At 40.4% G+C, this 60,948-nt stretch overlaps 7 protein-coding genes across 9 annotated transcripts in view; 1 reads left to right on the top strand and 6 right to left on the bottom strand.

Annotated features, from left to right (window-relative positions):
- Window positions 1-1,604: 1,604 nt before the first annotated feature.
- Window positions 1,605-7,234, bottom strand: LOC119890448 (inward rectifier potassium channel 2-like). The gene is made up of 2 exons (XM_038701738.1): window positions 7,047-7,234; window positions 1,605-4,871 (listed from the first exon to the last, which is right to left on the bottom strand). Exon 2 carries the CDS (start codon window positions 4,622-4,624, stop codon window positions 3,308-3,310), a length of 1,317 nt encoding a protein of 438 aa, XP_038557666.1. The 5' UTR covers window positions 4,625-4,871; window positions 7,047-7,234; the 3' UTR covers window positions 1,605-3,307.
- An 809-nt stretch (window positions 7,235-8,043) lies between these two features.
- LOC119890439 (inward rectifier potassium channel 16-like) lies at window positions 8,044-12,652 on the bottom strand. Its single transcript, XM_038701726.1, has 2 exons — window positions 12,573-12,652; window positions 8,044-10,168 (listed from the first exon to the last, which is right to left on the bottom strand). Exon 2 carries the CDS (start codon window positions 10,143-10,145, stop codon window positions 8,997-8,999), a length of 1,149 nt encoding a protein of 382 aa, XP_038557654.1. The 5' UTR covers window positions 10,146-10,168; window positions 12,573-12,652; the 3' UTR covers window positions 8,044-8,996.
- A 5,025-nt stretch (window positions 12,653-17,677) lies between these two features.
- LOC119890425 (Golgi apparatus membrane protein TVP23 homolog B-like) lies at window positions 17,678-20,933 on the bottom strand. 2 transcript variants are annotated; one of them, XM_038701713.1, is made up of 7 exons: window positions 20,796-20,933; window positions 20,513-20,580; window positions 19,888-20,032; window positions 19,281-19,370; window positions 18,733-18,861; window positions 18,504-18,632; window positions 17,678-18,419 (listed from the first exon to the last, which is right to left on the bottom strand). In XM_038701713.1, exons 1-7 carry the CDS (start codon window positions 20,805-20,807, stop codon window positions 18,375-18,377), a joined length of 618 nt encoding a protein of 205 aa, XP_038557641.1. In that variant the 5' UTR covers window positions 20,808-20,933; the 3' UTR covers window positions 17,678-18,374. The 2 variants fall into 2 exon arrangements, with proteins under 2 accessions (XP_038557641.1, XP_038557633.1); XM_038701705.1 differs by lacking the exon at window positions 20,796-20,933 and having other exon boundaries at window positions 18,733-18,858; window positions 20,513-20,619.
- A 1,478-nt stretch (window positions 20,934-22,411) lies between these two features.
- Window positions 22,412-26,153, bottom strand: otop2 (otopetrin 2). Of its 2 annotated transcripts, none has more exons than XM_038701693.1 (7): window positions 26,130-26,153; window positions 25,266-25,747; window positions 25,037-25,173; window positions 24,868-24,926; window positions 23,842-23,984; window positions 22,913-23,757; window positions 22,412-22,824 (listed from the first exon to the last, which is right to left on the bottom strand). In XM_038701693.1, exons 2-7 carry the CDS (start codon window positions 25,699-25,701, stop codon window positions 22,654-22,656), a joined length of 1,791 nt encoding a protein of 596 aa, XP_038557621.1. In that variant the 5' UTR covers window positions 25,702-25,747; window positions 26,130-26,153; the 3' UTR covers window positions 22,412-22,653. The 2 variants fall into 2 exon arrangements, with proteins under 2 accessions (XP_038557621.1, XP_038557614.1); XM_038701686.1 differs by having other exon boundaries at window positions 26,118-26,140.
- A 1,234-nt stretch (window positions 26,154-27,387) lies between these two features.
- Window positions 27,388-33,070, top strand: ush1ga (Usher syndrome 1Ga (autosomal recessive)). The gene is made up of 3 exons (XM_038701672.1): window positions 27,388-27,831; window positions 31,054-31,507; window positions 32,270-33,070. Exons 1-3 carry the CDS (start codon window positions 27,668-27,670, stop codon window positions 33,068-33,070), a joined length of 1,419 nt encoding a protein of 472 aa, XP_038557600.1. The 5' UTR covers window positions 27,388-27,667.
- Window positions 33,071-43,611: 10,541 nt separating this feature from the next.
- Window positions 43,612-46,017, bottom strand: amn (amnion associated transmembrane protein). Its single transcript, XM_038701660.1, has one exon. It carries the CDS (start codon window positions 45,164-45,166, stop codon window positions 43,745-43,747), a length of 1,422 nt encoding a protein of 473 aa, XP_038557588.1. The 5' UTR covers window positions 45,167-46,017; the 3' UTR covers window positions 43,612-43,744.
- Window positions 46,018-57,370: 11,353 nt separating this feature from the next.
- Window positions 57,371-60,948, bottom strand: part of hid1a (HID1 domain containing a) — a 9,584-nt gene continuing 6,006 nt past the window's right edge. The window contains exons 10-19 of the mRNA XM_038701637.1: window positions 60,848-60,938; window positions 60,596-60,747; window positions 60,412-60,490; window positions 60,089-60,253; window positions 59,747-59,974; window positions 58,834-58,985; window positions 58,667-58,753; window positions 58,470-58,561; window positions 58,191-58,349; window positions 57,371-58,103 (exon numbers count right to left, since the gene is read on the bottom strand). Coding sequence (XP_038557565.1) covers window positions 58,040-58,103; window positions 58,191-58,349; window positions 58,470-58,561; window positions 58,667-58,753; window positions 58,834-58,985; window positions 59,747-59,974; window positions 60,089-60,253; window positions 60,412-60,490; window positions 60,596-60,747; window positions 60,848-60,938 — 1,269 coding nt within the window. The 3' untranslated portion in view covers window positions 57,371-58,039. The remainder of the gene's footprint in view (window positions 58,104-58,190; window positions 58,350-58,469; window positions 58,562-58,666; window positions 58,754-58,833; window positions 58,986-59,746; window positions 59,975-60,088; window positions 60,254-60,411; window positions 60,491-60,595; window positions 60,748-60,847; window positions 60,939-60,948) is intronic.

Genomic DNA, 60,948 nt, shown 5'->3' with positions numbered 1-60,948 from the left:
AATTGAATCAGAAACCTTCACCAGTATGCAGAAAATTAAGTGTTTAATGATCAAAACCAGCCAGACCGCTGCTCATATAGCTCCGCATTGAGGATATCTTTAAAACACCACTGAAGGATCTTTCCGTCTTGATAAGTCAAATACTATGTATGATATGTTGCTTTACTCTGCTGAGGAATTGTTATGTTTATATTCATATAATCTGAAGGTCAAGCTGACCAGCCTGTTGCTAATAAGCCAGTTCAGGGGAATCCACCAGAGATGTCATCAGCGTCATCGACAAGAGCTCTCTGGCCAACAATGGCTGTCAATTTCAGTTTACAGTTCACCCAGCATGACTGAACAGCCACCAGCTTATTTCATTTCAGAGGTTTCAGGACTTAAGCAATGACATTTCTATCCGAGATGACATTTTTTGAAGAAAGCTAGAACAAAGTGATCAAATTTTTTTCATATAACAAACCTTATTGCAGGACTCCGAGGCTTGGCAAAGCAGAAAAACATCATCAGCTTTTATATTTAAGGCAGTGAAAACTAACTTAATGTGAATTAATTGAAATTTCTTTTCTAAAAGGAAAAGCAACAGACCCAATTTTCACTTCGTGCCGGAGCTTTGTGGCAGTTTCATTGGCTAATGTGGAAAAAGTCCCGAGGCAGCTCCCGCTTCCTATGTAGAACCAAATCAAATCGGCTCACTGCCTCCCTGCGGATGTGTCTGATCAATAGATCCCGACTACGTCTCATGCAGGCAGAATGCAGCTCTGGATGGAAACTAACTAAATTTGCAGACAGATTATCATACTGCAAACCCACGTACATCTCTGATACAACCATATTGATCACTGATCTATTGCTTAATAGTGTTTTATGCATATTCATGCTGGATTAGAGGACCTGGTGGGTGATCACAGAATGCTGGCTGCATCCTCTCTGGAGAATTGGTGTGTTATGCAATTGTGTGGTTTTGTAGACAGATCACATTAAACTAATAATTTCTGTTGAAAATCTCTGAAAAAAAGCAGATCATATTTTTGTTCATTCAAACTTTGTGGCTTTGAGACATATGAATTCTACAGTATATCCTACTGCTAATTCTACACATTAACACCAATCCTCAAGACACTCCGTGGTGCAGAATACACTTATTTTCCACAGTTTACAGAAAGAGACTGGGAAAAGTAAATGAGGCGTTTTTTCCATCGCTGTCATAGAAAATGACTTCCAGCGGAGCCAACTGATATAGCATGGGGTCTCTGTGGGCTCTGTGAGTCACTTTAGTGAATTATACTAAATGATGGCGTGAGCTCTGACAGCTAGCAGCCTGGAATTTGGGCCACAGCTCCAAATTAGAGAAGCAGCATGTGTGTCCACAGCTAAAACAGTCGAGCAAGCCTTGGCTCACCAACTCCAGATGTCACACATTTTGGGTCAAAATGCAAATCGCTTTTCCTTTGTAAAGTTTTGCTCACGTAAACATAGAAGGATTGGTAAAAATTGTTCAGTTCATGTGTCATGCACACAATATCATCTATTTGTTGTTTACAATCAATCCATCAACTTCATAATGATTTTTATATGTTTTTATTGAAAAAAAGACATAAACAGTTTTCATCAACTGCAATATCAATATACATTATTTACCTTATAATTTACAAAAAGATTTTAAAAAATCTGTACAGTCTGGTTTGTGCAGGAAAGTGGGGAGATCCTGGTAGAAAAATAAAGACCTAAGACAGGAGAGGTATCAGTACGAGAACAGATAAAATGTTTTAATAGATTTTCTTTTCAGAGAAGCAGTAGAGTGTTCTGGCTTCGTATGACCATTATCCAAGCATGAATGTGTCACATTGACACCTAGAGTAAAAGATAAAAAACATTAAAGCTCAATCTTGAGTAAGACTGAAGTCAAGTGTGCTACATCTGTTCAGGATTTGTGATTGTAACTGAAATATTAATCAACAGACCTGATCTTTATTAAGACAAAGCAAGGGCCCATTCAGAAATGACAAATAACTTCACAAGACCCGCCGTGGTGATGTGTGAGGGTTAACAAGGATGTGTCCAAATTCTGCACATCTGCCATGCCAACAACACTGATGTGAATATAAAGCCGACTACATCAAAATCAACTCAAATAATGCAACGTTTCAAAAGCCAAGCGCCGTTAGATGAGGAAAAGTTCAGGTTTAAACTTCAACTAACAGATGAGTTACACTTGCATCTTATATGTATGTACACATTTGGCTTTGGGTAATTAAACAGTTTCTGCTGTTATGGGGGAGGGGAGTGCACTAAAGCTTTGGAAAACACACTGACAGAATCATGCTTGTCTACATCAAGAAATTCCATTATAAGCTGCATCTGTAATCTTCAAAATGGATACTTTAAAAGACAAATAATACATTATGGCTCCTAGATTTCTCCCTAAACATACAATATGTAACTTAGCAGCACTTATCATTAACATTCATAACCTCGGCACAGGGTTGAGCTTCCTGTCACATTCTACCAATGATTTATATTGCACATTATAACAAGAATACCTGCAAGGAGTGGCAGCATACTGGATAGTGAAATGCCTGTGAATGCTTCTTCCTCCTGTGACATCTGCTGCAGCGTGTGCTCAGTCAAAGCCAAATCTCCCGAGTGCATCCACCAGGACAGAGATTTTTGTTAAGGCACACGCTGCAAAAGATACTATACTTAAACAAGATCGGTTGAAGAGCATTAGTGTACTTGTGCAAGACACCTCTTTCCTGCCTCACACCATGAGAGCAACACAACACTGAAGAAGACTGTAAATATACTTTGCTAAGAGACCAGCTCGTTAACAAACAGTAGCCTTTGTGCAAGTGGTTTAAATGATTTTAGCAACTTTTAAAGTAAGATTCCTGAACTTAAAATGACAAAAAATATATATTAATTTAGGTTGGTATTTAAAAATAATAAATCTCAAAGTTTCAGGTTCACATCTTTTTTTTTTAATTTTTACATTTAAATTAAATAGATTTCATTATTCTAGCCAGTCACATCATTATGTGACATTTAGGCCACAGAAACTCCTATCATACCCAGGATGCTCAGTACAAAACATGCAACCAGTAAATTTATCACCACTTTTACTATAAACAATATAAGTCTGGATTTCCATGGTGTCTTATGCGTGAGCTTCTGCATAGAGAACTATATACTCAAATCACAGTCGTTTACAAACTGTCATGCATTATAAAGAACAGCAATCATTACCAAATTCAAGCTGTTTTTAACATACCACATTCTAGTATTTAACCCTTCTTTATCTCTGCAGTCATATTTCTGATTCTGCTGTCAAAGGCCTTGATTCTAAAGGCAAGGAGTCCAGATTGCATTCAGAGTCTGACACCACATCTGTGTTTGTGTCTTCAAGTGCACCAACCTCGACATCCCTCATCTCCCCGTTTCCCTCCCCCTCAAACTGCTCTTCCATCTCGACTTTTTCGAGAGCCACCTCGTTCTCGTAACAAAAGGAGTTCCTTGAGCTAGAGGCGTCGGACTTCTTCTCGGCTAGTTCCCTGGCACTACAGCTGGGTGTACTGGGCACCTCATACGTGTTTTCGAAGCGAGAGTAGTCCACTTTGTAGTAGTTCTTTTCCTCAAAGAGCACTGGCTCAAAGCGGTGGCCCCAGAGAATCTCGCTGGCCACGTAGGAGCTCCGACATTGAGTAGTCATGGCTGTAGCCTCGACCATGCCCTCCAGAATCACTACGATCTCAAATTCTGATGTCTCCAACTCCTGTTTGCTCATCTCATAGAATGGGCTGTCCTCATCAATCTCATGTACAATGGTGATTGGAGACACCAGGAAGATTCGGTCAATGCCACTATCAAATCCTACGTCAATGTCTACCTGATCCAAAGGGATGAACTCACCCTCAGCGGTGGTGCGGGATTTGAGCAGCTGTGCCCTGACGTGGGCCTCCACCAGGTGACTCTTCCTCAGGTTCCCCACACGCCACATCAGGCAAAGTTTACCGTCCCTCATGGCCACTGTAGCATAATGGCTGAACACCAGGGTCTCATTCCTTTTTTTGGGTTTAGCCATCTTGGCCATGACAGCACCAATGATGAAAGCATCAATGATGCAGCCCACAATGCTTTGGACGACAACCATGAAGACGGCAACGGGGCACTCCTCTGTCACATAGCGATAACCATAGCCAATAGTGGTTTGGGTCTCCACTGAGAACAAGAAGGCAGCGGTGAAGCTGTCCACATTGGAAACACACATCTGAGTCTCATTGTCTAAGTCTCCGTAACAGAGGGCCACTACCCAGAAGACTAAGCCAAAAAACAACCATGACAGCAGGAAGGAAAGGCAGAAGACGAGCAGCATCCAGCGCCAGCGGATGTCCACGCAGGTGGTGAAGATATCTGCCAGGTACCGCTGGCCTTTCTCACTCATATTGATAAACTGCACATTGCAGTGGCCATCCTTGCTGACGAAGCGGCTCTGATGTTGGTGCTCTGTGTGCACCTTGTTGACATTGCCGTTGCCGTAGCCATTCGGGACAGCAATAGTGGCCAGCTTCATGCCATCTTCCTCAGAGGACACAATGCTGTAACGGTGGCTTCGCACACTCCCCATTACTTCCGCCTGGGAGGGCTGGGCCGATTCTGCTGTGGAAAACAGTCTAAGTTTTTGGTAGAAGCGTTGGAGAAACAGTTTTGAATGATCCCGGGGACAAACTCAAGCAGAAAGTGTGGACAACAGGACTAGATCCGGCAGGGTACTGGGAAGACCGGCCTGTGCTTCTACAGGCGTGCTGTGCACCTTTGGTGAGGGCAGGTCACTCCTATCTGATGGCTGTTTTGGACCTCATCAGTGAAGTGGGCTGTGGAAATTACAGACAGAGAAGAAAACTGGTTTAAAGCAATTGGCAGGAACCAGAGCAAAGACTAGTGTGTGTGGGTGTGTGGTTTTGTGCTGCCTTAATAATGCATTGCACACTCAAAGTTAGCAGCACTGTTCTTGCACACACAGACAATATACAAACAGTGTCTGAAGTGCCGTCAGAAAGCACAGGGAATGCATTGTACATACATTATCAGAGGTAGATTAGAATATTATTCAAGCCCTTAGATAGCTGACAAAGTGGGAAGGATGTTTACCATGCTTAATGTTTTAATTAGGCAAAGACATAAAGTGAGAAAGAAATGCATAAAGTCAGAACATGTTGCATGCATTTAAAAACAAACTAATTACTACATTTCATACTATTTTATCTCAGTTTTTAAGTGCACAGTTTCATAACACACGTGCATATACAGGGCGAAAACTAATTCACAACTACAGTTGGCACCACTGAATCGTGTAATACAATTTAATGAACCCTGCAGCTTTTCAGAGAGGATGACGCTCTTTCCGTGAAAGCAACAGTAACCTTGCATCATATGTAATAGAGCAACAAGGGCAGCTAAATTAGAAATGTTATTGACTTGGTGTGTGTGTCCTGAAAGGTCCATTAAAATGCAACACCACAGGCTACAAAAGGCCATGGTCAGCCAGACATGCTCTGCTTGTGCCAAAATAACTCCCCACCTCCACTTTTGAGTCTGTCCCATCTGAGGGTCACTATTGTGTCAAAGTAAAAAGGGGCCATTTTCAGTAAATATTCTGAATAGATTTTCCTTGATTTAGTTATGAAAGCATGGTGCTTATGTCAAAAAGGAAACCTTTGTTAACAGAGGGTGTTATTTTTTTATTCCATCATCTAATTTATTGTGTATTAAACTGATCTGAAAGTGATCAAAAGTCATGTGGGAGGACATGTGCAGGACATGGTCCTAAATCCCCCTGCATCATCAGTGTTTTTCTCAACTAATGATGTCACTCCTGGGTTGACCAGAAATAGCAACCTGTCACATACACTAATGGGAATATGGGGCTCCATTCAGCTCAAAGAAAGAATTTAATTGGATTTTAGTGATTTCATATGATATTGAAAATGATGTATCCATCTCCAAAGTGCTACTTTGTTTAATTATTAAACTGATTATTAAATTATTAACCATTCACAAATGACTTGCATTACTTAGTGAGAAAGGAAACTTAGACCATGTCATCTTTCTTATTACAAGCACAATATCCAGTTTACTTCATGTTCATACTGGCCATTCACTCATCTATTTATTTTGGCTGCACAAAGCTTAGAATACACTTTAGTTTAGTGTAATTTAGACTACATGATTGGAGAGAAGAGTATGGCTGACAGTTGAGAGGAAATGTTTGTGATACATTGATTCTTACAGAAGTTAACAGTTAACAGTGCATACATTTTTAATATAGGTTACTCTCTGACATTGAGCACATCACAAACTGAGGTCCCTTTCTCTTCCTCTCATTACAACTGTCACACAGTTTACTGGGTTCTCTCTCGCTGAGCTTTCATCGGCTCACTATATCGCATCATTTAGTACGGCAGGTTGGTACACGGTGACAGACCAAGGCTTCCAGAGGCTGCAAAACCTGTAACTGTTTGTTTTACATGTGTTCTCAATACAAGCCAACAGCTGAGGCAGATGGAAACTGGTTACATAAAGCTACTCTATTTATGATTACTCAAATCAATAACTTTGGCCAATCATTCAGCAGATGACATCTTTTGTTACAAGCTTTGACACCACTTGTTATTTTGGAATAGATGCCCTTTCATTAATGCTACATATTTGTATTAATTAAATTTATAAATATTTATTATATATACATTTGTTGCGCTACATGGCCAGTATAGTATTACACTCATCTATAGGCACCATGAGCTACAGAGTTCAGTTCAAATCAATGGCAGGAGCAATGCAGATCATCCAAGGTATATCCTGCAATATCCAAAGGCAGGTGCATGAAGACAGCAGCCTACAATGTAATAATAATAATAATAATAATAACAATAATATGATAATAATAGTTCTACATAATAACACATGGAACAGCTTTTTTCATTAATGAAAGTAATTTCTTCTTACAGGACATACGTTTCAGCATTAGAGATAAATCTTATTGCACCTACCTGTTGGTCCTTGCAGCGCAAATCTGCCGTTTCCCCGTTGTGATAAGTCCCATATGCGCCAGATATGCACACCGCGTCCCTTTTATTCTTGCTGCTCGTTTATTATGTTCACTTAATTTCCCGTGTGGCGCTGCAAATTCTGCCATAACCCTGTCCAGCAATGCTGAAGAAGATGTTTCTCGTTGCAAAGACAGACTTTAAAAACACGCATGCTTATCCCCCGCCCCTGGCGCAGCGGCGGCCAATAGAAAGCTGCAGCGCCTGTTTGAGGCTCTGAGCTCACAATATTATCTGTCTGAGTGGAAGACAAGAGGAGACAACCCTCTTCTCTCATAGGACAAATGAGAACTTTTAAACTGGAAATCCTTAGTCTGGGTGGAAAACATCTTCAGAGTTGCTACAAAACATGGATGAATAAATTAAAATGTAAAAACACATGCATGTAATTTGTGAAATTAGTCAACTACTACCAAATTGGAGTTGATATGTTGCGACACTAACTATTTGTCTCTCTCGCAACTATACTGGGTAGTGAGTAGATCTAATAAGATTGATTGTGAAATGTTACAATCACCACTGAATGTGTGATGTGTGATGTACTCAGTGAACACAAGGTGGCGGTGTAGAGCTTCAACGAGGATGAACTCACACAGTAGCCTACTGGCATCACATCATGCCATAAGTATTACAGTTTTTGTTCATCTTTGGTACTATTATCGCAAGTATGTGTTAAAATTTCACAACTTGTAGTACAAAACTGGAAACTCATCACACTTGCAACACAGCCAGTTTTTCCTTCAAACCACACAACCATTGGTGCTAAATGTTAGTTTCTCATGAAATGCCTTGAAAACACCAAAACACAACATAATGATATCTTTTCAGTTCTAACAGTGATCCAATAACAAAAAATGCAAGATACATGTTTCAAATCACTTTAGAAGTACTGAAAGTAGTATGCAACAGTGTACTGTAAAAGACAGATTACACAGTTTTCACATTAGGCAATACACTTACATTACCCGACATTTATAGAATCTATCATTTACATAATCTACAGTATGTTGACAAGTTGTGATCAATGAAGACAACTTCTCCAATCATTGATGCAAGAAACAAACTTTTACTGTATTTTACAATAATGCAACATGTAGGTTTTTTCAAATCAAATTTAACAATTACTATAACAAATATGGATGGTAATCATGTAGTGTATTTTACAGTATTGTACTGTACATACTGTAATCATTGCAGTGGTCCTTTGTTACTTTGTTTGTTAGAGCACTATGCTACCAAATCAAAGGTGTGGGTTTGAATCCCACTGAGGTCACATACAGTGAACATCTCACGCCTTAAGGTGGTGATTCTGAAGTTTTGAATCTTAACATATCAGAAACAAAAATACATACATGTATACTAAGCAAATGTGTCAGCGATGATCAATTAGGAACAATGAGCATAGTGATAGTAAAAGGTATTTTAACAATAGAGAATATAATCTTATCCAAAGCTATGCATGTACTTTGTATGAACATAATGTATTTCAATGTGCAACATGTCAACATGTCTTTCTACATGTTTTTATTGTCATTGTCAAATGTACTTATAGTTGTGAAAAAAGGACCATTTGATGAACAGTTGTGTTTTTGTACTTTTGTAGTGGTGAAATATAACCACATAGCTACTTTTGTGAATAGTACCACAGTGACAGAAAACAACTGTATTACTACAATTCATGTTTCAGAGTTTAAGAAGGACATATACAACAACAACATGTACTTGACTTACATTTGTGATAATGGATTTTATTCATCTAAAGCATAAAACAGTTATACTCATATAATGTCACATATAAATATATTTACAAGAGGACATTTTATCACAATATCTCTAAAACTTATGGGATAAATCCACCCAATATTACAATGTATGGATTTCTAGTGGTTTACGTTACAAACAAGTTTGCTGTATCACCTCTCCAGTGATGTCAGGATTCACCTTTGTGTTTCCGTTTCTCTTGACTGAAGGGAAGAGTGGACTGTGGGACTGACTGCCCTCTACAGGACGTCTCCCCCTGTCAAACTCCTCTGCACTGAGCAGGGGCACTGGTACCCACGTGGTCTCATTGAACAGAGCGTAGTCCACCTTGTAGTGCTTCTTGCCCAGTTTCAGCATGTCCTGGAAGCGCTGACCCCAGCGGATGTCTGCTGGTGTATAGGAGGTTCTCGTCTGGTGGAGCATACCTGTAGAGTCACCGGTGTAGGTGAAAGACACCACCAGTTCAAAGTCGTCCCCCAGCAGGTCGTCAGGGCCCAGGCTATAGAGGGGACTGCCAGGCTCCAGCTTGTGAACAATGGTGGCTGGTGTTGCGAGGACAATGTCTCTTTTCTGGATGTCCAGGTCCTGGTATGACATCACAACAGACCCCAATGGCTGTCTTATAGAGCGGACTAACAGCGCCCTGGTGACACCCTCCAGGATGTGATTACCTCTGAAGTCCCCAAGTCGCCATGAAAGACACAGAACCCCGTCTCGCAGGTTGACCACTGCACACCTGCTAAAACCCACCGTCTGAGCTCTCTTACGAGCAGATGCCATCTTAGCTACAACAATACCAATGACAATTGTGTCAAGGATGCAGCTGAATAAATCTTGAACTGTCACCACAACAATGGCCACGATGCAGTTCTCAGCCGTCGCCCTAAAGCCGTAGCCAATAGATGTCTGGGTCTCCATCGAGAACAGAAAGGCTCCAGTGAAGCCACGCATGTTGTGCACACAGAGTTTGTCTTCGTCATTATCAGCGTCTTTGTGTACATAGGCAATTAACCAGTACCAGAGGCCGAAAAAGAGCCAGGAGAGAATGTTAGAGAGGGAAAAGATGAGGAGCATCACCCTCCAGCGAATCTCCACAAGAGTGGTGAAGATGTCCATCAGGTATGGGCTCCAGTCTCCAGGAACCTTCTGGAAAACCACAGGAAAACTGCCATCTTTCTGCATGTAGCGTAGCCGACTGCCCTCGTTTTGCCTGCCCAGTGTGTGGATTGTAGTGTAATTGGTATCAATGACGACCTGCTCGTCCCTTTCTATGCTCATCATGACCAGCGCTACCTTTGAGTCTCCTGTAGAAAGATCAGAGATGAGATGGAAAACGCATGTTAGGATGTTGTATTTACAAGTTAAAGCTGAATAAAAAGACAAAGTGAACTCTGGGCTGGAGGGACAGTGTTTTATTCATTACATGTGACTAAAATGTAAAAGGCTCTCAGACTTGTTTGTTAGGCTATACCCTTCATGTTTGAGCAAACAGCCTAGGTCACTCTGAGCCTCGGGCTGTCAGGAGCAAATGACTTGAGCCTTGACCAGCTCTGGGTGTGAAACATGTACTTCAACAGCACGATTTTCTTACTGATTATTTACCACAAGTTCCATTACAGTCTGGACACTTTCCAAATCAGTTGTGCTAAGAGCTCTCTGTGGGCACTTTAATATCTGTGTTATAAAATAATGTAATCATGCAGAGGATTTTTTTGTTCATTCAGCTTGTTTTGTTAAAAAACAAATGCATAAATTACAGTTGTGATCCCTCCTGGTGAGAATCATGAACCATCAAAACTATAAAGACAAATTTCAAATTTCAGCACACTCAGATCTTAGCATTATAACACGAAATGTCAAAGAACAAGTGTTTTAATGTTTTAATATGTAGTTTTTGTACATGATGGTGACTTATTCGGATTTGCATAAGCTTGGTATATTTAAACAAAAACAAAACTTGTGTCATCAACCTTTGGCTCACAAAAATTAAAAGTCATTTAGTATTTGTAGACTTGATATGCAAAAGAAAAACATGTTTCGCCCTTATCGCTAATTTAATTTTGTTTTCTCAAACAAGCTTTATTGACATGAGACACTTCATATTTCTGTCTTTTATAGACTGAGTGCTTCAAGACAAAAAACCTTTAATCTTGACCTTGTTCAGGTATTGATCTGAGCCCATGATGATATAGATTTGGCCATGACAATGTGACAAGATTAACCAAGCCTTTGGGTCAGGGAATTTTCCCCCACATGGAATAACCTCTTTTTAATCAGTTTGGCTTATCTCTTTAGTTTTGAGTTTTGGCAAGGCTGTTGCCTTCCAGATGTGACCCAGAACAATGGCAAACAGGGATGAGTCAGCAAGCGTTTGACAACATACCAAAACTGTGTTATAAAAATTTTATATGTGGTACTTTGTGCCATTTTCCATAAACTATCCATTTGCTTTTGCCTCAAGGTAAGGCCTGTAAGTCCTAGGAAAGTATGTCTTGGTTAATTAAGCAAAACCTTGACCTCAGTGCGGTGCAGTTATTAACGTATTTTTGTCCTCATGAGGGGTAAATTATTATCCTCCAACCACCTCTAACAACTTTCACCTCCGAGTGTTACCTCAGAGTCAAACTTTAACCATGCCACCTTCTTTTCAGTCAGGTCATCACTTTCTCACACTGTACTTAAGTAATGTGACAGCTGCTTGAGTTGTCACTGATGAAAGGCATATGATCAAGTTCAGTCATGATCAGCTAAGCCCTTCCTTGCAAGAAGTCTGTCAGACTTTTATCAACTTTTTTATTGTTTATTGATTTGGCTGAGAACACATGGCTGATGTTTATCTCAGTTTATGATAAATGGCTTCTCAAGAGTTCAAATTTTTATGCCTCCTGTGGTTTAATTGTGCATCCAAACAATAAGCTGTCTTGGTTAAAGTGTTTGTGCAATAGTGCAAAGTGCAATCTTTGTGTTCTTGACCCAAAACTTAAACAAATCCTTTGTTGTCAAGATTATATGCTAATTGATTTTAGAATATTATTCTGTTTGTGTATATCAACTTCACCTGTTTTCCTGCATATTTCTTTTTATCCTGGCTCTATTATTTTGTGTTATATTTTGTTATATAATAGTTTATGCTCATATGCACTTAATCATTATTTATTTTTAAATTCCAGTGAATGCAATAGATACATATTTGGTACATATTTAACATGAAGCTACGGCAAAACAATCTATGGGAAAACATACAAAACAAAATACAGGTAAAGAAAAAGCACTTGTCGCCTTTGAATAATTTATTTCATAATGTTTCTTCAGTTCATGGAAGTACTTAATAATTGCAGTTAAATTTGTTTGTCAATGAAGAGTTAATTTATACTGTTTAATTATTACAACTTGCTGTCATTGTTTCCTCCCTCTGGTTGGCTTGCCCCTGCTAATATCTTGAAGTATTATTCTGCATTATTTACCTATTCAGCTGCATTTTGTAATTAATGAGTAACTTCAAGCTACTTAAAAGAAGTATTTTAAAGTCTTTGACACACTATTCTTATCACCAAGCTTCTGTGATTACATGTAGAATCACAAACCCAATTTGCAGCATGGAAGATTTAAATTTATGTCAGAATTCTTGTTTATTACTTTGAATATGTTTCTGATATGTCTACAGATCTTATGAAAAGCAAACATAATATATTTCAATATTCAACTTACTTGCAGAGTAGAAGTTAGAGTTTGTCAAGTGTCACGCAAGCCCTTTAAGTTCTGCCAAGCATTAAACGATGTGTTGCCACAGTGGAAGTGTCTGAATTCTGTTAGTTGCAAAGTGTTTGTGGGCCGGCCTGGTCCCATTTTGTTCTATCACAGCAATCACTTCCTTCTGAAACCTTATTGGACAATCTGGAAGAATTTATGACCTCTGAATATTTGAGAGCTTCCCCAGGACAGAAACATCAAATGTCCACTATCTGTTTGTTCCTGGGTGATTCAAGTAGCCTTCCCAAAATTAATAATTGTAGAGAGATATTGATGTTTTTTTATGTTATTCAGCAGGTTATTTTGCAGCCATGTGTAATTTCCCCTTGGATATCCGTGATTCAGACGGCAAGATAACCTTTGCTCTATGGATTTTCTTTGTTTCTGTCCACAAGTTGATTCTGATAAGACAAGAGATCTGAGCTGAACTGCCAGGACACCATAACTATTAAACCACATTTACTGCCATTGTAAGTGCATCCAAAGCTGTTACGAAACCCCCCACCACCCAAAACCAACCTGATTCACTATGTATTGATTTTATTATTAGATGATGTGTGAAGACAACGATAAGAGACATTCCTCTGAGAGATAACCTGGAAAGAACAGTTCATTAGTCATTTACAGGCAGAAATTATTGAACTAATGATTGAGTGAAAACACAGACAGAAAAAAACTAAGCCTTCCTTTACTAAAGCTTTTGATAATTACTGCTTTTCTCTAACTTTGTTTTTGTTTCTGTGCCTTAAAAGCTGCCAAGCTGTGCATGCGTGGTCTGGAGGATCTTCGACCCCAAGGACATTCAGCCTGGAATCTAAAGCAAGAGAGGAAGAGGAGTTGACTAGGGGACTTTTGAATCTGGAGTTAGAAATTAAATACAAACGGTCAGGCCAGTACCTAGTGTTGAAACTAGCTTGTTATCAGAGGTCGCCCTTTTTCCTAAATGGTATCTGAATTCATAATGTGCTAAGGGCGGCCGAAGATGGTGACCTGAGAGAGCGGGGTTCTTTGCGGTGGGCCCCTTATTGCTACAGAGTGTAATGGGAGCAGTGACATCTAGGGTAGTTTGACAGAGATTGTTAAAGCTTTTGAGTAAATCATGAGCTTGAGATAGTTCAGACAGAGTGCAATTAGGTGAGCCTAGGGGGAAAGAATTATGAATACTCTTCAACTGGGATGTGGGAATGAATAATACTGCTATTGTGTTTTGGGACAGCATAGAGTACAATGTCACACTTGATACTAAGGTGAAAACATTATAAATCTAATGAGGCACAGGATAGGGGCAGCTTAGTTTTAAGAGGACATTGATTTAAAGAAATGAGCCAAGAATGCAGAGATGCATTCTATTATATTTGTATAATCATACTGACCTTACAGTATTTAACTTTAGAACTGCAACTGACCTGTGTGAGTGTTAGACTTTTGGATGGACAAATCAAGCAACCTGAATATGTCACCTTGGGATCTGGGAACTTAAAATGGAACATTTTTTGTAGTCATCTTACCGAAGACAGCAAGTGCAGCCCCATCATCCGCTAGCCAGCTCTCATGCAGACACAAACACACTCTACGCACTAGCCATGTATATAAACAGCATCACAGTTTGAGTCAGAGTCACTAATTGTCTGCCCGTGTTGCAGGAACCCACCTCTGTAGCTCTTTGCCTGGTCTTCTTGGCGTGGAGCATGTTGGTGTCCATGGTGCTGACACGGTTTTCCAAAGATGGCAGCCTCCTTTTCTGCTGCTAGTTCCAAGGCCCAGTCCCAGAAAACAAGGAAGAGATAGAGGATGAGGGTTAGGAAGACTTGACCGTGAAACAAATACTGCATGTGTTGAGTCTGTGCTGCAATACTTTTGATACTGAGTCAGGTATTTTGATTCTCACAAAGTCTTGATTTTGGATAAACAAAAAACTATTTATGACCTATTCTGATTGCTACTTTGATCAGAACAACAACAGAAGCCAAAGCTGATTGTCGTTCGACTGAGTGCTTCAGAGCAGGACCATTGCATGCTGAGAAAGGTGGCCTACTTCCTGGAAGATCTTGATGCAAAGTGAGAGACATCAGAATTTTCTAGCACAGGACAAGACATTTTTCTGGTTCTAATTCTTTTTTTAGCACTGTATACTTTTTTTTGCCATAACTCATGTGAGTCATAAATTATAAATGTACAATTAACCATTTTGATTTCTGGTACAGGTCATCACTCTGATGAACAATTATCCTCTGACTCATGGTGTCAGAAATAATTCCTTTATAATAACCCAGTAACTCTGACTCTAATCAGCCACCTGTTTTCTGTTTACTACTTATTGTTTATTTGTCATTCTGTAATTCAGTGCTGTTCATACTGTTCATATTCTATATATTCTATATATTGTATATAATGTATATATCATATCCACCTACTTGATGACTTGACACATGCACATTTTGCACAAATTTATTCCAGTATCCTTTGCATTCTGCTCCATTGCACTGTGTGTATGTGTATATATACATATACATGTATATGTGTTTGTATGTATATACTAATCACATCCACCTTTGATATGTACATAATAATAATAATAGTAGTAGTAGTAATAATAATAATAATAATTTTAGCACTCTGCTAACTGTACTACTATTCAATCTGTCAACATTATTGTTGTCTTGGTTTATGGTATGTATATATGTGTTTTGTATACCACAATCTGTTGTAGTCTGATTCGTTCTTGTATGTTTACACATACCTGGCAAATAAAGCTGATTCTGATTTTGATTCTAATAAAAACTACTCTCATAAATTTGTTATGCGTGTTGCCCCTCACGTAAACTATGACGATATGATAAAACAATATAACAATGGGATTCTACTTGTATTATCAGTTTGCCTTAACTGAGTCACATGATGCATGTAAGTGTATGAAATGATTATTTTTAAACTGGGACATCTGCACACATGACAAAACTGTTTTCCTGAAGCTTTTTCCAATATTGCACATCCCTGTCTTAAGGACTTGTATGGCAGTAATCCATGCAATATGGTACAATATAACACAAACATCTTAAATGCAAGGAAAAGACAAACCGAACGATTAATGACGCCAAATCTGATAAAGACTGATGTTACTTTGTTGCCACCTAGTGGTTGGATCATTCACTGCAGACAGGGTGGTGATCTGTTGCACTCCCTTAAGCTCGTTTGATGAATTTCTACACAGGGACCTGATGAAATTTTTAACCAGCAAGAACATGTCACAGCTCTGTTTATGTCCATCACGAAAACAAAGCTGTTGCTAATGAGAGGTGAATGTACTGTTGTGAAAATTCTAGGTGAGTCCAACATAATTTGCAAAACATTTATAGTCATATTTTGACTCTTAATATCCTATGAAACTACTTGAACAGCCCTCCATTATACTATTCTTATTAAGGAATTAGATTTCAATATAATTGCTTAATTAAGGTGTTGTTTAAAGTGTTCATTCACAAATTATGGTTATAACTTATGTTTATTGTTTTTTTGTATAAAAGTCCTGGGTAAATAACCAGTTTTTGAATAAATTTACACTCATGTAGCATTTACATTAAATATTTTTAAACTTTAGAAATTTCTCCTGCCACAATACAATTTAAAAACGAAGTTTTTTTTATGGAATAAAGTTTGAAAAACTGGTTAAAAAAGTTGTCCTCACAAACACTGAGAATCTCCTTGACCCACTACAGTTTGCTTATAGGGCTAAGCGTGGTATAGATGATGCCACTGCTACTCTGTTAAATTTCTTATTCAAAAACCTCGAAGGTATAGTAAAACACATGCAAGGATTTTATTTGTTGACAAGCTCTTAAAGAACTTTGACCTTGGTTGGATTCTTTACTTTTTAACTGACAAAATTGAAAGAGTAAGGGTAAATGGTTGCTTTTCTGAGATGTCATCATCGACGGGGTCACCTCAGGGGTGTGTCCTCTCACCACTCCTCTATATTCTTTATACTGATGATTGCCGCAGCCAGCATGAAAACAGACACATTTTAAAATTTGTAGATGATTCTGCTATTGTTAGTCTCCTCTACTCCCAGGTGATCATGCTCCTGTTGTTGATGATTTTGTGCTCTGGTGTGATCAATTAAATTATCAATTAAATGCACAAAAGACAAAGGATATGCTGATTGATTTTAGGCATAAGTCATCAACTCCTCAGAACACTACCATCAATGGGCAGATGGTGGGATTCGTAGAAACATACAAGTATCTTGGCAGTCTGATCGACAATAAGTTGAACTTTAATTCCAGCACTGAGATGCTCTGCAAAAAAAGGCCAACAAAGACTGTTTTGCCTTCGTAAACTGTCAACGTTTCATGTCAATAAGAGTACATCGAGACTGTATGAACATTTTCGGTAATTTGCTGGTATGGTAATCTCACTGTCAAGGCCAAAACTGCCCTTTCCAATATAGTGAAAGTCAGCAGTAAAATTCTAGGTGTCCAGCAGTGTAGCCTCTCTGACCTGTACAACAGACAGGTAGTTAGGAAGGCCAAATCAATTATTTCTGCACCTACCCCCTTCATTTGGAGTTTCAGATACTACCTTCTGGTTTTCGGTTTAGATTACCCCCGGTAAAGAGCAATATATACAGGGACTCAATCATTCCAACTGCCATCTCCTTTCTAAACTCAGTCCGGATAAGTAGATAAATATAACAATTAAATAGTGATGGGGTTGTTATAACATGAATAGTACTGATGTTGATGATGTTCTTGATGTGATGGTGTTTGTTGTGGAAATGTTCCCTGTATTGCACTCTATTGTTGCTATATTGTTTTTTGATGATGAACATTGTCGGATGTTTCTTTTTAACATATGGCTGTCGAATCGGAGACCTATTTATTTATTTCTATTTTCAGAAATGGAGCACCTTATTCTGTAGCACTTTAGCACTTAGGCCTATCTATCTTCTCAATCCTCTGTTGTACAACCAGTCTGTAACATTTTAGTATTTTATGTATTTTGGTCTTGTATCTATGTCTGTCCTGTGTCCATGTCTTACTGCAGAACCAAATAAACAAATAAAGTTTAAGTAAGTAAGTTTAATTAAGTGAGTAAAACAACATAAAGCAATGCTATAACTTTAATGGCCACAATCCAGTTTTAAATATATAGGCAACAAATCTCTCTCTCTCTCTCTGTATTATACCCAAATGCCCTTTTCAAAACAGTATACAGTTTGTGGTTGATGACCGCAGGGCTAAGCTGTCAATCATCACAAAATTAGGTCAAACTCACGCTACATGTGAAAAACATTTAATGCTTTACTCTTACAACCAAAGTGCTCTGAATTTACAACACTTTCTTGTTCCAAATCCCCTAAGCAATCTGGCATTTTAACTTATTTAACTTTTTCTTCTTGACTCCTGATTTAAGATAAATAAAAGCCTATTTGGGACAATAACAGTCTAGTGGTAAACTGAGCTTACCACTAAGTTATTTTACTAATTTTACATTTCACAATTACCATACATCAGTAAAAATATAACTCTCCTTACGCTCTGAACTGATGCAATTACCTCAACTGCCAAAACAACTGTATGAAACGTGTTCTGAATTTGGAAGAAACAACGCATACAAAAATCAGTTTTACCAAAAACTTCAGTGAAATTACAAAAAACCCTAATACCATTTAGAAAATAAGCCATCATTTGCCATTTTCAACAGGAATCAAGTAAATATAAGAGTCCATCCAGCGTTGTACTGTCACACTGCAGATAGTCGTCACTCGTCCTCTTCTACTTCAAGGTCCCTCAGTTTTTTCATGGCCTTTAAGGGAAAAAAATTAAGTGGATAAGTTAACACATTGTGTCATTAAGACAAAAACGCATGAGAAAATTTCTTTTCACATACCTGTTTAAAAATCTGGACACCAATATAGTTCTTTGCCATGTCTCTCAGGTTGGACTTTCCACCCACCTTGCATCTGACATAGCCATACAGGTTGGCCCATTGTAAAATCAAGCCCATGATTACTACAGCCTGTGGGGCAAAAAAAAAAAGATCACAAGCAGAAAAGAGACTTGAACTAACAATTTGAAGCTAATTCAACAGAGACGAAACTGCTATACACTGAACTGACCAGCCATTTAATCTTCAGCGAGAAGATGGTACTGAACACGAAAATGACCCAGAAAATGGGGCACACGATGAGTCCGAGCCAGAAGATCCGTGAATCAGCACTGCCCGCCGTGTTCAGACTGTGTGTCTGCTAAGAAAAGTAAACAAGATGTAATTTCATCAACAAAAGTGTTACAGCCCATGAAAATGTAGGTGTGGTTTCCCCATTGTGCTATATGACCTTTCTATGGAATGAACAACTATTCTGTTACACTATTGTCTAAAAGGGTCATGCAGCTACATTACTATAAAAAGGCAAATGTTACGTTAGCATTGAAATTGTAGATGTGCCATATTTTCTGGAATACAGTCACCTCGTTGTTACTTTGTGTATCGCAGAATTTCCTGACATCTCCATTACATTCCCAGACATCTATGATTGCTCACTGTCAAGGTCACGTTTAATTGTAACATTGATACGTGATGAGGCTGTTTAGCTTACAAAGGATGTTTTTACTCTAGCTTGTTGCGTGTCTCCGTAAGAAACCTGCTTTGTTAAGAAACTACTACCTTCTTTGACTCAAATACCCAATGGCTTTTTCCATCTTCGTCCACTTGATTCCACCACCGAAGGCCCACCAACAATCTGCCAGATACATTCTGCGGGGGAGGGGAAGGAAATCCGTCCATAAATAAAAACCTGGTGCATTGATTTGATTTTTTCATCAACAACAAACACTTAACATATTTGTCCCAATATTCACAAAAAGACAAGCAACCACAGATTCAATCTAACAAAACAAAACTTCAAAAATAAAGAGTGTGTAATTAGACTTACAATGTTTGGAAAATCTATCGACAACAATTTGAATAATTCAATAATTGTCTTTTCATTTCAAGCAAAAATGCCAAACATTCTCTTTAATTTGAGGATTTGATGCTTATTTTGTCACGTGACTGTAAGACGAATATAGTTGGGTTTGGGATGTGGGTCGTACAAACTATCAAAAGCAGGACATTTTTCTTGTTATTTTGACAATTTTTAAACTAAATGATTCATTGATAAAATAACCAGTAATGAAAATAATCGCTATAGCTGCAGCCCTTCATGTATAAAACTGAAGCACGACACAGTGGAGTGTGGTACTATGGTTAAACTATAACCTGAACCGCTCACCTTGACAGTCCAGAAGTCACATGACAGCAGGAGGATGATGGTGACCATACAGGCAATGAAACGACTGCTGAAGGTGTCACACAGTAAGTAGACCAGGATGGCACTTGTTCGGAAGAAGAGATGGAAGAATGATGCCAGCGGATGTCTGAAACACAGCTTGTCATATTATTCTTTCCAGATAGCCTGAAGTTAAAACAAAACATTTGGTCAGCACTCGTTCTCTCATGTCAGCCGATCAACTGCTCCTAGGTGAGCCAAAAACGAAGCACAAGCTCAGAGGGGACCCTGCCTTTGCTGTGGCAGCTCCCAAAGTGTGGAAGGATCTACCTCTGTCCATTAGACAGGCTTCTTCGCTGTCTGATTTTAAATCTCCTCTTAAAAGCCACCTCTTTTCCTTGGCCTTTGACACTTGAAGTTGACATGTTGAATTAATTGTTTTTTCTTGTATGGTTGTTTTGTCCTTATTTGCATTTCATAACTCCTGTGAGCTATGTCATGTTTGTTAGTTATTTTTCAGTACAGCCCTCTGTGCCAGCTTTGGTTGTTTTTAAAGTGCTCTATAAATACATTTTGATTGATTGATTGATAGAGGAAAAGTTACCTAGGATACTTAGTTATTAATCACCTAATTTTGGACTTTTTTGGCTTCATGTGATCGTCATCTTCACCAAAAAGAGGAGCGTCTTGGGAGTCCTGAAAACACATTAGAAGGTTCATGCTAATGCTGCACACACAGACCGAGCCAAATATCTGTTTCCACGGATTAGTTTGTCATTTAAATCTGAAAAAGTCATGAATAGCCTCTTCAACTCTAAAATGTCGACTCAGACAATACTTTATTATTACTACTGTTAGGCCTACTGATTCTATGTAGCCCAAATCACATAAACAAATTTATGATCGTTCACCTGTCTCTGCATTTTGACCACGGATGATTTTGACGGTCCGGGATGTGGGCTATTTCCTGGTGACGTGGTTGTAAACAAAACCGTGTGCTAAGGACCCCAAGGAAGTGTGGCTTTAAGTTTGCCTGACTCAAAGGTAAGCGTATACAGTAGGCCATGTAAAGGCTCGATTAGAAAACGTGTAGCTCAAATCGAGCAATCTGATTGGTTCATAGTAGTGATATAATGAGCGGGTATGACGTCGAATTCCTTTGCACAGATCCAGGTGTCACTGCGTGACAAACAGGGTTCGAGTTATAATCTGAGCTTCATGGGGGTCTCACGCCCCAGTTACACCTGGTATTAAAATGGCATCGGAAACAGATCTGATAGGTTACAGATCGCATTTTACCGACGGAGATGAATAAATAAATAAAAAATGAGAGAGGGAGAGAAACTCCCCTATTTACTGGGAGAAATGCCCAAATGTGAAATAATTGCTGCAAAATATGTCTCCTCATGCCATGAAGAGAGGACAACCAGTGGAAACTCAGACTGATAAATACTTTTAATTTTCAAATTATTATTATTTTGATTGTTTGATATTTTAGTAATTGTTTTGTTTTTACATTTGATACTGATTTCTTGATTGAATTTATTTCTTATTCTTATTCTTATTCTTATTATTATTATTTAATCAATTAATCATTTTTTGTCTATTAATACACACACATACACACACACACACACACACACACACACACACACACACATTTATGGTATTATCTATTTATTTTATTTTAATGTTTAATATATTATTATAATAACACACACACATTACTGTTTCATTTATTTTAGCCAAAGTCTGCAGAAATGCGGACTTACAAAAAGGGCTCAAAATGTCCGCTAGAGAACCTTGCGCTCTTGACGATTCGACAGTGGGACAGCCCTGAGCCCTCACGGACTTCCCTGGTGTAACACCAGAATCTGTGACCTATCAGATTCTGTGACTACACCCAAACGATGATGTTTTCCTATGTCTGTCGGGGTATCAACAGTTAGTGAAAGCTGTAGTTTATACTGTTTATTAGCACTTCTGTGTACTTGTGTGACTGTGACTCATACCAATGTTCGTACACAAAGTGCTGTCCAACAGCTGTCTGTGGACGTGTTGCTACAGTGTTTAGTGTGAGTAAATACCGCACAATGCGGTTTTTTTTTTAGTCAACCAGCATATCAATAGCGAACCTGGCTAGTTGTAAACAAATAGCTGGCCAAGCGGGTTTTTCCGACTTGTTAAATGGAACGCCGTCAACTCGGGTGTGACGACATTCAACATCTCAACAGATAATCTGGAAATGAATGCAGAAAACTGCAAAATTCAAGAACTTAACAAATAATTAATGATTTATTATTATTGTTCTTTTTTTTATTCTGCATTAGTATAAAAATGTTGATTAATTTTCTGTCTGTTGACTAATCAATAACTTGACTAATTGTTTGATGTCTAATCTGTTTTAACGTAGGCCTAGATGTAGCTCTTTCAAAATACTTTTACTATAGTTTTACTACTACAAGAACTAAAAATAATAATTAGTGACAATGAATCATTATTTTATTCAGCTTATTGAATTGTTTGCTGTTATTTTCTGCATACAGAGTATGAAGCATGAAATGAGTCATACAATTAATTATTTTTTTAATTTCTGAAAATAAAATCTTTAATTTACAATATCACATATACAGGGTGTGATGAGAGACATCACGATGATTACCTTTACATAGAAATAAAGTATCAGGCTAAAGCAAAACAAGCTACAATTTATGCAAAGTGGCTTTATAACGTCAAAACAGCACATCACATCATTATGCTCCTGTAGCGTTATGAGGTCAGAAAAACCTCAAACAGACTGGCGACTGAATGCATGCGGTAAAAGATGCCAAAAGGAAGTCCAACATTCACAACAGCGGCCCACGTGCTGAATTTGTAAAATTCAATTTCAGTGCTGTGGTCAAACTGGGGACGAGCACCGAATGCCGGCATGATCCACAGCTGTTGAAGAAAGAAACAAGAAAACAGGCTGAGTATTTATTGAATTTTAAACAGTGAATTTGAGAGTGTGAGGAGAAGTAGTACTCACTATGATGTTGCTCAGCAGCAGAAATGCACAGACCTCCTTCAACACTCGTCTCTTCCACGACAGTCTGTGCTCAGCTGTGTGGTCGTGCAGGTTGTGCGCTGTGGGTACTGGGCTGGGCTTTGTGTCCATTTCTGATCCTTCACTGCTTTTCAGATCTGTGCTTGGCTCCTGCACATATGGATTCGCAACCACAGTGATGGGGTGCACCTCGTGGAAGGGCTCCCGATGCAGACCTTCGATGATGAAAAAGTTCTGCAGGCCGAGTTGGATCACCATGAGGACAGCCCAAGACAGGCTGAGCCTGTTCAGGTAGCCTTTGGCTCCAGTTGCAACCGTGGCTACGATGGTGAAATAGCTGATGATGAACTGTCCCAGTGAGGCTCCCACCAGCAGCCCCACATCCAGGCTGCGTGTGGGGTTTTTCTCCAATACATGCTCCCTGTGGTCCACCTTGTAGATGACACAGCCGATCACAGTGAAGACAGACATCAGGGCTACTATCACTATATTCATGATAAAGTGCATCATCACTGCGTTGTCTTTATTGTTTTTGTCATTATTGACTTTCTGAATTTCCATCTCATATAATATGAAGGTTACCAGACCCGCCACCACCAAGAGAACTCCTGCCACTGGACCGAGAAACACATCTTTCACATGGAATTTGGCGCGGGGGTGGTGGCTGTGTTCGACTACTACTCTACCAACATTTTTCCACAAGACGTAGGCCATGGTAGAGGCAAAAAGACTGTACTCTATGTTGAAGGGATACAAGTAGTAGTAGGCCTCCTTGAAGATGCTACACGAAGAGTGGCTGCACTTGCAATTTTGGTCTCCATAATCCGCTGTAAGACACGACAGGGCACAGGTTGAGAGAAGTGTTATTTGATCACCATTTCTACTTTGATTCCGTTATCTGCTTTAATTACCTTTGTTAATGTACATGCTTCGTCCAGAAAGTTTAGTGGTGTTGCTCGGATAGCTGGGAATCAATGTTTGGTGGAAGGACTCCTCCATGACCTCTGTCATCCACACAATTAGATTTGTGGAGAGGGTGAGCATCATGCCACAGCTAAATAAAAGACAAGAGGAAATAATGATCATAGACACAAAACACTTAATAATCTGCCTTACCCATAATGTCAGATTTTAATGTCATATTTATATGAGTGTAACATTTTAATTTACTCACCACCACATAACAATAGTCTTTTTTAACCACAACTAGTGTGTTACAATAATCAATTAGTCAGTTGGCAGAAAAATAATCTGCAACAATTCTGATAATCGATAAGGCACAATGCTTAGCTTCAGCAAATGTGAATATTTGCTGGTTTTCCTCTATAGTAAGTAAACTGAATGCTTCAAATGTGACAAAACAAACAATCCAAACACGTCAACTTGGGCTATGGGAAATTATGATAGGCCTAAAGCTGATGATACACGGAGCAACTTTTAGAGCAATAGTTCTGGCAATGTTGTCGTCAAAAGTAGGCTAATGAGTAAAGAGTAGGCTACTACCGTAATCCCCTTCCCCCACCACTCCGCCACCCGCCCCGCCCCGCCGCTGTCCGTTCAAAACAGAGTCAGACTTGCCACCAGCGAGATTGCCCAGCAACATTGCTCAAAAAGTTGCCCCATGTATCATCAGCTTAAATTTAAAAAAAATATTTTCTCAAATTCTATCAACCAAACGATTATTTGATTAATCAAGGAAATGATCAGCTGATGAATCTATGAGGGAAATTATCTTAGTTTCAGCCCTATTACAGTTTACTTTGACACAACTAATATAATTGCACACAAGGTCTACAAATGAAGAGAAAGATCAGATTTTGGCAGTGAAGCAACAACATTACTGTGGCAGCAGCTTTAGTCTGAAAAGAGTCCCCAACATATCGTATTTACAAAGACCACGACATATTCTTTTTAAAGGAAATACATGAATTACCTACCGTGTAACATTCTTTTGTAGCTGGACACAGTCCTTGGCATGGACCCACAAAAAGTATGTCTGTAAATTGATTGCACAAGTGTACTTATATTTAGCATTAAATAAGTCTTCAGTGAATTTCTAATTTCTTTATTTGTATTATTCGTATTTGGCATATTATGGCCTTTTACCTGCACGAGAGTAAAAACAAGTTGCATCACAGGGAATACCACTTTAACAGCGGACTCGCAGTGGAGGTAGCCCACATAGCTGCATATCTTGAAAAGGTCCATGATAATACTGAGGAGTCCAAAAATCACAAGTCCTCCTGAATAAGCAGGGACATATAGGGAGAAATCATAAAACTGCTCTATTAATAAAGAAAAACTTGGTTATAAAGCAAACGCAACATTTACTCACCCCTGAGCCATACAGGTCCGGCATGGCCATCCTTGTAAACCACAGCGTTTTCTTTCCTGGCCATGTAGATGGTATAATAAAGCATCCAGATGGAGGTCAGAAGGAGGAGGATGATGACGACAACCTGCAGCTCAGCGATGGTGATGTCTGCATTGTTGTAGGCAGTGCCGCTAACCAAGGCACAGCCGAGGATCAAAATGTTTACACAAATGATCCCAGACACCACCCATCCCCAGTTTCGACCCCGCTCCCTCACGACTCCACCGGAAGAGATGTTCAGGTCAGGTTCACCTGTGCTCCCCGCTTGACCCGGCCCGTTGATGTTGTTGGATAGGTGAGCCTCCTCTCTCTCCCTGTCTTTCGCCATCATCCTGCATGGTTCACAGGCATTGCCATCGTTCAAACAGCTGCACGGAAAGCCAGTGTTCAGACACATGGTCCCTCTCTCAAAGATCTATTGGCAAATGAGTTCTGTGCTGCACCTGGTTCCAAATAAGACATTGCAGGTTTAACAGCTACACCCAATAGGCTCCCTTTAAAGATAGATCCCGCCCAACTGATAGGCCTATCTGTTGAAATTAAGTGGTTCCCTGTTGGTGCTAGACAAAAGAGCAGGTTCAAATCAACAAATGGGATTTCATTTCCTCCTCTTCTGGCTCTGGTTTTGGCAAGTGATGAGTCAGTGAATCTACATTAAACCTCTCCATCTCTGATCTAATCAGGAATAACACAGGTCTAACACCGACATGAAAATGTAAAACACATATTTTATCGATGACAAAATTAAGCTCTTACGACAATTTGACAAAGCAGTGACCTTCTAAAAATGAAGGAAAAAAGAGTTCAGGGTACCTGTAAGCCTACCTGATGTAGTGTGATCCTGAGAAGCAGCCTGAACAGTCACAGCTTTTATATGCCGTCAAAGACACGGGGGTTTACTGTTCAAAGAGTCATAAATGTCAATAAATCTGTTATGAACACCATATGATTACTAAACACAGGTTGTTTTGCACAAAATATTCGTGTAAAGATCAAAAGATGGTTCCAGGAAAAACTCACAAAATCCAAAATACGAGAAACTGGTTCCTTTTCTAATAAAAAAGCTTCTTTTTTTTATTTACAAACTGTATTTAATTTGATTTCTGTTGTTATTGTAATTTAAATAGTATATACACAACAGATTTTTAAATTAGGAAAAACAAAACCGCAGGTGACATTATGATCAAAACCATTTTCATGGTCTTTTTGTATGTTTAAATACTTTTGAGGCCATGGATCCAGTTGTATTTGTCTTGTCCATTTCTGCTGAACACCTGCACCTATGCCTCACAATCCAAGCCCCATCAAAATTCCCTAAATAGGCGTAGCATTTGTCTTTTTGATTTATTGCTTTGAGTTTCAGTTCTTTAATCCTATTCATGACTCAGTGAAGAGATGTGTGTCTGTCTATACATGAAAAGCCTGGCCACTGTTCTTTTTGTGGATGTTTCAATTGTGTATTCTGTCTAATAACTTTAGTGCTTGCGGCTGATACACAGTATACCCTTTTTTAGGGTGGGGCTGAGAGCAGAGGTGTTTTTTTTCTTGCATCACTCCATGGTATTCATGAAATCTGTCAGAACAATGGTTTATTCAAAAGAATGATAATGACACCAGCGTGACTCTGATTCTTCTCTCCTGTAGCCTACGTGTGATTTAAAATGAGACATCTTCAGCATTTTCTCAAGTGTCTGTAACCTACAATCTTCATTCCCCCAACAAGTTTTTGCAACTCTTCAACTTTAGTGTAGTGGAAGATATTGTCTTGAAGATTATTCCTGCGTGATGAATGAGTTTGAAAGAATAGAGGAAGGTTTGCAGAAATGTTTTAAGATTTAATAAAATAAAAATGTATATATGTATTGTTAATTGATGTACATGGGACAGTGTGAGATAAAAAAAAAATTTATCTCGTATTTGTCTCTTGCAGTGCCTTCAGCCATAAATGGTAGGCTACAGCCTATGCTTATAGTAAACTACACTCAGTATCCAGTTTTATAAGTACACCCATCTAAAACGAAGTCAAATTCACTATACTTAAAAAACCTCAACTTGGCATCATTCACCTTGTCTACCCCAGACTTGCAGTGTGTTCATTCTGGGGGGATTTGTTGTTCGGACCACCTCGGCCACCGGGAGCACTGTTAGGTGCGCGCCGTGTCGTCCCTGGATACCACCGATGCACTCTGTCTGTAGCTCCTCCTGACCAGGAGCCACTGGCTGAGAAACGGCTGGGAAAATTGGCACTTGAGCCGATCCAACAGATCTTCTCCCACTATATCGCCGCTTGACGACTACGATGATGATGGTGATGGTGTTGATGAAACAGAATGGAGTCGAGCAGGGTGGATTAATACTGCACCATGAATGACAGGTACCACAAGGCGGCCCGGGATGGCTACTTGGACCTGCTGAAGGAGGCGACTAGGAAGGATCTCAACGCGCCGGATGAAGATGGCATGACACCAACGTTATGGGCTGCTTATCACGGTAACCTGGAGGCTCTGCGGCTGATCGTGGCGAGGGGGTGGGTAGAAAGCATTGGTCTCTGTATGACTTTCGTGCGCAATATAGGCTACACTAGGAAATTTACTCATATGTCCATCAGTCAATCGTCTCAGGCAATAAAACATTTTCAGAGCAAAAGTGAAGTATTTAATCATTCTCCCTTCTTATTCCAAACTTTTTTCAGTGTCAGATTAGCCAAACAATTACCCCATATGATCTTTTTTCATATACCCCTCCATCCAAATTGTAAAGGCAGTTTTTGTATACAACCAACCATACGTCCAACTACTTAAGTGACATATCAAGTACATCATTCACAATGCAGGGTGCAGCAATTATTATATAAGATACCCAGGGGAGAGGATAGGCTGTGACATAACTACTACCAACAAAATAATCTTTGCTCCTGGCTAAGAAGCCTTTAACCAATACAACCTGTTTGGTAACTAGTTGGCCAGGTCTGAAAAATGTTGGGGGAGTAACTGAAAACTATTTCTGCAATAGCAGGACAAAAAAAAACAACTCACATGCTATAAACAAGCCTATATCCAACTGTTTTTATTTCATTAATATATTCTACATTTTAAGATGAAAGAAAGCTTTGTGAGCTACATTCATAAAACTTTTAAAGTGATTAAACTTTCACCAAATATTTTCATTGCTTTGTAGTATGATCATCATCTGAAAGCCACATGCTGTGATTAATACCAATACTCAAAGCCACATAAGACTATGGACTGCATTAAATGTATCACGTCATGATGACACCACTCAAAGTCAAATGATTGCAGGGGCACCTTTCCTGAAAGCACCTGTACATGAGATGAGTCATTGAGAAATAACTCCTATTGATCAATTACTCTGCAGTCTTTCATCCAGTCACATTATTTTCTGTATAACAACTAACATCTCTGTTGGCCCATAAAAACCAACTGTTATGCAAAAGGCAGCATTTTGTTTATTATGTAGAGGCCCTATAGCGTAGTATTACATGTGTTAATTGTGTTATTAAGTCCCCACAGGAAAAGAATTTAATGAAAATGACTTAGCAAATTAAAGTAAATAGGGTCATTTTAGGAAGCTGCATCTTGGCATAAATGCTAGCCTTCAACAAAGAGTGCAAATGTGATTGGTAGGTCATGCATGGGCAGGAGCAGACAACAGTCTATTTCTCATCTTTTCTGGCTGACCTGGTTTGCTTGTCAGCCAGAAAAATGGACCCATTATGAATCTGCTTAATTGTGTAAATTATGTGAGAGGCTTACTGTAAAAGTGAGACTGCATCTTTTATCAGTATTTAGGTTATTGAATGCAACATATCAGAAAAGTTAAGGACTTCTTCTAGGCAACAAAGGCAAAAAACACTTCTAGTGCTACTTGATAATACTAAATTCACTGTTTCCCACGCGATAAGTGTAAACATTTAGGCATTTAGCTGCCAAGGACATAGTATTCCTCTATTGATAGCAGAAAACATAAACCACTGATTGACATGAGGTACTAAAATGAAACATTAATAGATGCCACAATGTTTCACAGAGACACTGAACTAGTGAGACCTGGGGATATAATGATGATAGGTTTATTACTGCTTGACAGTTTCATGGGAAAGATGCCATGCAGTGCTATATTTGGCAAGTATATTGCACTAGGTGGTCAGCAGTAACATCAAGCTGTCAGAGGAAGACACAAACAGCCCATAATGTGATAAAGAGCAGGGGAAGCATGTGGGCAGACCTATTACTGCTTCAGTCAGCATTTTACTTGGACAGACATAAATTATGACATCGTTATGGCATAAAGCTATTAGATGGTTGCTCGCTGCCTATAACAAGCATATTGTATATTCGTAAGGTGATAAATATTTCATCTCAAAGTAAAACTTGAACAATGTCTGTTTAACTTTGGACCTCAATTTATAGCATTTTATGTTCCTTCATCTACTTCAGTGCAGGTTTAACAGTGTAATTCCTTTGTTTCATCATTGTTTTATTGTCTGGACTGTCCATCATGCACAGTGATGACAACCATTCCCCTACTTTTGAACTCAAGCAACAATTGTTCCTAAAACCTTTTCTTTGTGAGCATTTAAACCCAATCCTGTTGAGACAAGAAGGGCAGGGGGCTGAAATCAGAGTGTGACTTTGCTAATCGCTGCCCAGGTTGGTTCTTGCAGATCTGACACACCCTGTGAAAACCTAACAACGGAATCTATCAATAATACATTGGCACCACAACAGCAGCTTCACATCCATCGTATCAAATGTTCAGCAGTCTGTACGTGGCTACATTGGAAGACAGGGACAAGACAGATCAGAAAACATGTACATTCAAGTGTTTGACGCCAATCAGAGGACTCTGAACTGAAGTAAATGCAGAAAGTTTGAATTAAAATGGTATTACCATTACTTAGTTGTGGTGGCCACAAAGAAGCTGTATATCATAATAAATAAATCCTGTTTTTGCTCGAACGTTATTGATTATCGCTAAGATGCTTAGCAGAATTCTTGTTTGAAAAAAATCAATAATAATAATAATAATCAATAATGAGCAAACAAATTAGCTTTCATAGAGTTGCATACCAAGCTTATAATGGGAAAGAAACCTCCACATCATCCAACCAGCTGTAATACTGTATGTTTTGACTTTTTGACATGAATTCAGCATGATGTTTATGTATAGTTGTGCTTTTTGAGTCAGGTGCAACCTATGTGGCCTCCCTTGAAACCAGATACAGGTAGTGTAGCATTGCTGCCAGCAAAACCTGTGATCATATTACAGACCAACAGTAACAGCACAAAGGTAACCCTAAGGTCATTAGGACTGTCAGCCAATGCTTATATTATGCTTATATTTTTAGTCATGGCCCCTGCATGATAGGAAATTCATTTTGAAGGAATCAGACCATCCATTTTGCCAATTGGTCAAAGCCTTGAAAAAATGTTGCCGACTGAAGATCTGGTGTTGGTTTTCTAAAAGACAAATATGGTGTTTAGAATATAAAGTATTAAATAAGGCCCCATTAACAAACCACAAATGGCAGGTCAGTGCTGAAAACATGATCAAAAAATCACATGCTTACTCATGAGTAAGTCATCAAAACAGAAGACCAAGAAGGCAACCTGTCTCCATAACAATAACATAACAGTCTGTGCAAGAAATTAAAATTTCTTGTAAGTATATCTGGTACGAGTTCTCTGAATCAAAAGGTGGTATCTAACATATTTTTGATGGCCCACAGTGGAAACCCTGACAAGTGTGACATATGGGGGAACACGCCACTCCACCTGGCAGCTGCCAATGGTCACCACAACTGCCTTTTCTTCCTGGTGTCTTTCGGTGCCAACATATGGTGCTTAGACAACGACTACCACACGCCGTTGGACATGGCTGCCACAAAGAATCACATGGATTGCGTCCGCTACCTGGATTCCATTGCTGCCAAGCAGACAGGCCTCAACCCCAAGCTAGTCAACAAGCTGAAGGACCGGGCGTTTCGTGAGGCTGAGCGTCGCATCAAAGAGTTTGTGAAGATGCAGAAGAAGCACCACAAACGCATGGAGCGGAGGTTTCACAAGGACACTTCTGAGGCTTCTGTGTCAGACGTCATGAGCTTTTCTAGTTACACCAGCAGCTCTATAAGCCACAAGCTGCGCGGTTTAAATGCAGCCACCGTCAGTGTGCCATATTCTCAGGTCAGGATTTTTATATGTCTATTCTTAAGGACCGAGTTTGTTTAATTTGCATTTAATAGTTGCATTGTTCTGTTTGCAAGTAGACAGAGTTTTCCTCTTAACTTCATGACTTAACAAAGCTAAGCTAAATGCCAACATGGTCACAGTGACAATGCTAACCTTTGCTAATTAGCACTAAACACAAGTTACAACTGAGGCTGGAAGGAATGTTACTAGTTTTGTAAGTATTTAGCCATAAACCAAAGTATTAAACAAATGGAAAATTGGCCAGAGGATGGTGATAGAAGAAAAGTGAGGGGATTACCAAAGTTTTTAGAATTATTCATCTGAGGACCATGAAAGTCTATACAAAATACCATTGAAATCCATCTAATAGTTGTCAAGATATGTCACTAAAACCAAGAATGTCAACCCCATGGTGGTTCTAGAGGAAAGGTCATGGATCACCATGGTCACAAGGGTTTGTTGTGCAGCCTTGTGTTGTATAATGATAAATAAATTACCATGATCCTTATAGGATTCATCATCTGTGGACCATGAATGTCCATGCAGTAGTGGTAACAATACAAGTGGTGGACTGACCACCGATACTGCCATTCCTAGCACACTAACATGGCTAAAAAGCATTGACATGAAGTGTAGCCAGTGGCTTCTAAAAAATATGAATCTATCTCTGTAAAATTAGTCGCTAGCAATGTTTGGAAAGTGTAACCCTTACATTTGTGATTGTGCCTAATTGCTTTATTATACATGTCCTGTTAGGCTACTCTTCATGCCACAAATCGAGGGAAGACAAAGATTCAGAAGAAGCTAGAGAAGAGGAAACAAGGAGATGGGACTTTTAAAATCTACGAGGATGGGAGGAAGAGTGTGCGCTCCCTCTCCGGACTTCAGCTGGGCAACGATGTCATGTTTGTCAAACAGGGGACTTCCATCAACCCGAAGGAACGCAGCCGCCGCAACATCCGTGACATGTTTCCCAGAGACAATTACGATGCCATTTCACGTGCCATGAGCGAGCCGGACCTCCATAGAGCCGATGTGGACTATTCTGAGATCAGCACTGATTCAGGACATGATTCCCTTTTCAACCGGCCTGGTCTGGGCACCATGGTCTTTAGGAGGAACTATGTGAGTGGGGGGATGTTTGACCTTGGTGGTCGGGACGACACTAGTGTGGACCAATCAGGCAATAATGTGCGTTTACGCAGTCGACTGCAGCAATACCCGAGTGCAGATGAAGACAGCATCGGCAGTGCACGGAGCCTGCAGGAGAGGAACGTGGAGGAGCTGCCCTGGGAAGATGTTGAATTAGGGCTAGACGATGATGATGAGCCTGACACAAGCCCTCTGGAGGTCTTCCTCGCCACACAGAGCATGATTGAGTTTTTCTCCATCTTCAAGAGGGAGAAGATCGATCTCGAAGCGCTGTTGCTGTGCTCTGACCGTGACCTTAAGAGTATCCATATCCCCTTAGGACCAAGGAAAAAAATCTTAGATGCCTGCAAGAGACGGCTGGAGACCATAGAGGACCCAGACTGCATCGAGGACACAGAACTGTGAGTGATGACACTTTTAGTTATAATGTGGATTAAGGAAAAATTTGGGAATATTTAGTTTTGTTATATTGTCTGTGTACTCCAGCTCAATTCCTCTTTAGTTACAAACTGAGGTTTCGTCTCTTGTCTTCATTCTGTCCTGCAGATAATAAAAGTTGTTGTAGATGGTCCTCCTGCTGTATGCTCATCCAGTCTTAAAGGTCAGTGGAGCATTGTGGAGTGAATGTCACATTTGGACGAGAAGGATGTAATGATTTACCTAACCTGGTAACTCGATGACAACAAAGCAGAAAGGACACTGTCAAGATGAATATGTCAAGCAAGAAGAGATGAGTGTGACATAAATTCTTAATAGGGTTCTTTTACAGTTTGTTGTTAGCCTCAGTAGGATCACTGAAAATTTCTCTGTAAGTTGGTTGGAGTCCCCAGCACTGCATGGTTTAACAAACTGAAAGACAATTATCAGAGTGCAGTGCTGTGCAGTGTCATTGCATGCCATGTTGCATAGAGAACAGAGAGCTTATTGTGGGGTCTGTGTCCCCTTAACGTGAACAGAGAGCTGATTGTGGGGTCTGTGTCCCCTTAATGTGTTTGCCCCTGTGGGGTAATCCTACCACCTCATGTGCCTCCATTGCTTGTGCCTGTGCATTTGCTTAAAAGTATATTTTGTCATAAATACTTTTGGGATTACTGTTTCAATTACATTTTGACCCAGAGCCACTCAACGGTTTCCTGTAAATCTGTAAATGTTTACATACAACAAGCCATGTCAGTACAAGTGTAGCTCACTGTCAATGCAGGCCAATGTTCACTTAGATTACTGTTCTGATTTACTGTAGTATTGTATACTATGTGAAAACAGTATAGATAACTTTAAAATAGACAATATACTAACATGTTCTATATTTCGCATGTTCAGTCCATAAACTAGGAGATAAACCTTTGTAAATCACTCATGTTAGTCTTCCAACTGTCTTGAGTAGTTTTTGGTAACACTTTACATTACAGCTTGGTGATAACATTGTTACAGTGGGGTAATCATTTTTGTTGTTATAAAAAAAACAACAACCATGTAATTACAAAGTAATTAACAGGTCATAGTTTGGTAATAACAATAAGTGTATCTAATATTAGAATGAAATTTATGTTACAGGGTAATAGATGGTTTTCTGTGCAACGTCATCACAGATATGTGCGCACAACTAGGGGAGAGAAAGCAGAACTCTGTCTTTGCGGTATATCAGTCTATACGACATATCTAGCATCACTGTTGGGCAAGTTACTCAGAAATTATAATAAGTTACTTTTTACTTATTACTTCCTTAAAAAGTAATACTTTTACTTTACTTATCACTGGGTATTTCAACCACCCCCATCCCATCCATAAAAATGACGGAAAACCTGTTCAGCAGCTCAGTTTAGAAATGAATCCACTTTCCTGGAACAATAATTAACCTTAGGAGTCAACAACAAGCCGAACTGAAAACACTGCAGCCTTTCAGACCAGATGCTGTACAGTAGCACAGTATTAAATATTAAAGTCTCTCCTGACTTTTCAGAGTGATAGTGAGGGGAGAGATATTACATGAAAATAGTACAGTACAAAATTCAAGAGCAGGGTGCTTTTGACAAAGCATCTGCCACAATGTTTTCGGAGCCCTTAATGTGGCGGATATCCAAACAATAGGACTGTAAAAAACTGAAAAGAATTACATTTCTTTGAGTAGAAACTCACGGGTCGTTCGTCCACTGTTGTCACACTGAAACAAAACAGCACCTGAACCTACATCACTTGCATCCATGTGCAGCTTGAAGGGTTGGTCCATGTATGGAGCTGCAAGAACAGGAGGTGAGCAAAGAACAGATTTAACATTTTCAAATGCTTGTTGACAAGAAGCTGACCAAATGTACTTAGCTTTTCCTTTTAGCAGATCTGTCAAAGGTGATACCACAGTTGAAAAGTTTTTACAGAAACTGCGATAGTAACCCACCCAGTATCCCAGAAACCGCTGGAGTTCCTTTGTAGTTGTGGGCACTGGATACTGCTCAATTGCAGTCACTTTAGCCCTTACCGGCCGCACGTTCCCCTGCCCTACTACCTTACCAAGGTATGTGACGGTAGCCATAGCAAACTAACATTTTGCCAAGTTAACTGTCAGCCAGACATTCAAACAGCTTCTTGATACGAACCATAGACTGTAAAAATGGATGTAGTATCCGTGACATCACCTGTTGGTTTCTGAAGAGTGCCTTGTTTGCTGCTCTGATATAAGTCTAGTTTAAACACAGAAGAATGTGGGCACATCCAAACCATCCTGTGGGTAAGTGCTCAAACAAAGAATGATCTGCACAGAGTAATTATGAATCCCACAAGTTGTTTTTTATTGTGACCTTGCAAACTCTGAGGTCTCAGATCTGATCGAATGCACATGTAGTAAACAGGTGAGTCTATACAATGTAAACCACACAAGACCTTCTCAGAGGTTGCAATAAATGACACCTGGTACAGGGCTTCAAAACTATTCAGCGTGCAGATAATTATTTTGTTTTTCACAACAACTTCTCAGTCAATGTCACATTTGTCTCTTAAGGAAATATCAAAATAAAACAGTATATAACATCAACCTTTCGTTTTTTACTTTCTACTAACATGTTAGCCTATAAATAACATCTTACTATTTTCATTTACAGCTGTTAACTATAATATATTGGTCAGATCACACTATAAAAAAAATTAAAATATGAAACTGATGATGAATGAAGAATGATTTTATTATGTATAATCAGTTTGATACACTTTTTAGTCTTCCTAATACAAAAGCAATAGTTTAGCTGAAGAGCTGGAAGCTGGAGCTGTTCTCTCCTGAAGAGCTGGAAACAGCTAATCACATCTGGAGGGTTCTGCAATCAACTCCTCTGGCACCTGTAAAGACAACAATGGGTAGACAGTTAAGCAGCTTCTTCCAAAGAGCCATAAAGCTACTAAACTCTGAGATAGCCTCAGCATGAAAACCTCTCTGGCATGTGACAGTAATTAGGGGTGGCAATGTGAAATACACTGTTTACTAATATGTGCAATATACGGTTTTCTGCTGGACACTGTGCAATAATTACTACTCGAGTCAGATCTTATTGAACGTTTATTATAAGGATCTTATTTGATATTTCTTATTGAACTGTACTATCTTTTTAGGCAAATTCTAATCCACCACACAAACTCAGAGGAGGCTCTCACACACAATTTCTCACCTTAACTAAACCATCCAAAAACCATCGCCCTAGTTTCAGCCCAGCTACCTGTCTGCAGGCATAGCCCGCATTATATGCTGACAAAAAAGGTGGATGCAAATCTCTGCAGGTAGCCTACAACAGCTGTTCTGCCGAATTATGCATCCACCTCTTAAGCTCCTGATCAAACGCAGTTATCACCTCAGAGTGTTTGCTGAATCTCAAGGAATGCTACATCTACTAAGTGTAATAACTTATTGATGACTATAAACTGCCTTTAATATGTATTTCTAATCAATCATCCCCACTGATGAACCACACAAAGAATAGTATTAGTTTTAAACAGTAACGTTATACTTGGAGGTGCACGGCTCTCCTTGGGAGAGACAGCTAGCTCAAATTGTGGCATCAGTGCTCCTCAGTATGACAGTTTCAGGCAGAACTCCGCAGCCGCTCCCCCCTCAGCTCTCTGCCTTTAAACCCTTCATGTCCATCGGGATCAGGTGCAGCCATTTATAATAGTATCTGACTAGTATCTAACTGAGCAGTGATTCCGTTACAGGACGTAGCTAAATCTCACATTGCCCATTAGTAAAAGTTACAGTCAGCTAACAGAGCTCGAGCCTTACTTACATCTTCACACAGACGCCTTTTCTTCAAAGCATTATCACCCCAATGTCTAACACTAAGGTTACATTTTGGCTTCTCTCTTCTTGCTGACTTGTCTTTGACTCATTAAAAGCTGCGGTTAGAACACAATAACTTGCTTACTTACACTAACTTAGCAGCTTGGGGCTGCTCGTATCTGGCTAATTAGCATAACGAGCAAACGTTAAGCTAACAAGCTATATCCCGACAGCGATACCTGTGAAATGTTAACACATAAATAAAATACAGGAATTTCACTCACCAAGTAGAACACGGATTTCCTGGAGGTTCTCTCTCCAATGAACTGCACAGCCTGCCATTATTCATCCGGTATCTGTATGTAGCAATGTCCAAAAGGCTCCAACAGACTGAGCCTCAGAGCTCCGTGTGGCTGAGTGAGGCTAGCAGATGGCGGACCGAGTGCTAGCAGTGGCAGTGACTAAAGGTGCCTGTCAATCAAAGCGGCCACACCCCTAATAATGCAGAACTTTTTAAACAGGTGAGTTATAAAAAAATTCACCCCCCTCACAGTTGTCATGAAAGGGCAAAATTAGCAATATGCACTAAAACCATTTTTTGAACCAGGCTGTAAACATGTTTTATTCTGCTGTAAAGTTGGGCATTTTAACATGGGAGTTAATGGAGATTGACTCCCTTCTGCAGCCAGCCTCAAGTGGCCACTTGATGAATTGCAGTGTCAGATGCTTCCGTATTGGCTTCAGGCGGGAGACCGGAAGTTTGCCACTTGATACAAACCAAATGTTCTTCCCACGTATCACTATAGATCACAACATCGTCCAGATACACAGCACATCCTTCCAGCCCAGACACAACCATATTCATAAGGTGCTGGAATTTTGCCGGTGCATTACGTAACCCAAAACTCATCACAGTATAGGAAAAAAGACCAAAAGGCATAACAAAAGCAGAAATCTCCCTTGCTCCCTTGGAAAGAGGTACTTGCCAATATCCCTTTAATAAGTCGAATTTACTCACGAACTGAGCCAAGCCGACTTGATCAACACAATCTTCCATACGTGGCAGTGGATACGCATCTGGTTTTGTGAACCCATTTATCTTGCGATAGTCTGTACAAAACCTGGGACTTTTATCTAATTTATTCTCAAGCATGTATTTTGCCTCCGTGTCCATCACCTTTCGCTTTTCCTCTTACACTCAGTAAAAAACGCGGGCGGATTGGGTGCGCTGCACCTACATCAACATCATGTTCCGTTAGATGTGTACGACTGGGTGTATCATTGAACAAACAAAGATAACTGTTAACAAGAACCAGCTCAACGTACCTCTCCTCATACATACGTCCAAACAAAGCCTCTAGATTCTGCAATGTCTCAGAATTCTTTAACCGGCCACGCAACATACTCTCATCAGGCGGTGTAACTCAGTCATCCTCCTGTACAGAGAAACAATTCGTAATATTCCCCAATGTTGCAACCACTGAAACTGATTTCAAAGCGTCTTTCTGCTCCCTGCCACGCAACTCAGAAACCTGTAATTGACGAGCATAATAGGGTTTCAGAAGATTTACAACAGGTTGTAAACAACAGGTAGTTTTGTTCTGAAACCTGTGAATGGACCACCGAACTTAGCCTGAAACGGTGAACTGACAAGTGGACACAAAGCAAGAACCTGATCACCAGGACTAAACTGGCAATGCTCGCCTTTACGATCATACAGGCGCTTCATTTTCCCTTATGAGGAGGTCAGCTTCTCTGCAGCCATCTCCCCAGCAGCATCCAACTGGTGCCGGAAACCATTAACATAGTCAACACAGTCAACACAGAGCATAAATGAAAAACCCCAGTATCTCTCAAAATTTTTACCGGTACGGTGACATCATTCCACACTAGCGACACACAGTCATCAGACACAAAATCTGAGAAGTCTGAGTCCTCCAAGCTCCACTTCTCTCCAGCATCCACCTGCTGACAGGGAGGAAATGACAGGACTGACATGTTTAACAGAAGCAGCAAATGCAAAAGGCTTAACCGGCAGGCTACTGTTTCCACGCCTAACACTAGTCCTAGGACAATCAGCCTTCCAGTGTCCCCTGCCTCTGCAGAAGTTAAATTTTTTGGTCAAGTCAAACTGTATCTGTCCCCGTGTAGTCCGTTCTGGCCTACCCAAGGGACCAGTTCCTTCCTCCCATTTACCTGTTGAATAAAACTTACTGCTATCTCTCCTGTAACCAACATTATCCCGAGCAAGGTGGTCACGGTTACACCTATGTGCGATCACATACTGATCTGCCAGTCTAGCGGCTTCTGCAGCAGTCTTCACCTCATGTTCATTGATATAAACAGCAATGTGGTTGGGAACAGAATTGTCACACTGAGAAAAAAAAAATTGAGCAAATCTCTCCTGACATTTGACCTCATGCTACTGTTTTGCACATGCATTTCTAAAGCCAAGGTATAAAGTAAATGAATGCTCACTCCTTAGTACACCAAACATGTAATTGATTGAGTTCCTACTTATGCATATTTTAACTAATATGCACTCTTTGAATGTAATCATGTTTTATTATACAGTGCCCGTTACACTTCTTCCAAGACTTTGGTGTGACTTTGGTGTGTGCAGAAAATAAGTGATGGCATCTTCAACCCTTGTGATAACGCTTGCATGCTGCTCTGAGACTCGCAAAAGACGTGTCAGTCAAGTTGTGCTGTAGATAAGATAAGATATTCCTTTATTGATCCCCCATAGGGGAAATTCAAGTTGCACAGAAGTTCAAGCACAGCAGCACAGGGGAATGTAGTGCAAAGAGTGAAAGAAAGTATAAAACACAATTAAAGTAGAATTAATAATCAAATAAAAATATATACACTGTGTAAAATCAAAATAGAATACGGTATCCACTGTGTACATCTGTACATGTGATAAGTTTCCGTGGTATTGTGCATTTGCAAAAAAAGAGTTGCGCTTGTCAGTTTAGGGGTCTCTATCAGTGGAGATGTGAGATGCTGGGTGCTGTGGCTTTGTGGAGTCTAATGGCTTATGGCACAAAGGAGCCTTATAAGCGGTCTGAGGCCCAGGGCTGGATTAATCTTTGGCTGAAGGTGCTCTGGAGCTGCTTCAGCTCAGCATGAGAGGATGAGAGGGGTTCTCCATGATGGCTTTCAGCTTCCCACCCATCCTCATCTCAGTCACTGCCTCCACACTGTCAAACTCCATCCCCACCACTGAGCTGTTCTTCTTCACTAGCTTGCTCAGTTTGTTGGCGCCACAAGTCCCGATGCCACCTCTGCGGCATACCACAGTGGAGAAGATGACACTACTACTGCTACATGAGAAGTAGAACATCTGTTACAGCTGGGTGCACACATTGAAGGACCTGAGCCTCTTGGGAAGGAAGAACAGCCTGTTCTGCCCTTTCCTGTAGAGTGCCTCAGTGTTGTCAGTCCAGACCAGTTTGCTATTGAGATTCACCCCCAGGAACGTGTAGGTGTATCTTCTCTATTCCCTACCGTTTATTACAGTCATTGTCTGAAAGCTCTGCTCGTAATATTGTTATCAGACAGAAACACTTTCAGACTCTCCCATATGAGTCTATTAGCAGCTCTGTATTTATTCATTCATTTGTCTTACTGGTGACAGAATCCAGACACAAACTGTTTTCCTTTCAATATAATTGCTGAAATAAAGTTTAAACCCAGCTTTGCCAGAGTAAAATCAGTAAACAAGCCAAGTCATTCACTCAGACAGAATAAAACTGAGGATGTTCATTGTCATTTCCTCTCCTCTTCTCTGTAATCTTAAGCATAGACTGTATATAATAAGTGAAAGTAGTCATCGTAATATCATCAGTTGGTTTGTGGACTGCCGTTTTGAAGCCTCGAGTTTGGCCGATAGAGCACCGCCATGTTGAGTTTTTGCAACCAGCGGCACCGGACGTGACCATATTTGGATGAGACAGTGGAGCTGACGGCCGTGTGTGGGGCTGGCTAGCTTGCTTAGCTAGGTGCAACTGTAATTCACATTGACTCATTTTAACAGGGTTGACAATTTTGTCTAGCGCACAACAGTCTTAAAACTAAATGTACTCACCAAAGAAAGTGAACATCCAACTCCTAATAAGCTTTTTCAACGGCGCCGGTTAAATTTACACATTTGGGTACGAGTCACTCTAGCCTGATTGACAGGTCACCATGGTAATGACTTGTCAATCAAGGATAATCCTGCCCTGAAGCACACTCTTTTTTATGGTCTATTTGCCTCCAAATGGGACCATACTTTTCTAAATGAACATCATCCTGAACTGAAGACGACATGAAACTAGTGATTGAGACCATAAACCCATCAGGAAAGTGGTTACTGAGGTAATTATTCAGGTGAAAAGTAAGGTCATTTTTACCATTTTTTCTAATGGAACCAGACTTCTTTTTGCAACCAGAAGAGTCGCCTCCTGCTGGCTGTTTGATAGAATGCAGATTTACTGGACTTCCGCATTGGCTTTGTGTATCAGACCGGAAGCTTCCCGCTTGGTCTTAAGCTTAGTGAGGTTAGATATAGGGCAAAAAAAAGAGTAAAACAGGGGAGGGGTGAAAAATGAGAATGCTTCAGCTTGCTGAAAACAAAATACCTTAGGTGTGGTTTTCACTTCTTTCCTTATGCTCTCTATCTCTTCATTGGATCTCAGACAAGGAAGTAAAAAGCAACTGTAAGTGCAGCGAAGTTCTTGTGATCACTTGAAGCTCAACCAAATCAGGTTTTATGTAACTAGAGAAACGCTCTCAAATATTGCAACTCTCAGCGGTAACAATGAAGAGAATGTAAAGGAGAGTAAACACAACTCGCCAAGGAGGAACCGAGGAATCCAACCATGGAGACATCTGAAACCCCACAAGTTATATAATGTGACTCTTGTGTGGACGGCCACAGCAAGGCCCTGACCTGTCTAGTTTCAGGAGCACGAAAGGAACACAACTGCATCTGTGGTGGAGGCACGCACACAAATTCAGGTATTAACAACACAACACAGTACAACTGAAGTGAAATTAGTTTTAGTTTTGGATATATTATATATTTTTCAAATGTGATCAAAAAATTTAAAAACTATTTCCCTTTTATAATTTCAAAAGGACAAAATATTACATATTATTAATATAAGAGTTGTCAGTAATGGCATCTTTGTAAACCCGATGCAGGTTTGTGCTGGTAGAGGAGAACAGAGTGATGAAAAATTTAAATGAAATGAACTGTCCAGGAGAAAGTCTGACGTTGACTACCTGCAGGAAGCAAAGCAATATTTAAGATAATAATAAATAAACAGAGAATGGCCCAGTAGCCATGAACCACTTTCAATCAGACATCTCACGTGATCTGGGATTAGCACAAGATGTTCTCTGAAACAAATACTTTATTTTGGATGCCAGTGTGTTGACAGTATACATAGAGCAGGCATTTAGGCATTTCAGCAGTTTCAGAGAAAGATTCTGGATCAGAGAAAAGGAGTTGCATGTGATTTAAAAGCTTAATATCATATCATATTACCTGAGACATGTTTGTTTTGCTTGTGCCAGGAATACTTAGATTAGAAGAAATGAGCTGCAGATTTATGTCTGCTTAACTGGACACATCAACTGCATGGACCAAGTAGTGACTGATGCTACACAGGGGCTGTGTGAGGGGCAGTATTCAAATCAACTGAACTTGATTTGGAAAAGTGAGTGTATATAATATTGTATACTTATACCTTACATCTTCTGGCTCCTCGTGGTGAAAACTGCCTCCATCAAGCTTTCTTCAGTGTATCCTGCTTTGTGCTCTTTTTATGTATTTTTGTATCTTGCTAGCGGTAGGTCGGTTGGTCCACCACTTTGTTCCAGACTGAAATATCTCAACAATGATTAGATGGATTGTAATTCAATTTTGTAGACATTTATGGTCCCCAGATGATGAATCCAAATGACTCTGGCGACCCCCAGCTAGCATGGCTGTAGACTCATAGCATTGTTATTCAATCTTTCTCTGCGCAGCTCTAAACCTATATTGATCAAATATTCAAAACATTGTAGAAATCATGTCTTCCCATAATACTGAATAATCTCTCAGTAAAATGGTAAACTGTGAACTAGTCTCAGTCTTCCTCCTGAGACGCAAGAGGACTTTTTGAAATGTAAATACACTTATATCCATATATTATGTTCTATATTTTCTGTTTGTTGAACCTTACCTGTTCATTTGGCTTATGAAATATTCACAAATTATATTTCCCTGTAGTCTACATGTAAGGAGTTTGGCCTATTTCGCAGACACCACCCCTCATTATGCCTATCATCATCCTTTGCGTAATGGAGCACAACAGAAAGCTTACCAACACCCTGGTCGCTTTGAATATTGATAGCAGGCAATGAGTTCAAAGAGCCTTTACCTGGGGAGGCACAATTTTGAAGCAGAGCTGAGTAGGGAAAGTGCATATGCAGGAGTCATGTACAAGAGCGCCAGTGTAAAGGGAGATTTATTCAGGTTACATAACTAGGTACATAACGCTATGGTACATATGGGGGATTTTTTCACAGACATGTCATCTAGTGGTAACAACAATGTAAGATATCTGTGCAGCAGTAGGTTTGTTTGTAATTTATTGCAGTTTTATTGCACCTTACTGCTCATGAGTGTGATATAAATGAGGACAAAAGTACACAATTGTCTGCCAGCAATTCCTTTTATTTGTTGGTAATTAAAAGCTCTGTGTCTGTCAGCATGTTTTTATACGTTTACTTACATTGATGAATTATTATAAAGGTATATAATGATTTATTGTTTATTGCCGTCAATTTCAGGCATTAAAATCAGTTTCATTCTCATCATAAACTGGATTTACAAAGTGTATACCTGTCTGAGTCAAGGAGATTGAATTATTGGTTTCAGTCCTACACAGACCGGGAATATCAGGAAGCATGTTTAGGTTGTCAAATATGGGATTATCAAAGCCACGATCAAGAGGGCCACCAAGCTCTCCAACATCAGTGTTCCTTCTTAAGATGTTCAGAGATGGCAGCGAAGGCAGTGATGGTACTTGAACAATCCCCATATGAATCAGAACAACAACAACAATGATGAGTGTAATCACAATTAAAACTCCAAACACAACTCCAACCACCATCCCAGCACTGCCTCTAGATTGATTACTGCTGCTCCCAGAGGAGGCTTGAAATTCAGCCCCAATGATTCCCAGGTTGGAGCCATGAGTACGGGCATCTGTCACTATGTCCCAGGCCAGAGTGTCTGACTGTGTTCCCTCCTCTCCATCCTGGATAACCACCTGGATCTCAGGTAAGGTGCCAAAAGGGACGATCCCCATCAACCGCTGTGATTTGAAGACTTTAGACATGCCCAGCTGCATGGATTTGTATTGTGGCAGGACAAGAAATAGGTGATGCACTCGTTGCCTGTAAGTTTGCAGGTTGAAAGCAGCGGTGTAATGGATGGTGACAATGGCACCACAAACATCACAGCAGTGTCCTACAGGGAGGATAGGGTTCTTACAGCTCAGAGTGGCACATGTTACAGTGCTACAGATCCACTGATGGTTTACAGAATTCCCACAGTCACAGCCAGAAGGATCCCCACAGCCCGGGCTTCCAACAGTGACAGCAGAGGATCCGTGAAACTGCAGCCGGCCCGAGTGCGAGCTGAGATACTGGGAGAACTCAGATCTGCTATCAAACATCCTCCCCAGCACAGACACAGATTTGACAGGAATGGTGGATTTACTGGAGCTGGTGTCCACCCTGAAAGAAGAGCTGGCTTTAAAAACCACATCGTCATACTGGCAAGGGACACTCTCCTCATGGACTGAGAATAATACCTTTACATGCTGCAGGTCATCCAGAGTTGCAGCCGCCTGCCACAGAGCTGGGTTAAACCACTGATGAGACTCTGAATCTTTGAACTGGGTCATGACACCTGCTCCGCAGTCTGCCTCTTGTCTGCTCACAACGTAAAATCCAGCTCCTGAATTCAGTATGAACTCTCCATCAGCTGGCAGCCTCATCTCACGCACAGCATGTGTGGTCTCCACAAACACAGACACTTGTCTCTGGGCGGAAAACTGAACTATGTCGTTGCCACACGGAACAGCTTCCTTGTCCCAATTGATCTTATTCTCATAGTTGTTGTCAGGAATCCACTGTTTGTACAAGGCATTCACTGCCCCGACAACACAGCAGAAAAGGAGCACGTCTGGTGTTTTCAGCATCCTGAACCTTTGTGACAGACTGGGAGAAAATTAGGTGACCTTTGTATCCAACCCTGTGATTAAGAAATGACTCCACACAGCTTACCAATAAAGTTGATGTGCTCTGAACCTCACCAACCTGCTCAAGCAGGTGACCTGTAAAAGATTTACATTTTATGCAAGAACAGACCTGCTTTAAGACAACAGGTTTTATGCATTAATGTTTTTGTTTTATGTGTTTGTTTACCATCACAATATCTTGAACACTTGTGAGATCAGTGGTTATTCATGTGTGGAATAAATCCTTCTCCCATTCCCTTATCTTAACTGGTCCAAGCTAAACTAACTTTGCTGAGGTTTTCACTATGAACTGTTTTAACAACACATTAGGAATTCTATTAAAGTTAAAATCTCAAACTAATGTTTAAGGTTTGTACAGCAACATGCAGATGCCTTCAAAGGAAGCAAGTTTTATACTTTAGCTCTTTTCTTGTTAAAATTAATATGACATCAAAATAAGTTACAGATATAAAACTGCATTAACTATGAAATTTAACAACTCTTAACTTTCTGTTGGGACCAGAAGAAGAAATGAAGATCAGGACCATAATCAGATATATATCTGTATGATCTCTGAGCCTCTTCATCATGCACGTTTGCAACTCTGTAGTGTGCTGCTTTTACTATTGCTTTTGTGAGAACTTCACATAATCAGGAAGTAAACTGCTCTGTTTGTATTAGTTATTCAAGCAGCAAAGATCTCCATACATAGCAGTAAGCTAAACCTGCTTCTTGTAACCAGGACTCTGGATAACAAAAGAACACATACACCCTCACTGACTTGCAAAACCACATTTTCACCACACCAACACCTGACATAACAATATTAGCTTGGTCACATTTAGAAGCGGGTGTGGTGTTAACTGAAGCCGCAGTGGTAATGTATGCTGCACTATCGAGCTAATGGCAGTGTCGCATCTGTAGTATCCAATACTTATGCATTTGACTCATAACAGTTCAAAATAGCACTGTAGCAGCAAGACAGAGGGTCAGTGACCTTCTACGGGGAGAGCAGTGATTGGTGGTTATGTAGGGACTGAACCCTTCTATAAAATTTGACCTCTAACCCCTTGTTTTGTTACCTCAAAATAGTATTGTACCCTTCTATGGGTTTGACCTTTTACTTTGCAGACTCAAACCCTTCTATGGTACCTAACAGATACCTAAACATATCCTATATATGCTGGGTCACTCTCCAAGCTACTGCAGAGTTTGTAATTGATGCTGAACTCCTTGATTTAATAAACTTTTATGATCAAGAACGGTGTCAAGCGGGTTTGTTCTCAACACATCCATTGTGGCGTAACTGTGTAGGGTTGACGCCAGCAGGTGTGAAGCAATATGTTGCCACACCTGACATAACACCAAACACTTCCACTTAATCCCTCAGTGAAGTCTTCTAGGAAAGCTGTACACAGAGAGAAAAAAAGAGATTAACTGTTTGTTCTGCACCCTGTGTGTCATTATTGTGTAAGGACTTCCTTAGCACACTATGGAGTGATGGATGCACAGCACTTATGTACTTTCCAAGGAGGAGTAGAGGAATGAAAATACCAGAACACCATCTTAGCTTACTCAGAACTTATAGGTGTCAGTTTGTCAGTCAGTTTGTTTCCCCCTATGCTGTCCTTTAAGTTGGGAAACTCAGTATCTTTCCCTCGTACCTTCAACCAACTCAGGATGAGGAGAAAACAACACATAAACATGATGTTAGCAGTTTATACTGATGCTGGGAATGGTTCTGCAACAACAGATGAATTGTTATAAAAATATTTTAAGGATATTTTCAATTAAACACTCTCCAACCAAAATCAGTGGTTAAAGCAGGAAAGTCAAGTCTGCATTGGCCTAATTGAATGTGGATGATCATTACAGAATCTGCATTCCACAGCTGCTTTTAACTGTATGAAAAAGCCTCTTCTTCAGTTCACAAAATCCTTGTAGCAACTGAAGGCAGCAGGACTGATATGTTGATAAATACTGTGTCGGAGCAGTGCTGTTAGGCATAACTGTTTATGAGGGGTGGAACATATCAATATACATGCAATCCAGTACCTCAAATGCCTAAGTAGCATCTGACAAGACATCTGCGATCTGACCAATCTCTGACATTACACCTACAATGTCCATAGACTTACAATGGCTACACAGCTGTCATGCACATGTGGGGAAGGCGATGTGCTTTTTAATTAGGTGTAACGCTAACACATTAACACGATTGCCTGTGCTTCACTACACTTAATGGTGTAAGCACAGGTATGCCACACCAACACTACACCTGACATAACAAAATTAATGTGGTCACATGTAGAAGCAGAAGTGGTGTTAAGTTGCACTATTGAGCAATGTCTGACACTACACCTAACACTTTATAGTTTATATAGTATAATGAATAGTTACATGTCAGGCAAGTCAAGTCCAGCGTGGCGCATCAGTGCAGGGCTCATGCCGGCACACCTAACACTTCAACCTAATCCCTTGATGCTGTTTTCTAGGAAGGCTGTATTTTTCCATAGAGAGAGAATAAGAGGTTGACCGTTAATTCTGCATCCTGTGTGTCAGTATTGTGTAAGCACTTCCATAGTGATGAATGCACAGCGCTTAACCTGGATTGTTTTCAAGGAGGAGTAGAAGAATGAAAATACCAGAACGGCTTCTTAGCTTACTTATTTAACAATAACACTGAACGAGGTACAGTTCTGTTTTTTTAAGTGCAATTGGTTAACAAGTTCTCAAAATACACCACCAAATCTCCCTTATAGTCTAAACAGTCTGAGATAGATTCAGTTTGTTAGTCGGTTCAGTTCTTGTTTTTTCTTTTCCTCGTATGCTGTCCTGTAAGTTGGGAAACTCAACAAGGTTTGAGGAGAAAATGACAAACCAAATTAATATAAAACCAATAGTGTGTTTTTTCCTTTAAATGGGGTGTGGTGAGATCTCAGAGTTTAAGTGTACGATGTGATAAAGAGATGTGGAGTGAATCCGTCCTCCTGACTGGTGACACGCTCCTCTGCACACCCATCATGCGTCTTCTGCTTGTCTGTGTTATGGCCATCGGTGATTTTCCCAACAAACAGTCTCTTTCTCTCACAAATCATCCAGTTCTTTATGACCAAAATGGGAAAAAAAGGATGTTAGTAGTTTACTCTAATTCTGCTAATGTACTGCAACAACAGAAAAGCCATCAGTCTGCATTGGTCAATGATTGGATGTGATTCAGTAGGCACATCTGCTGCCCACAGCTTCTCCTTCAGTACATGAAATCCCTGCAGCCTCTGAGAAATTCCACCAGAGCGCAGTGGCCGTTTCTAAGGACTCTCCACTGATAAGCCACACTAGAGCCTCTACCTGTAACTAGACATTTTCTTGGTGTGTTGCTCAATAATGTAGCGCACTTGACTATTGTAATTTCACTGAACACTATACCTGCTTCTACACATAACTAGGTTCACAAGGTTAGGTGGAGTGCAAGGTAGGAAAGCAACATGTTTGAGGTGTGCATGGATTTTGGTATGTTTAACGCTCATATTGAAGCATATGCTATTTCTTTTCTTTCATTTCTCCTGAGGCAACGTTGCACCTGTGCCACAGTTGCATGCCATTGGAGATAAACATGTTGTTTACATGTAATAGCAATACAATGTCTGGCAAAACACGACTTCACTTGGAAGTGGCGATCAGAACTGTGAAATGTGATGGAGGATAAGTGTGGATGTGGGACAAGACGTGAATAACTAATCGGCTGAAACTAATTACAATTGTTAGTAGCCTAAAATGTCTTAGTGAGAGCCACTTCATAATGCAAGTTTGCAACTATGGCTGTTTATAGCCTAAATGTGTTGCGTTTAATGTTGTTATGTAATAGCTACACATAATTAGGAAGTAAACTGCTCTTTTTGTACTTGTAAGTTATTAAGTCACTAACCAGAGTCTCCAAATAAATCAGTAGGCCAAACCTGCTTCTTGGAACAGGTAGCCTACCAGGACTATGGATAAGAAATGAACACATACACCCTCATACACCCTTATTGACTTTCTGACATGACCACACCAAAACTGCACCTGACATAACAAAATTAACTTATGTGCAGAAGCAGGTATGGTGTTGACTGAAGACACAGTGGTCAGGTGCGCTTCACTATCGAGCAACATCTGCCAAAGGGCCTACACCACAACACATAGGAAATAGAAAATGTGTTTTCATTTAGACTACTGCAGCTTTCTGTGCAATCTGACTTGCAGAGAGAGGCGGGCTGGTCCAGCTGTTTTATATATTGCAACTATTACTGTATTTTCTTTCATCTTTGAAAACATATAGACGGGCCCAAGTGTCCTCAGACTTGCTTCTGACTTTTTTGTGCCACATTCTCCGTTCGTCAGAGGGACATCCTGAAAACTGTAGCTCAACAGATGTTCCGGACCTGCAACAAACTCAGGATATTTGCTTAGATAAATATGCAGTGATGCGTTTTCACTCCTGAGAATTTTAGAGTAACTTGTTTTAGTAAACAGAGCTATTATTTATTACCATGCAGGGACAGTTCTACGGTCAGTGGAATCCTGGAATGGGTCTGGGGGTCATGCATCAATCCATGAATATTGCAATATCTGTTATGAGGGTGGTGTGGTGTGGGGACAGAGAGGACCCAAACGCAGCACTCTGAGAGAAGGAGGTTTATTGATGGAAAAAGGGGGTAGAGGGACTGGAGTGAAGGGAGAGGTGGATGTCGGGGAAACACTGGCACGGGAAACCAAGGAGAATGGGGGCCAGGGAGCCGGGGAACACTGGGGCCTAGGAAGCGAGGAGCGATCAAGCAAGAGTGGTGTGGAGAACCGGGGGTTGAAATACAGGCAGGGATGAGGTTGACTACTGGCAGGTGTGGCAGGCTGATGAGGTGCAGGTCGTTGGCTGGGCTCAGGAGCAGAGGGAGAGAGAGCACACACAGGGGAGAAAACACAGGGAGGCAGGCAGGGAACAGAAAACCAAGGAAAAAGCAGAATAACTGATAAAAAGGAGAAAAAAACCAGGACACTCACCGTCAGCCGGGCTGCCACCACAACAATATCAAGTGCAATATTTAGTATAAAGTAAATAAAGTATAAAGAACTATTACTATTACTTCAAATACACAATTAAGTACACTAACAATGGGCCTTTTTTTAAAAGAGTCTAGTAGTTAAACTTTGGACTGGAAAATATTTGCATAGGCCTATTCATAGATTCTGGATTAATCTGGATTTAAACAGGAATTTTTTTTATGGGAAAAAAACAAATCAGACTTTAAGATATACAATACCTTGAAAAAAGATTCTTTAAAAAGACACTTGCAGTGTGTTTACAGTGAGTTTTTGAGATCCTTATCTATAAATAATTATTTTTTTTGGGAGACACACACACACCATCATGACTTGTGTCCTTTGTAGAGGCCTATGGAGGCCTACTTATCCAACATTAAGACAGCAGCACAACTGGAAAACATTCCAACATTTTCCCAGTCCTTCCCATTCTCCAGGTGTGGAGGTTGTTAGAGAGTGTTTGCCATGTGAAGGCAGTGATGGAGAGTGCCCACCATGGTGGAGGATGGGTCCTGTCTGGCATCATCTGCATCAACATCCTGATCCTGGGCTGTGCTCTGGTTGGAGACTGCCTTCAATAGTGTGGCCATTATGGTTGTGCACAGGCAAATCTTCATCATCATTCTCCTCTTCCTCCTTCCAATGTTGTGGATGCTGTTTTATACCGTCTCCACTGCTCGAAAGGATCAAGCAGTCTTGTTCAAAGATAGCCATGCTGGGTGTGTGTGACACTTGACTTTCTGGGTGTCTGATTTTGATGAGTGTCCTTTCAAAGCTTAATCACTTATTAAATGTCTCATGCCACTTATTCAATGTTTCAGCTGGTATTTTAAACAGTTGTTTGGGCTTCTCAGTCTACTCATGGTCATCTTCAAGACTGGATTCTGCTGTTAAAATTGAATAATTTCATGCCCATGGATGGTAACCGTGACTAAGGAATCACTTCACAAACCTGAGATTCCTGACTTAAATGTCAGTGTCTCATTTCAGCTAGTATGGCATTGCAGAATGTAAATTCAGTCAATTGACATGAGACATCTTCAAAGAGCCCTTCAACATTGAATTGAGCCTCTTTGCTTCATCTATGGTATAAGTCAAGAGGAAAAAGGTTAGTGTACTTGTGGAGAATCACAGCCACCACACTGTGAAGTTCTGTCCAAAGGATGTTTGTTTAGGACCCTCAACAGGAATACTCCTGGTGGTGGCAGGTCTTGTAACATTTGTAGCGTACAAGGTGGACATAACAAAAGAGGAGGGAAGTTAGAGAAGGTCCTCCTGATTCATTAACCTTAATTACAACAAACCAATGATCAGCATGTCCTGCTCATTCACTCATTCTGTATCGACAGCTGTAGAACATGCCTGCCTTCAGCGCTCATCCATAGTTTGAGCATCCCATTGAGCATCCCATCCATCCATCGTCAACCGCTTATCCTGCGTACAGGGGTCGCGGGGGGGCTGGAGCCAAACCCAGCTTACATTGGGCGAAAGGCGGGGTACACCCTGGACAGGTCGCCAGTCCATCGCAGGGCCACACATAGACAAACAACCACTCACACTCACACCTAAGGACAATTTAGGGTCACCAATCAACCTAGGCCGCATATCTTTGGACAGTGGGAGGAAGCTGGAGCACCCGGAGAGAACCGTCGCAGACACGGGGAGAACATGCAAACTCCACAGAGAAAGGCCCACGACCTTCTTGCTGTGAGGCGACACTGCTAACCACCACACCACTGTGCCGCCCCCCTTTGAGATAAAATTCTACAAATTCACAATATGGGCTGCCTTTGAGAACAATGGACATTTGGGATCTTCAGGCCAGGGGTGGGGTGACCCGGTGTGGAATGATTGCGGGGAGCATCGCCGGTCGAGCAAGCAACGAAGCTGCGCTCAGCAACTTCCCAGTGAACACAACACGAACAAGACCGAACACAGCCTCATTAACTGACTCAGCCCCGGGGTGACGAGCCAAACCGGCAAGAAAAGAGCCAAACCGGCAAGAAAAACACTGTGTTCCCAGTGGTCAGAATGGCCTACGTCGTTCTCTGACTCTGTGCTCGAGCTGGTATCAGTCCACACTGAGTCTGCATGAGGGTGCGGGGGCGTGATCACATTCAACTACACAGATCAATAGACAAATCCCTCCCTAGCTGTGTGTTTCTACAGGAAACACGTAAATAGCAAATAGCAGTCCGCTTTCCATTTAATGGAAACTTTGTGCTTAAAGTAATCCCTATGTGTAATCCCCATTTTTACAAAATGTAGGCTACCTGTAATCTGATTACGGCTTTATTTTCTGTACTGTAACGGAATACGGTTACTTTATTTTTGTATCCTGATTACGTTACGTATATATATACACACACACACACACACACACACATACATACATACTTATATTATAATTATAATATTTATATTGTATGTATTTGTATTTATTTGTATTTGGGGACTGCAGATGTAAATTAGCCTAAGGCTAACTCTGGTATAATGCATCAAATGTTTACATTTATGTTATTAATTGCACATGGTCCCTTCTAAATAAAAATCAATCAATCAATCAATCAATCATACATACATACTCGCATGCACACAGTATAGGCCTAGTTTATATTGAACTAACTTCATTCCACAGTAGCATAGAATAAAGACTAAAAACCTGTGTGCATGCAAGTGAGAGCTAAATCAGACACACAGAAACTCTCCTACTTAGTGCCATATCATTGCAGCTAAATGTATTTCCTCATGCAACAAACAGAGAACCACTGTTGTTTGTATAAAGTTATAGAGAGAGAGAGAGAGAGAGAGAGAGAGAGAGAGAGAGAGAGAGAGAGAGAACACTTCTTCTAGATGGAAATAGAACTGGTACAGATCAGAGAGCAACTAGACCAACAGCAGCCTACCTCTCCTACTGTCAATGATTTCCAGGCCAAGAAAGAACTGGACAGTGTCAACTCACAGCTGAGAGAGTTTCAACAAGAACTAACTCGTCACAGCTGGATCATCTCAGTGAGGAGGTGAAGGAACTTAGGAAGGACAGAGACAACTGCAGAACTGAGTTGGCTACTCTGAGAGAAGAGCTACAGGACAGGGACAGGTTCAGTCTACAAGCCAGACTGAACTTCACACAACCCCCTATGCCCGCCTCTCAGATCCAGACCACATCCAGCCAAACTCCCACTACACCTGCTGAAAGACAACACAGCCCTTCCCTCGAGGACTCCCCCCCTCTCACGCAGCCTGGTGCAGACTCTAATCCCCCCCCCTGTACCAACCAGCTGCCTCCATACAAACACCCCAAGCGAAAACGCCAGTCACAACCCTGCATCTGTCCAAGGCCTGGCCTCTAGCAAGCCTCCAGCTAGGAGCTCCAGACCTGAAACCACCACCACAGCTCCACATCCAGACCTGAGAACTGAGTCTGAACAAACACACACAGGCAGAAGGGCTGACATTATCCTCCTCATGGACTCTAATGGGAAGTTCCTGGATGAAAAGACCTTATTCCCAAGGCACAGAAGAAAGAAGATCTGGTGCCCCAACACCAGGAGAGCCCTGGACCTATTAACAGTGCCTGAGCTAGGCTCGCCTAGCCACATCATCATCCATACAGGCACCAACGACTTAAGGTCCCAGCAGGACAGACTGGCAGACTCTCTGAGAAGAGTCACTGAGCAAGCCTCCACCAATTTCCCTACCAGCAAGATAGTCATATCCACGCTCCCAACAGGAGAGACTTCCACCCCCACACTATTCACAGAGTGAATATCAGCCTCTCCAGGGACTGTGCCCTCAAACCCAACGTGTTCTTGGTCCACCACCCGACCCTGCACCTGAACTGCCTGTATGATAACAGACACCTACACAGAAATGCAGTCCCCACCCATGTTAGGACCCTGAAGGATGTTGTTCTTGGAAGGAGCCCTACTACCACTCCAAGAGGTAACCACACAACGCAGACCCTACGCAGACTTCCTAGACCTCCAAGACCATCCATACATCCACCCCCGACCGTCAGAGAGGACGGCCAGGCCACCAAACCCACAGCCAAACAACAAAACCCAGCAGGATGAATTGGCGAAACCAAGATGGAAATACTTGGATTAATCACTTTAGTGAATTATATAGTAATATTACAAAAAATGATGATCAGTACAAGATATTCACGACATGGAAAACTCTGGAGGCGGTGATAAAAAACAACCGAAACCCTCTGGATTACCCTGTAACAAGAATTAACAGAAGTCATCCAGTGCCTGAAAGGAATTAAGGCTTGTGGTATTGATGGAATCCTCAACGAAATGATCAAATACTCAGACCATAAAACTATTCAATACTATTCTAGCAACTGGAACTTTTCCAGACATCTGGAACAAAGGTTTAATAACCCCAATTCATAAATCCGGAGATAAATATGACCCAAATAACTATGGAGGAATATGTGTATCCAGTAACCTGGGAAAAATATTCTGCAACATCATTAATAAACGACATACCACAATATTCTGCATAAATGCCAATTTGTTTTTTTGCCAAATTGCCGCACAACGGACCATATATTTACCCTCCAGACTCTAAATGATCAAGAATTAAACATTAAGAAAAGAAAGGTATATGCCTGTTTTGTTGACTTCCAAAAAGCCTTTGATTCCATCTGGCACGAGGGCCTTTTCTATAGGCTACTTGAAAGTAGCATTGGAGGGAAAACATATGATTTGATTAAGAACATGTATACAAAAAAGTGAATGTGCCATAAAGATCGGAAACAAACAAACAGCGTTCTTCTCCCAGGGCCAGGGAGTTGCAGGGATTGCAGCGATGCAATCTCAGTCCAATTCTCTTCAATCTATATATCAATGAATTAGCAAACCAATTAGAGAGTTCCACGGCACCTGGCCTCCTCCTGAACGACACAGAGATCAGAGGTCTTCTATATGCAGATGACTTAGTGTTGCTCTCACCTACTAAAGAAGGTTTGCAGCAGCACCTTAATCTCCTGCAGAGATTCTGTCAGACCTGGGCCCTGACAGTAAACACAGCAAAGACTAAGATAATGATCTTTCAGAAACAATACAGAAATCAGGTTACACACAATTTCTATTTAGACACCACTAAATTACAACACACAAAAAACTACACTTACCTTGGCCTCAATATTACATACACAGGAAACCTCAACATGGCTGTGAAAGATCTGAGGGACAAAACAAGGAGAGCTTTCTATGCAATAAAAAGAAACATTAAAATATATATATTCCAATTGAAATCTGGCTTAAAATTTTCCAATTTGTACTAGAACCAATAATTCTTTATGGTAGCGAAATCTAGGGGCCAAAACTGAATAATGAATTTGACAAATGGGACAAAACAATAGAATCATAGAATCTTTCCATACTGAGTTCTGTAAGAGCATCCTGCAGGTGCAGAGAAAAACACCAAATAACCTGTGCAGAGCAGAGCTCTGCCAATACCCCCTCCTACTAAAAATACAGAAAAAGATCGCTTAAAATCAGTAAACCCCCAGGAATATCATCACAAAGCCCTAACATACCAGGAGCTGAAACCAGAGAAGAGTCCCCTCAGCCAGCTGGTCCTGAGGCTCTCTGCAGTAACAAGTCCCCAACAGCCTCAGAACAGCAATACCAACACAAGCAGACCAAACCAAATTATCAGCAAGCAGAAAGAAAAATATATTGAATACTGGAAAGAAACGACCAGAGCACAAAGTAAATTACAATGTTATCTGACCCTAAAAAGAAAATTTACACTGGCAAATTACCTGAGTACAATAAAATGTCCCAAACTAAGAAAAATGTTGACAACATACAGACTGAGTGAACACAGCCTGGCCATAGAAAAGGGTCGCCACAGACAGAGCTGGCTACCACAAGAGGAGAGACTCTGCTCCCAGTGTGACAGGGGACAGGTAGAGACAGAGCTGCAGTTTCTAACCTCATTCCCCAAATATAAAACACTAAGACAAAAACACTTTGCAAACATTTCCCAAATATACCCCGAATTCGAATTCATATCAGACACACAGAAACTCTGCTATTTACTGGGAGAAATGCCCAAATGTGAAATAATTGTTGCAAAATATGTCTCCTCATGCCATGAAGTGAGGACAACCAGTGGAACCTCATACTGATAAATAATTGTACAGATTTTCAAATTATTATTATTTTGATCATTTGATATTTTAGTAATTGTTTTGTTTTTAGATTTGACAGATTTTTTAAATTTTTTTTAATCAATTAATTATTTTTTACATTTTCTTTGTCTATTAATATATACACACACACACACACACGTTACCATTTCATTTATTTTTTGCTATTGTTATATTTTTATTTTTTAAACACACACACACACACGCTTACTGTCTTATTTATTTTATTTAAAAAAATTTTTTAACATACACACGCACGCTTACCATTTTATTTATAAGATATATATATATATATATATATATTAAACAGACACACATGCTTACTGTTTTATTTATTTATTTTTTTAACACACACACACACACATACACACACACACGCGCACGCTTTATTTAGTTATTTTATTTTAAATATTTCTTCTTTTTTTTTTTTTTTTACACAAACACACATACGCTTTGATTACTTTACGCTTTAATTACTTGTTTAATGAAATGTATGGGGTTGACTGTTCTTATGTTGTATGTATGATGCTTTGGCAATATTGTTGTTACACATTCATGCCAATAAAGCTAATTTGAATTGTTTTTTTTAAGGGTGAACAAGTGTCTGCTGGTTTTGAATTGTGGTAGTGTAAAAGTGCTCCGTAAAAGTCAAACCTTTAGCTGATGGATTACTAGACAGGGACATAGTACCATCTAGTGATCATGATGTAAAGCTTTCACTTTACACAGCATGTTGTGGCCAAGCTGCATGCAGAGGGTCGGACAAAGCAAAGACCTTACAATAGCTGTGCAGTTCATACGGATGACTACTAAGTGTTGCTTGAACTTTCAGTTCAAGATCCTCATGGTTCACAAAAAAGTGTATGGTGACTCTGCCAACAGGGAACACAGTGTTCAGTAACCTGACCAACACCAAATTCACATATGCATATCAATATATATTTTCAGGATAATTTAAGGAAAATACAATTTTCAACATCAAGCATTATAAGCATAGCCAGCCAGATCACTAAAGAGTAAACCTGGCTGTATACATAAAATACATACAATCTGTATTATTGTCTCCAAAATCCTGTAGAGTTATATTGTGACATAAACTACAACCATGATAACAAACAACTCATTAAAGAGTGCAAGTACACTTTAAAGCAATGGCAAGTACGACAAGTAACGTGAAACACCAATACTGTGCCGTCCAAGATATGTTACAACAAGCCTCTGCTGGAAAGCACCATATCTTCTATAACAAGTCTGACTTTCACTTCTATGCTGTCAAGAAAAGAGCCTCAGCCTTGAAGAAACGCTCCAGTCATCTCAGTACAGACATTCTATGGTCTTGAGGTCTAAAGAAATGTACAAACACAGTTGTTTATGGACAATATTTATAATTCAATTACCTCCCTTTATCCGAGAGGTAGCTCCACCTCACCCGTCTTAACGACTCTCCTACCCAAGTCCTTGATGTACGCATTTTGATGATGATGATATAGAGGCATGTTAAACACAGTGACATTTACTGGGAAACCAGCATATACTGATGGGGAGAGGAAACCTGGAGTTGAACAGTCCCATTTTCAGTTTTCTGTCTACATCCTCTGAATCTCAAAAAGGCGGACATCGGTGTCATACCAGATGGGAGGGTCGACATTGCTAGAAAAACAGAATAAGACTGTTAGCTTTTGGTTGGTGTGGAAAGACGCCTGTTTGCATAATGCTCAGCGCTTACGGCTGACTCACCGCAAATAGACGACACCCCACATGTAGGTGCGAAACCACATGGCAGTGCCTGCATTGGCCTGATACTTTCTGATAAGGATAGGGTGAGGGACTGGCAGCAGGCCCACTAATGTGCCATGCTGGAGAAACTTCAGGATCTCTGATTCATCTGTCAGACCCCTGCAGTGAAACACATGAGCAGAAATGAAAAAGTTTTTTTGTAATATTTCGAAAGAATCTCAATCGCAAATATGTGACTTTTACATGCCGGCCGAAAAAGGAACAGAAGTGTTTACGTACTTGTCGATGCAGATCTTCTCCACCTGGGGAACTAGCACTTGTAGAAGTCGCATGATAGTCTGCAGGGGTAGTTTACACTTCCAGGAGAGGACCTGGGACAAATAAATGGTAAATCTAAATCACTTACACATTCTGCATAAAAATCCAACTTGTTTTAAAAACTGAAGGTGAGGCAGAGGGTAAAAGAAGTTACTGACCCATTCTGGTGTGGGAGCCCAAAACGATGTTGACGACGCAGTTGACAAACGTCTTCTCTCCATTTCTGCTTCAGTGTAGAAAACATCCTGATAATGTGAAGACATAGATTTACTAACATGCATTATGCTTATTTTTAACAGGTGCACGCAAACACGCACACACTTACTTCATTGTCTCTGCCTGAGTTTGACTCCGTGTCACTTGTCCCGGCGACTGCACTTTGGTCTGAGTGGACAGTTTGTGGGGAGTCTGTCTTTGCAAGTGACACCATGGTGCCATCCTCTGATACCTGGGACTTCTCAGTCAGTTTATCAATGCCTGCAGGAAACCATGTATCACAGGAACCAATCACTGGATCAAGCATAAATCTGCTAATATTCCATATTTTTCTTAGTGTCAGCAAATCCCATGAGACCAAAACCAGGGATGACTTGATCCTGAGTATTGTTTGAGCATCCACAACCTAATATAGCTGAATCTTCTGTGCCATATAAGTAATTTTTTGTTGAAAACACCCTTGCACTGGGTGACATGGTTCTTCTTTACAATGAACATGGACACTGTAGTTTATTCTGAGTCAGTTCTTGCTGTCAGTTCTAGGTGCTAGAGCAACAAATCCATGGCTGAAAATAGTCCCAAACTATTTATTGAGTATTTTGTTTAATAGTAGTTTGAGTAACCGGTAGGTTGGTTATGGTCTGTCTGAGATTTTCTACAAATACAAAGATGTAGAATATCACATTATCACACACAGCCTTCAAAATGACATTACAAAATGGTCCTTTTTGAGAAACGGACCCACTGGTTCACTTCACCTTTGTCAACACATCCTATATTCCAAAATTACTGATTAAAAATTCAATATCTTTATTAAGAAAGAGTCCACCTTCTCAATTAGACAACCACAGTTCTCTTCAGGTTCTCTTAATGTACTGTGTGCTGACTTGTAAGGTTGTGTACAGGACAGGACTCTATCCCACAGTCTAGAGATAGTACTCATTGTATAAAATGTGAAACATACAGTAAGTTGACCACTGAGCTGAGTTCAGTCAATAACATCCATACAGATGATAACGTACCTGGAATAGCAACCAGACTGGTCTTCAGTGTACCGGGCTCTGCTGGCACAGCAGGGTGAGAGCCCTCCATGGATACAGTCTCCTGGGAGCTTGTGCGGGAAATGACATCTGGAGACTTCCTCTTCCTCTGCAAAGCCTTCTGGATGGAAGCAGGATCAGAAGGCATGTTGGCCAACTGGTGGAACACGTTACGTTTGCGGATGATGGCGTACACCAGGTTGCAGTTTCCTGGAGGGCAGATTTACTGTATGAGCAGATGTATACCACAACGTTCCTTGATCATGACAACAGTACTAAAAAGGGAAAGCTTTTAAAATCCATCCATGGTCAGAATTCTCTTACCATCAAACTGGTACTGGATAATATTGTTGAAAGCCTCCAGAAGGAAGAATACAAGATGATGGTTCTGGACTGCTGAGAACAGGAACCAGCTGGTGGAGAAGGCCTCTAGCAGGTGGAGCAGTTTATTGGCTGCCACCATGGACAGGCTCTTCAAATAGGGAGACACTGCAGAAGAGGAAGACATGTTAAGAAGATGGTAGTGTAATTAAATTAAGATTGATTAAATTACATCTATTTCTTATGAGATGTTACAACTTTTAAGTAGTTGATGGTGAAAATATAAATCTGTACATTGCCAGACAGATGGCGCCAGTGCAACTCACCATTTACAACAATAGTGAGTAGGCAGTCAAACAGAGGCTGGAGACGCTGGTGGCCTGTCGTGATAATCTTGTGGAACACCTACAAAACAAACACAGCGACAGCTGTGAGCATTAACTACACTTTAAGTTGGCAGCAATAAAGCACTCAAACATTTCAGATGATGTAATGGAGTAGACATCTCACCACTATAAGCAGGTCAGCATGGGTCCCCGTGAAGACTGGGATGTCCATAGGCACATGGACGGAGTAGGGCTTATTCAAGCGCACGCCAAAGTTTCTCTCCCCGCTCAGCAGCAGCAAAATGAACACACCAATGTGCATGAGTCCAACACGGGCTGCAGCCAGGGATAAAACACATCAGAAGTCAATAAACATATACGCTAAGTAGAGGCTTTTTGGGCGCAAGGAAACTGGTAACACTGGGATGAGACTCACACTGGTCAGCTCTGGCATCATTCAGGTAGTAGAGTATAGGAACCAGAATATCCAACACATCACTGCTCTTCAGGACAAAAAACAGGAACTTCTGCCATGGG

This window comes from Micropterus salmoides, unplaced genomic scaffold, assembly GCF_014851395.1.
Source record: "Micropterus salmoides isolate LMB-PRFRI ecotype aquatic unplaced genomic scaffold, ASM1485139v1 Ms_hic_scaffold_10, whole genome shotgun sequence".
NCBI classification, from domain to species: Eukaryota; Metazoa; Chordata; class Actinopteri; order Centrarchiformes; family Centrarchidae; genus Micropterus; species Micropterus salmoides.
The sequence above is the reverse complement of the archived record's forward strand: the minus strand, read 5'-3'. Positions and strand labels throughout refer to the sequence as shown.

Excerpts from the sequence above, each read along its gene's own strand:
- otop2 (XM_038701693.1), bottom strand. The coding sequence starts at position 25,701 with ATGTGTCTGAACACTGGCTTTCCGTGCAGCTGTTTGAACGATGGCAAT. Across the intron at positions 24,927-25,036 it reads TTGTTTTTACTCTCGTGCAG|ACATACTTTTTGTGGGTCCA; the intron begins GTAAAAGGCCAT and ends ATCAATTTACAG. Across the intron at positions 23,985-24,867 it reads CTACAAAAGAATGTTACACG|CTGTGGCATGATGCTCACCC; the intron begins GTAGGTAATTCA and ends TCTTTTATTTAG.
- LOC119890425 (XM_038701705.1), bottom strand. The coding sequence starts at position 20,604 with ATGAACCTTCTAATGTGTTTTCAGGACTCCCAAGACGCTCCTCTTTTT. Across the intron at positions 20,033-20,512 it reads CCAAAAAAGTCCAAAATTAG|ACATCCGCTGGCATCATTCT; the intron begins GTGATTAATAAC and ends GCTGTGTTTCAG. Across the intron at positions 18,633-18,732 it reads CGCTGAAGATTAAATGGCTG|GCTGTAGTAATCATGGGCTT; the intron begins GTCAGTTCAGTG and ends TTTGCCCCACAG.
- amn (XM_038701660.1), bottom strand. The coding sequence starts at position 45,166 with ATGCTGAAAACACCAGACGTGCTCCTTTTCTGCTGTGTTGTCGGGGCA.
- ush1ga (XM_038701672.1), top strand. The coding sequence starts at position 27,668 with ATGAATGACAGGTACCACAAGGCGGCCCGGGATGGCTACTTGGACCTG. Across the intron at positions 27,832-31,053 it reads CGGCTGATCGTGGCGAGGGG|TGGAAACCCTGACAAGTGTG; the intron begins GTGGGTAGAAAG and ends GATGGCCCACAG. Across the intron at positions 31,508-32,269 it reads TCAGTGTGCCATATTCTCAG|GCTACTCTTCATGCCACAAA; the intron begins GTCAGGATTTTT and ends ATGTCCTGTTAG.
- LOC119890448 (XM_038701738.1), bottom strand. The coding sequence starts at position 4,624 with ATGGGGAGTGTGCGAAGCCACCGTTACAGCATTGTGTCCTCTGAGGAA.
- LOC119890439 (XM_038701726.1), bottom strand. The coding sequence starts at position 10,145 with ATGATGAGCATAGAAAGGGACGAGCAGGTCGTCATTGATACCAATTAC.